The sequence below is a fragment of the Ovis aries genome, chromosome 14 (assembly GCF_016772045.2).
Source record: "Ovis aries strain OAR_USU_Benz2616 breed Rambouillet chromosome 14, ARS-UI_Ramb_v3.0, whole genome shotgun sequence".
Lineage (NCBI taxonomy): Eukaryota > Metazoa > Chordata > Mammalia > Artiodactyla > Bovidae > Ovis > Ovis aries.
This window is the reverse complement of record NC_056067.1, coordinates 52,780,795-52,848,575: the sequence shown is the minus strand read 5'-3', so window position 1 is coordinate 52,848,575 and position 67,781 is coordinate 52,780,795. Positions and strand designations below refer to the sequence as shown.

Below are 67,781 nucleotides of genomic sequence, written 5' to 3'. Positions count from 1 at the left end.
AGCATGGGTGACTAGCTGACAACTGGAACACCAGTCAGGCAGCTTCTTCTGTCAGGCCACCACTTTCTACGCCCACTGGGTGCGGCTAATGAGGATATAGCTCCAGGGGTCCTGGGGCCCATGTGGATAAGTTTGGGTATAGCTCCAGACTCCGAGGGTGTTGTGGACTTGGGAAGAACCAACCTGATAGAGGGGTACCATCTTTGGAGCCAGACTGAGCTGACTCCTTAGGCAAGCTGAATGACCTCTGGGAGCCTTGATTTCTGCATCTGTAAAATGGGGAATGGGACTTGTGTGAGGATTTTGTGAGCTCTCTTTCACAAAATGGTAACTGCTGCCATCTATTGAGGGCTTGCCATGAATGTGCCTGTCAGCAAATTCTGCAGCTCTGCCTTCAAACATCTCCAGAATATGATTCCTGTTGCCCCTTGTCCAAGTTGCCGTCACCTCTTGCCTGGACTATTGCCTGGGTGGCCTTGCTGGTCTGCCTGCCTCCACTCTGGCCTCCCGAAGCCCATCCCCATATACAGCTGGAGGGATGCTGTTTAAATCAAAGTCAGTTCATGTCCTTCTTTTGCTCAAAACCCTCCCCTGGCGTCTAACTCACCCAGACTAAAAGTCAAGGTCCTCACCATGGCCCATAGGCTCCTTGTCTCTGCCACTTTCCCTCCCCTCCCTTTCTCTGCTCCAGCCACACCAGCCTCCTCCTGTTCCTCCAACACACCAGGCATGTTCCCCCCTTAAGGCCTTTGCATCTGCTGCTCTCTCTGACCCGGATGCTCTTGACCCAGATATCTCCACCGGCTCCTTTCTCACCAACTTTCAGTCTTTGCTCAAAGAATCACCATCTCATGTCGGCCTTCTCTGACCACCCTATTTGAACTGGCAACTTCAACCCTCCCTTCCTCTCTACCTCCCCAGCACTGCTACTTTCCAATGTGCTATGTAAGGTCCATCATCTCCTTCCCCACTCCCAAGTGAGAGCTTCTGGGAGGAAAGGGACCTTCGTCTTGTTCACTGTTGAACTGCCAGCGCTTACCACAGTACCTGACACATAATGTGTGCTTGAGAAATAGGCTGAACGAATGAATGACGTGCCGGGAGTGTGCCACAAGTTCAAGGTCGGTGAATTCACTGAATCCTCATGTTGAATCCCTATTGTCACAACAGCCCTCTATGCGAAGCGCTACTCATTTCACAAATACGGAAACTAAGAGTCAGAGGGGGAAGTCCCTAAGACAGAAGCTCAAAGGCCCGGACGATCCTTCAGGGGCGTCCCTGCTGACCGGTGTGTTGTCTGTGTTTATCCTCATCATCCCCATGTTTATTTCAGGGCCCATTCCTTCTTTCCTTGGCTGCGCGGCCTCTATTACTGAGTCCCAGACAGCTCCCTTCAGACTCTACGAATTTCTCGGGGTTTCTGACTCCGGAGCCCAGAATCTCTACTTCCGCGTTGCCGTCTCCTCGGGTCCCTGCGCCCGGCGGACCTCCGGAGGCGAAGGCCCCAGCCTGGTGCGCCCACCCCGCCTCCGCGCCCAGTCTCGGCCCCGGCGCAGCCGGACTCGCAGCGGGCAGCCCTGGGGCGGGCGGGGCCTGTTGCCCGGAGACCAATGTTTTGCCGCGGCAAACTGGGTCTCTGGGCCACCGCGGGGGGGCAGCCTGGGAACCCGAGCCGGGCGTGGGAGCGGGCTGGGGAGGGGCGCCGGTGGCCGGGGGTCTGGGGCCGAGAGAGCCCGGCGGATGTCTGGAGTCGGGAGGGAATCGGAGACCCGATTTGAGGGGAATGAAGTAGGAATATTAGGGCAGTTTCGGGAGACAAGGGGGCTGGATTAGGCACGAGAAAGAGTATTAGGGATCAGTTTGAGGGAGGTGGGGCGGGATTTGGTGAAGACAGGTGATGGAGGAAGCTTGGAGAAGCCACGGGAGGAGTTTGGGAGGGCGGGGGGGGGGGCGGGTAGGAAGTTGGGGATAGTTTGAGGGACCCGGGACAGGCTCCCCCGACCCCCAACCTCGACATGGATGAGTGAAGGAGGGCGTGGGAAACTGGACGTTTAGGGTATTCAGAAATGACAGAGGACTGGTATGATGGCAGGGAGTTTGGGTAGAGAGCTGATATTTGCAGGCCGAGACAAATTTGCAGGCCGGGACAGAGCTGAAATTTAGCGGGGACCAAGAAGTGAGGGTAGAGAGCTTGGGGGAGATACGGATCCCTGAGGAGAAGGAGGAGGCTTAAACGGGACGGAAACAAGGGTGAATCAGAGAAGAGGGTGCCCTTGCCACTTCCAGGTTCCTGGCGGGAGGGCCTCTCCCCGCCCATTGTCCCCGGCCTGGCCAGGACGTCCGGAGACATCCCTGGGGACGCGACGTCGGGGTTATGTAATACCGCCAGGCCCCGGGGAGGGGCGGAAGTTAGGACTCCCGGGTTCCTTTCCACGCCCCATCCCAAGGGAGGGACAGGGATCGGGATCCCCAAGCGGCTTGTGACATCACATGTGGGCGGAGTCCATCAGAGGCAAGAACTCGTTTTCTTGCTCACCCCCCTCACCCACCCCTCACCCTCATTCGGGAAGCGGGGACTGAGATGAGACCCTGGGTGGGGAAGGGTATTCCTAGCAATGCCTCTGGCTGAGGCGGCCTGATGGCCCCGGCTGTGAGGCAAGAGATCCAAGGAGTGGTGATCCCTTTCATTCGATTCATTCAACAAACATGAGCCCCTACTGTTGTGCCAGTCACGTCCTGGGTGAAGGGGAACAAGCCACAAACAAAACAGAAGTCCCTGATCCCAGCGGCCCCTGATTCTGTGCCCAGACCTACTCCATCCCAGTCAAAGGTGGCAGAAACTAGACCTTCTTCATTAAACAGAGCGCCAAACCACGGATCCTCCCACCCAGCCTTCCCTGGTGTAGGGGGCAGGACACACTGGCTCAGGTCCTGAGTCCCCTGGTCTCTGAATGACTGCATCTCTGTTGCCCCCACCCCCGTGGCCTGTCACTTCCTCCCATCCTCATGCCCCCCACAGGGCATGACTAGAGATGCTGGTCGTTGGCGAATCACTCCGACGTCATTACAGCCGGCTGTGCTATCACCGTGTCCCTGAGTTGTCATCCAGAAGCCTCAGTCTGTCCCTATCATTACCTCTGGGGCATGAGGAGGGGGCACTGCCCTGCAGCCAGGGATGCCTCAGCCCCCCAAAGGCAGTGACTTGCTTCCATCCAAATCCCTCATAAGAAGGTTCTGGAAGGCACCTTCCTAGCTTTCCTCACTCCTCCTCCAGGCAGCCTCCTTGAACTCCCAGGCACTCCCCTCCAGGTCCTTGGGCTCTGGACCCTGGCCCTTTGGACTTGTTCCTCTGATTGCATCTGCTCCCATACCTTCAAGTTTGAAGAGCCTCCACAGCCAGGCCCTTGAAAGGACACATTCCCACATCTCTCCAAAGCCTCAATTTTCACTTCTCTTAAATGGGTATAGCAGTGGTGCCTGGCTTACACACTGGGTGATGAGTGATTTGGACAAGGTCACTTCTATGATGGGCTTAGCACAGGCCAAGGCACAGGGGATGTAGGTAATAGTGAGAAGTGGAGATCAGAGGGAGGAGGGAAATTTACTTTTTCAAAGTATACTCTTTTGTATTTGCCAATGTGCTTCTGTGCCAAGTCGCTTCACTTCAGTTGTGTCTGACTCTTTGTCACCCAGTGGACTGTGGCCCACCAAGCTGCTCTCGCCCATGGGATTCTCCAGGCAAGAATACTGGGGTGGGTTGCCATTCCCTCCTCTGGCGGATCTTCCCAAACCAGGGATGGAACCCACCTCGCTTATGTCTCCTGCATTGGCAGGTGGGTTCTTTACCACTAGCGCCACCTGGGAAGCCCATTTGCCAGTATGCTGCTGCTGCTAAGTCGCTTCAGTCGTGTCCGACTCTGTGCGACCCCAGAGACAGCAGCCCAGCAGGCTCTCCCATCCCTGGGATTCCCCAGGCAAGAACACTGGAGTGGGTTGCCATTTCCTTCTCCAATGCATGAAAGTGAAAAGTGAAAGTGAAGTCGTTCAGTTGTGTCTGACTCTTAGCGACCCCATGGACTGCAGCCTACCAGGCTCCTCCATCCATGGGATTTTCCAGGCAAGAGTACTGGAGTGGGGTGCCATTTGCCAGTAAATGTTCCCTCAATTTTTTAAAACACCTTTTTTAAAACAAGTTTAAAAATGACCCTCTTTGGACTAACTTTGAAACTTACCGGGGCCTCCTCTACCCACACCTGCCCTTCCTCCTCTTGGGCCTCATGTCAAGGATGACCCCACCATCCCAGTCTCACCTGAGCAGAGACGTGGGCCTCATCTCGGGCGCCTCTTTGCCATCACAGTCTCTCAGCCACCAAGTCTGGCCCTTCTTGCCGTCTCACTGTCTTTCAAATCTGCTCTTTCCCCTCCTCTCACTCCTCCCTAGGTCCAGGCCCCTCCTCTCCCCCTCCTTTCCTCAGTCTACCTCCAGGAAGCAGTCAGAAAGGTCTTCAAACCTGCCTGGGTCCTTCCCCTCCTCAGAACCTGCCGTGGCTTTCCCAGTGGCCCTGGGGGAAATAGTCCAGGCTCCTCACCTGGCCCATGGGGCCCAGGGTTGTCTAGCCCTTGCTCACTTTTCTAGCCTAATTCTTCCATCCAGCTGCACGATTCTTCTTGCCTTAAAGGATCCTCCAGCCCAGTCGTTTGCCTGCTGGTTGACGTCCTATCCAGACAACATAATCATCAAGGCACCTGCCTAGAGCTCAGTGTCTACTACGGACAGGCACAGCACTTGAGGGTACCTTCCATCCGCAGCCGGAGGGTTCTGCTTGAATTTACATTGAGACATCATTCTACAGGACAGTTTCTGTTCTGTGGTATTTCAAAGACTAGAAAGATGCAGGCACTGAACCTCAGGTGAGCGTGGTATAAAATCTTTGAGGCTGATTCTGAGGGTAGGCACTGAAAGAGTCACAGGATATCAGAATAGGAAGGTGCCCCTCAAGGATCCAAGTGCAAAGTGGAGGCCCAGGCCCAGCGGGAGCAGGGTTCTCGGCTCTTCCCACTGCATGGGGCTATCCTGTCCCACACTTGCAAGGAAGGGAAGAATCATAGTTGAATTGGATTTGATGAGCCAAACAGTGGGGCGCTGGGCAGAGCCCTGACTTGGTGACACAGAGACCCCACCTGTGGTGACAGCAGACCTGCCTCTGTCCCCAGTCTGAGCCCCAAACCTGGCCCAGGCTTGAATCCCTGATCCTTGGCATAGTATGAGCCCTGAACCTGGCTAAGACCCAGAACTAAGCCTATCGGATCCACTACAGAAACTAGCCAAGAAGTCAGAGCCTCACTCCAGCCCTCTGCCTGGCTGGTCCAGCGTGAATTCCTGTGACCTCTGCATAGAGGTTCCTGTGAATTCCTGTGACCTCCCCATAGAAGCGGAACTGAGGGCTGGGGGTGGGGGGAGACGGGGCGCGAGGTGGGCTTCAGAAAGGCGAGAGAATAGGGACAGGGCTTCTTCGGGAAGGGTGGGCTGAGGGATGGAGACGAATGTCAGCGGGGGACTTGGGGAAGGGCGGCAGGGTTAAGAATAAGGCTAGGATACGGAAGGGGAAGCTGGATAACGGTCGGGGTGAAGAACAGAGGGGAAACTGAGGCGTGGGGGACCGGGAGACAGGGAACTGCGGGGAATGGAGGGGCTAGGGGCACTGATTCGAGGCTGGTGACAGTTCGGGAGATGCGGGTTGGGGTCGCAGTTGGGGGCAGCGCGGGGACGGCGGGGGCCGGTCGTCCGGCCGCAGCTACGCGGAGAGGCCCAGCTGAGCCCGGCCCCACTCCCCTCGCCCCCCCCCCCCCGCTGCCTCCCCCTTCCGCTCCCCGGAAGCGCTGAGTCGTCCTGCCTTATCTGGGGGCCGCTATTTCGGGCTCCGCTCGGAGCGCGGGGACTATTTTTAGCGGCGCTCGGGTAAAAATGGACGCCGCGCCGCGCGAGTTCCCGAGGCCGCGCACGCTCCCTCGCGAGAACTGGGGGCCGCGCGCCTGAGTCACCGCCCGCCCCCCTGCGAGGAGCGCGGACACCCGCCCATCCGCACAAACTCTTGGATTCCTGAGCGCTTGGAAGCCGGCGCGGCTCAGAATATTCCAGGACCGTCGGGAAGCATCCACCGGGGCTCGAGCGGTTGAGGGCCGCGCCCCCTGGTGGCCCCTGCGGGGATCGCAGGCAGGGGCCGGGCCGGGAGTTCACACACCCCCAGAAACCACCCACGGCCGGCCACACACCGATTTTATAAATGAGGAAACTTGAGGCCGGGACAGGAACTGGGTTAGGGGCCTCGCATCATGAATTGCAAGGTATTGCTCGTTCAGTTTCACCTCCAGCACTTCCCTTCATGAAGAACTTACTACCTATCAGAAACATATGAGGCACCCTATGTTTTTATAAACAGCATTTAGCTAGTCACTGGACAAGTACTTATCAAGGGCTTAATGTGTACCAGGGAACGTGCTAGCTGATGAGGACACAGCAGTGAACAAGACAGACCTCAAATATCCTTGGTGTTGTGGGGCTGACATTCTAATGGGGGAGACTGAAAATAAAAGATGATTTGGGACATCCATGGTGGTCCAGTGGTTAAGACTGTCCTTCCACTTCAGACGCATGGGTTCGATTGCTGGTTGGGGAACTTAAGATTTTACAGGACATATGGTATGCCCCTCCCCCCAAAAAAAAACCATAAGATGACTTCAGATTGTGGTAAGCACTGTTAAGAAAATAAAATGGGAGGATCTATTATAATTAGAGGAATGCTTTGGTTAAAGTGGGCTTCCCAGATGGCTCAGAGATAAAAGAATCCTCCTGCTGATGCAAGAGGAGCAGGAGACTTGGGTTCCATCCTTGATTCACCTGGAGTAGGCAATGGCAACCCGCTTTCAGCGTTCTTGCCTGGAAAATTCCATGGACAGAGGAGTCTGGCTGGCTACAGTCCGTGGGGTTCTCAGAGTGGGACGGGACCGAGCACCCACACACTGAGAGTAATCCAGGGGAAGCCTTTTTCTAAGGAGGTGACACTCTAAAATGATCTGGTTTCATTCAGTCCCCTTACCCCATTTCATAGACTTGGAAACAGAAACCCCGAGAAGAATCACTTGGGGACTGAGCTTGTACAGTGTAGATTGCATGAGTTTTCACTCCATGATTGCTCAGCTTCAGTTTGGTTTCCTCCCGAGCCTGGGTGCTCATTACCTCCCAGCACATAGATGCCATTCATTATCAATAATAGTAATACTGATTACTGGTTTTTAAATAATAGCTACCTCTTATCCAGCACCTACTTTTTACTGAGCAGTCTACTAAATGTCTCACCTGTATTAATTCATATAATCCTCACCCTAACCTTCAGAGGTGAGGTCATAATCCCACACCCCATTAACAGAAGAGAAAATCTGTTTTCCCATCTCCCTTTGCTTCCAGCCACATGAGTATCTCTGGTTTTGCCAAATTTCTACTTGGTTTTTGGGAAACCACCCCTTTTTCAAGTTCAGTTCACCTGATTTTCTTGGGTCTCACCCCATCTCGGTTCCAGAGGATACCTGACCTAGGTCCAGCCAATCAAAGTATTCCAATTGGGCTGGACTTTGAGGACAGTGATTGGGTCAGAGGTGAGCATGTGGCCCATTTAAGACAATGAATGATGAACCCTTGAGCAGGAGCCCTTTCTTCCCTCTGGGGTGGCTAAGAGGATGAGATATGAGCCTCAAGCTGTTAGGGCTGTCTTTGCTACTTCAAGGAATGTCTTCCTAAGGAGAAAATCAGAGAAATAAAAAACCCAGATATGGGACAGTGACTTCATATCATCGTTTAAGCTCCTGGATCAAGCTGTGACTGAAGCTGGTTTTACCCCTTGACCTTTTGAAAGTGTGACCAATGCTTCCCTGAACCAGTCTGCATTTGAAACTGAGAGACTCCCAGTTAATTCACTGTCACTTTCTAACCACCCCCATAACCAGGAACTTTCTACCACATCTATAACTGTACCTCCTGAAGTACCCATTCATTACACACACACATGCACACACACACCCATGGAGGCATGGACTGCTTGTATACACCTGAGCCCATACACCTGAGCCCCCACCCCTCATCGGGCAGGCAGTCCTGTGGTGGCTCTGGGTCTGCTCATCTTCCTGTGCCCAGGTATAGATCAGAATGAGAACCCGACTCTGAGACTACTGTCCCGGGCAGGACCACTTTCCACTGTCATCACTGGCTGATGGTGGGTTTACCCTACTGCACCCTCGTTTCTCCCACTGTCGGGATTGCAGCCTTGTCTGAGCTCTGCCTGCCTCCAAGCCTCTGCTTCGCCATCTCTCCTGCACTCCAGACCCATGTATCTGGAAGCTTCTTGGATGCCTCCCCCAGTTGTCCCACAGAATTTGACCCTGACCTCAGTATCTTCCTCCTATGCCTCTGGTTCCTTCTCCCAGGCCCCCAGCTTCCGCTTAGTCCCACATAGACCCTGTCTCTTGGACCAAAGTCCTATTGACGCCTTCCTCCCCTTACTTCCCATAGCCCATCACTCATCTCCATTCTTCTTCTTCTTCTTTTCTTTTTTTTTTTTTGGCCACCCTGTACAGCTTGTAGGACCTTAGTTCCCCAGTCAAGGATCGAACCTGCGCCCCTTGCAATGGAAGCTGAGAATTCCTAACCACTGAACCGCCAGGGAATTCCTCTATTCTTTTTTTTTTTTTTTTAACTGCACTGGGTCTTCATTGCTGTGCTCGGGCTTTCTGAAGTTGCAGCAACGTCTTTAGTTTCCGTGCAGGGCTTCGCATTGTGGTGGCTCCTCTTGTTGCAGAGCAGGGCTCTAGGGCGCACTGGCTTCAGTAGTTGCAGGCGCACAAGCCTCGGTGTCCTGCGGCACGTGGAATGTTTCCAGACCAGGGGTAACTGTGTCCCCTGCATTGGCAGGCAAACTCCTAACCGCTGGACCACCAGAGAACTCCTCCCTCCATTCTATCTTTTAAAGATTTTATATGCTCTCCTTCCTCCTCTTCCTTACTCTGACCCAGCTGCCTACTTGGCCCCCTTTCCCCACTTCTTCCTTTCCTGCCACGGATCTGCCCTCTCCCACCTGCAAGGATTTTGCTAAACCACAAGCCCGCTCCTTTCAGATCTCTCCCCTGCTCAGAGCCTGCTGTGGGTCCCCAGTGCTCTGGTCCTGTGATCTACAAGGCCTTCCGTGGTCTGCTGCTTTATTCAACTCCATCGCTTGCCCCCCACCCCTTCTCCTAACACTCTCCACTTCACCTTCAAACAACACTGCAGCAGCCTGCCTTTCTCCAGTGCCTCATGCATGCCTCCGGACTTAAACGTTCTGCTCTCTCTGCCCAAATACCTTTCCCATCCTTCTCCACCTAGTGAGTAGTGCTCCGTGCTTTGAGGTCCACCACAGCGATCCCCTCTGCTAAGAAACCTAACATGACTCCCTCTGACCTAAGCCAGCTCCCAGCCTCTCGAGAAACCTGGTGGCTGTTGTAGCTCATTCTCTGCCTGGTAGTGTGCTGGGCTCTTTGCGCACACGGCCTCTCTGACTTCCCCCAACACCCTTCAAGGGACAGGAACAAACACTTCCAGTTTCTGGATGAAGAAACTGGGGCTCATAGAAGGAGTCCCAGCCAGGGAGGGGACAGAGTCAGGATTTGAACTCGTGATCTCATGCAGCCTGGTTCATCCATGAGTATTTTATCTCTGTTTTGTTTGTTTCGAGGGTTTTTATTTTTGTTTGTTTTTCGCCCATGCCACCCAGCATGTGGGATCTTAGTTCCCTGATCAGGGATCAAACCTGCACCTCCTGTATTGGAAATGTGGAGTCTTAACCACTCTTCCACCAGGGAAGTCCCTTTATCTCCGTTTTGTAAGTTTTTATAATGTTTTTAGTAAGGTCACATGCGTGCGTGCTAAGTTACTGCAGTGGCGTTCAACACTTTGTGACCCTGTAGACTGACGCCCACCAGGCTTCTCTGTCCATGGAATTCTCCAGGCAAGAATACTATAGGGGGCTTCTATGCCCTCCTCCAAGGGATCTTCCCGACCCAGGGATTGAACTTGGGTCTGTTAGATCTCCTGCCTCGGCAGGCGGATTCTTTATTACTAGTGCCACCTGGAAAGCCCAATAAAGGCACGCGTGTATATAATTTATGAATAAAAAATGTACTCCAGACACCGAGTGGCTGCAAAGTACTACCTGGCACTGCGGTCTCTCTCGGCTAAGTAGCTTCTTCCCCTGGGTCTGGTGCAGAGAGGAATTTGAGAGCGTCCTTTAAGGCCATGTTTTTGATGTGAGCATTAGTCGCTCTGTTTGAATGTGCTTCTGACATGGATTGTTCCAGAACAATCACAAGAAATCCTGAGGCTCAGTGACCCCCGGAACAAGTGGCACCCCATCATCTGATGCCCTCCCAGATGGAGAGACAGCAAATCCCATGGACCAAAGCTGTCCACAAGAAATAGGACGTGAGCTTGAATGGCCTAGTAGCTCCCCTGCAAAAGCCAAAAGAAACAGGTGAAAATAATCTTGTTCCTGTATTTTATTTAACCAGATAGATGCAAAGTATTATTTCAACATGAACTTAATATCATCAGTCTCCTTTTCAAAAAGAAAATTATTTATTTTTGGCTGTGCTGGGTCTTTGTAGCTGCTCACGGGCTTTCTCTAGTCGTGGTGAGCAGGGGCGTCTCTCTGGTTGCAGTGCGCAGGCTCCTCACTGCGGTGGCCCCCTCGTTGCAGAGTGTGGGCTCTAGACTGCAGGTTGCACTAATGGTGCTCAGGCTTAGCTGCCCCAGGGCACGTGGAATCTCCCTGGACCAGGGATAGAACTTGTGTCTCCTGTATTGGCAGGCAGATTCTTAACCACTGGACCACCAGAGAAGGCCAGCAGTTTTCATAACGAGATAGTTTAAGTTCTTTTTTTTTTTTTATCACTCTTAAGTATATGAAATGTGATGTGGATTTTACACTCATGACATGTCTCATTTTGGACCAGCCATATGTCAAGTGCTCAAGAGCCACGTGTAGCCAAATGGCTGCCATATTAGACATCACAGCAGTAGCCAATCCCTGACCAGGGATCTGGGAGTATGGTTTCTTCAGAGTTCAGATTTAATGTGAGATGGTGTGCCTCCAGGTGACAGTAAGGCTTAACATCAAGAACCTAGACACTGAAGCCAGACTACAGGGTTCAAGCTCTGAAACTTCCAAACTGAAACTCTAGCCTCTCTGCATCTCAGTTTATTCCTCTATGAAAGGAGAATCGGCAAGACATCAGAGGGGGTTTTGTGAGGATTAAATGAATTAATAGATATTTAAACACTTAGAACAAGACTTGGCACATGTTAAGTGCTGTACAAGTGTTTGACTCTCATTATTATTTGGAATTTTGTGACAAAGAAAATCTCTCAACTCCACTTTAAGGGTTGAAGAATGAAAAAGACTCCCTTAAAGACTTCCCATCCTCATGGAAATGTCAGAGCATGGTGGACACACCCGACTTCTGACCATCGTGTGAAGGCCACCAGGACCACTCTGGGCTCTCAAGGGCACGTGCTTGGACATTCCCCGCCGGAACAGGGGCGTGCAATCACAAAGCTTTGGATACCTCCCAGCCCAAACTCTGCCACATGTTTTCCTGTTCTCATTTTTCTGTTTTAATCTGTGTAATGGGTTGAATGACGTGCCCCTCTCCAACCCACGATGAGTCCACCTGAGATCTGTGAATGGGAACTTATTTGGAAAAAGGGTCTTTGCAGATATAATTAAGGTTAGGATCTCGAGATGATGTCACTGTGGATTATCCAAGTGGTCCCTAAACCCAATGTCAAGTGTCTTTACAAAAGAAAAGCAGTGGTAGCGGGGAGGAGATTCCCTGGAGGTCCAGGGGTTGGGACTCACGCCTCCGCTGCAGGGGGCACAGGTTCAATTCCTGGTCAGGGAACTGAGATCCTGGATGCCGTGCAGCATGGTCAAAAATAAATAAACAAACAACAGATGTGCAAGATCTGTACACTGAAAGCTAATAAAACGTTGCTGAGAGAAACTAGGGAAGACCTACATAAATGGAGAAATAGATATTAAAAGAGAGAACGAGAGAGACCAGCAGAGGGAAGCTAGAGAGGATTAGAGATGTGGTCCTGTGAAAATGGAGGGAGAGATGAGACTGATTGAGTCACAAGCCCAGGAACACCTGGGGCGACCAGAAGCTGGAAGAGGCAGGAAAGGATCTTCCCCTAGAAAATTCAGAGGATGGTCTAATGGTGAAGAATTTGCCTGCCAATGCAGGGGACCTGGGATCAATCCCTAGTCCAGGAAAATTCCACATGCCTCGGAGTGACTAAGCCCGAGTGCCACAACTGCTGAGTCATGAATCGAGAGCCTGTGCTACCTGATGAGAAGCCCAAGCACCTCAACAAAGAGCTGCCCCCACTGGCCGGAACTAGAGAAAGTCGGAGCACAGCGACGGAAAAGCAGTGCCACCGAAAATAAATAGATAAAAGTAATAAGAAGAAAAGTTTAAAAAAAACAGAGGGAGTGTGACCCTCCTAATATTTTGATTTATAATAGGATTTCCGCTCTCCAGAACTGAGAGAGAATAAATTCTGTCGTTTTAAGCCAGCAAGTTTGTGGTAATTTGTTAGGCAGCCACAGGAAATGAATACAGTCTGTTTGGGGGCCTGTCCCCTTACACCCTGAAGACAGTTTCTGTGGCTTTCAAATGCTGTCTCAAAGGAGAAAACTGAGGCTCAAAAAGAAGGCAGGGTTGGAATCAGATCTCAGGTCCCCAGAACCTCATTCAAGATCCAGGGGCCACTGTGGAAACTCACAAGGTATTTTGCCTGTTTTTTTTTTTTTTTTTTTTTAAATCCAGAATGCCTATTGAACTTTCTTTTAAGGCAGTGGTTGAGAACACAAGCTCTCGCTGGAGTCCTGGTTTGTTTGCTTCTTTGCTGTGTGGCCTTGATCAAGAGACTAGCCTCTCTGTACCTCACTTTCTCCTTCTACAAAATAGGCATAACAAGATAAGTCATCTCAGGGACTTTCCTAGCGGTCCGTTGGTTATGAAGCTGCTTTCCAAATGCAGGGGATGCAGGTTTGATCTCTGGTCGGGGAACTAAGATCCCACATACCACAGGGCAACTAAGCCTGCACGTCGAAACTATCGAGCCCATGTTGCTCTAGGGCCGGCATCCCACAGTTAAGACCTGATACAGTAAAAAAAAAAAAAAAAAAAAAGTCTTCTCAGAAGGCTGCGCTGTGGAGTACATGAGGATCAATCAACCTTGCCACTTGACATTGTCCTGAAAGTCTTTGCAAATGCTGTAGGACAAGAAAAATAAATGAGATATAAAGACGGGAAGGCAAGAGGGAATGCTACCATCGCAAAGAAAGACTAAGAGAATCAACAAACTATTTTAAACAGAGAATTAGGCCAGATTGCCTGGCCAACTGATAATATTCAGTAACATTAATCAGCTAGAAATTATAATAGAAACAAGATAAGCATGGACTCTAGGCGATGGGGCTTCAATAGTTGCAGCACGTGGGTTCAGTAGTTGCGGCTCGAGGGCTCTAAAGCACAGTTCAGTAGTTGTGGCATGGGGACTTAGTTGCTTCTTGGCATGTGGGATCTTCCTGGACCAGGGATCAGACTGGTGTCCCTTGCATTGCAAGGTGGATTCTTAACCACTGGACCACCAGGGAAGCCCCCAGGCATTTCTTTTGACTTCCCATCACCCTTATCTAGACTACTATCTGATCTTCCCTGGACAACTGAGATCACTTCGCTACCGGGCTTCGGGCTTCCATCCTTGGCCATTCTCCACTCAGAATAAAATCCAAAATTCTTACCATGGCCTTTGCAGTCTTACATAGTCTGGTCCCTTGACTGCCTTCTCTTCTTTCTTGCCATTCTCCTCCTCACTACATGTGTTTCATCTTTGTAGGCTTAGCAACTTCCTACCACAGGGGCTTTGCATGAACTGTCCCCACTGCCTTGAAAGCTCTCCTCCCTTCACCTGGTGGATTGCCAGTCATCCTGTAGGTATCTTTAATGTTTCTTTGATGGAAAAAAACTCTCCCACCCTCCCACCCTCCCACTCCCATTTAAAATGATGTTTCATACTCTTGTCCTTCATATAACACTTAGGTATTAGGTCAGGGATTCTTAAACTTTTGGTCTCAAGATTGCTTACGCTCTTAAAAAGTAATGAGGACTGGACTTCCCCAGCGGCACAGTGGATACGTCCACCTGCCAGTGCAGAGGACATATGCTTGATCCCTGGTCCTGGAAGATTCCACATGCCAAGGAGCAACTAAGCCCGCGAGTCTCAACTGCTGAGCCCAAGTGCTGTAGCTACTGAAGCCCGAGCTCCTACAGCCTGAGCTCTATGACAGAAGAAGCCACTACGATGGGGAAACCCTCGCAACACAGTGAGGAGTGGACCCCGTTCACTGAAACTAGAGAAAATCTGGGCGTAGCAACGAAGACTCAGCGCAGCAAAAACGAAAAATGAATGCATAAAAAGTAATGAGGACTCCAAAGAACTTCTGCTGATGTGGATTCTATCTATCCGTATTTACTATATTAGAAATCAAAGCTGAGATATTTAAAGATTATTTATTGGTTCATTTAAAAAATTTCAAAAAAATCAGGTTAAGATAAATCCTATATTTTAAATTTAAAACCACCATATTTGGGGGAATTCCCTGATAGTCCAGTGGTTAGGACTCTGAGTTTCCACTGCAAGGGGCACGGGTTCCATCCTGGTCAGGGAACTATGACCCCACAGACCTTGAGGCATGGCAAAAAAATAAAATAAAATAAAAGCCAACCAACAAACAAAACCAACTGTACTTGAAAGAAAGAGAACATTTAGTAAGAAGAGGGGCAGTGTTTTACAGATTACTTTAATGTCTGGCTAGACAGAAGATAGCTAGGTCTTCACCTTGGCTTCTGTGCCAGTGTGTTGAGATATTTTGCAGGTGGCACTGAACATTTGAGAGAGAAAGTGAAAAAGTCAGTTAAGTATCAGCACTATGATAATCATTTTGACCCCAGGGACCTCAAGAAAGTGCTGGGGAACCCCCGAAGTTTCTGTGGACTGCACTTTGAGAATCACCCCTTACCTTTCAGTCCAATAGGAACTAAACACAGTGTCCTGGGAACTGGACATCTCTGGGGCCAGGGTACCTGGTTCAGGAGACAGTTCTGAGGACATGTAAGGTATTCTTTGAGCCTCAGTTTCTTCATCTCTAACATGGGGTTGGACTTCCCAGATGGCTCAGTGGTAAAGCATCTGTCTGCTAATACAGGAGTCGCAGGTTCGATCCCTGGGTTGAGAAGATCCCCTGGAGAAGGAAATAGCAACCCGCTCCTGTATTCTTGCCTGGGAAATCCTGTGTACAGGAGAGCCCGGTAGGCTACAGTCCCTGGGGTCACAAAGAGTCGGACACGACTGAGTGACTAAACAAAAAAGACAACATCATGAGGTTGGCGATGATGAAAATAATAAAAATACCTCCCTCCTAAGGTTGTAGTGAGACCCATAGGAGATAACTGCCCAACTCACACCTGGCATGTAGCATACAACCAACATTTGCTGTGATAGTTTGGGAAACGTCATTTTATTTTATTACCAACAGTTTTTATTCATGCAGTTAATTTCTCCAGAGGTCTATCTTATGTTGGGAAAATGGTGATGACTGAGAAGCGCCTGGCCCTACCCTCATGGGGCTCCTAGGCCAGTGGGTCAGAGTTTTAATTTGTGAGGGATTGCGCTTAGCACCAGGTCTCTGAGGAGCATGAATTCGTAAGACTGGGGAGGCAGGGAAAGGCATTCTAGGGAGTGGTAACAGCATGCAAGGAACCATGGCAAGCGGAGAGGGGGACAGCTGTGACCCAGGGGTTTGACTCGGTTGTGTCCATGTTTCTGTCCCCAAGACGCCTCAGTCCTGTTGCTGGTGATAAATACGTGTGTATATCTGGTTCATCTCCCCTCCTTCCCAACCCCTCTTCTTGTATAAAGTTAGTTCCTTGATTCTGGGCTCTTTGAGGGAAGTCCCACCTCTGATCTAACCTCAGTCTCTCGTGCTGCAGATCTTCATTTTTGCTGCGTATCCAACAGTGCCTCGTGGAAACCTGGGACGTCCCAGCAGAAGAGGTGCCCGGGATGGCGCGGGGTCGAGTCCAGCGTCTCCACTGTCCTCCATCCGGGGGCCGCCGCTCCGGGCCGGGTGAGTCAGCCCCCGGCGGCTCCCGCGTCATCCCGGCCGCTCGGCTCCGCGCTATTTCGGGTTCCGGGCTCTATAAATAGAGGCTAGCGGAGCTGAGCCGCTCCCCCTCCGCTCGGGCCCCCCTGCGTCCCCGGCCCCGCCGCGATAGCCGGGCCGCACGTCACCGCGGCTAAGTTTAGAGGAGGGTGGGGACGCTGGCCGGGTCACTGCGCCCCTCGGCCGCGCCCTCGCTTTCAGAGCCTTCGGTCCGGCGGCAGTCGGCCCCCCGCCCAGAGTCTCTTGGGTGGAATTAGGAGCGGGGTATCCCTATGTTCACCATTCTCACCATAGTCCTTTGGAGGTTCAGAGGAAAGTCGAAGTTGGGGTTAGGTTTGGGAATGGGACAAGGTCTGGACTCCGAGGAGTTACCCGGGAACTTCGGTTGGGGCTGGACTTTGAACTTGAAGTATTTGGAAGAAGGATGGGGAAATGAGTACAGTACGGACAGGTGTTAGACTCGAACTCGCAAACTCTGGGAGCTGGAAACATTCGAATTCAGGATCCGAAAGTTCAACTTGGGAACTGAAAGTAGGAATCCAACTTGGAAATATACTGTAGAAGTGAGAGCAACTTTCTCCCGCTCAACTGATCGAATAGGCTCAGAGTTAACCTGAGCCGCGCTCCGCGGAGCCTTTGTTGCACTTCAGCGAGAGAGAGACGGGTCGGGAGATGGCAAGGGACAGCCCGCCGCCTTCGCTGGGCGTCTTGCCTGAGGGTGGGTACCTGTTCCAGCGCCCCTACAGCTCAAATCCTCTTGTGGGATGCCATCGCCCCCTGGCGGAAAAGACACGAGTTGCAGGTTTCTTTGGTAATTTCCATTCTCCTTCGGGAGAAACCGAGTCCCGCCCAGGCTGGCTTCCTTCTAGGAACCCTCTCTGTGCTTGGATTTAGAGACAAAATTTCATAGGCCATCTCCGTGTCACTGGGGCTTCAGCTCCTTCATCTGTTAAATAAATTATCGATACCTACATGCATGCTCAGTCGCTAAGTCGTGTCCGACTCTTTGCGACCCCCGTGGACTGCAGCCCGCCAGACTCCTCCGTCCAAGGGATTTCCCAGGCAAGAATACTGGAGTGAGGTGCCGTTTACTCCTCCAGAAGATCTTCCTCTCCAAGGGACCTTCCCGACTCAGGGATGGAATCCCTGTCTGCTGCCGTTCCTGCACTGGCAAGCGAATTCTTTAACACTAGTCCCTAAGAGGAAGGTGATTGTGAGGATTTAGCTCATAGTATGCGCTCAATCTACTTTGATAGTTAGCTCGTTGATGGTAATATATACATATTTTAAAATTTATAAAGTCCCTTTTCCTGAGACTGTGTGGTCTCCTCCATCATCTATTTCACATCACTTTTTCTTTTTTAATCATCTCCAGAGCTTAAATGACTGTCTGGAACTCTTTTACTTGTGTTTTTTCCCTACCGTCTGACTCCCATGAAACCATCCGCGCCACAGTACAGGGACCTGGTCTGATTTGCTGTCAGCTGTATCTCCAGTTGAGCTTCCCAGGTGGCGCTAGTGATAAAGAGCCTGCCTGTCAACGCAGGAAACATAGGAGACAACGGGTTCGATCCCTGGGTAGGGAAGATCCCCTGAAGGAGAGCATGGCAACCCACTCCAGTATTCTTGCCTGGAGAATCCATGGACAGAAGAGCCTGGTGGGCTAGGGTCCATAGGATCTCAAAAAGTCGGACCTGACTGAAGCGACTTAGCACGCACACACGCGCATATCCCCAGGGTCTGTCACACAGTAGATGCTTAGCATGTAGTTAGTCAAGGACTGAGTGAACCAGGCAGCTCAAGGCGTGTCTCTGTGGTCTTACTGAATTCCCACAACCTCAGCTGTTACAGATGTGGAAGCAGCGGCTCCAGTAGTCAAGTCGCTTGCTGGAGGACCCTGTTTCAGTTCTTTGTTCATTCAAACACTATGTGGTTCCGTAGTCCCTTCTGGTTTCTGGGCACTTTGATACAGTAGGGGTCACAACAGCTTCAGCCCCTGCTTGCCCAGGATGTGGTCAAGGATTATATTATTTTTATGGCAGACCTGAATATTGCATATACTTAGTGCCAAATACGGATGTAGGCACTTTCCACATACCTCATTTCCTCTTCCTAATAGTTCTGCTATTGTTACTCTCATTTTAGAGGTGAGCAAACTGACCTACATGGAGAAACTGAGTTGCTGGCACTAGGTCACACTGCTAGTAAAGAATCCTGGGGAAAATTATGCTCAGAGCTTGCTTATGACGAAAGATTTATCATCAGCGACCCAGATAGAGGACCCGTATCTCCTTATTTTTTATTCTATTTATTTATTTTTGGCTGCACTGGGTCTTCCTTGCTGCCCGCGGGCTTTTCTCTAGTTGCCAGCAGTGGGGGCTATTTTTCGTTGCAGCATGGGCTTCTCACTGCGGTGGCCTCTCTTGTTGTGGAGCACGAGCTCTAGGCGTGTGGGCTCAGTAGTTGTGGTGAATGGGCTTTGTTGCCTTGTTCTCGGCATGTGGCATTTTCCTAGACCTGGGATCCAACCCTCGTCCCCTGCATTGGCAGGCAGATTCTTAAAAACTGGACCACCAGGGAAGTCTGGACCAGTATTTTCTAACTGCAAGAAAGATAACTAAGAACCCAGAATTTGAGACCCATTTGGTCTTCTTTTTGGTGAGCCATGCAACATGTGGAAGCGTAGTTCCCCAACCAGGAATTGAACCCATGCCCCCTGCGTTGGGAGCTCGGAGTCTTAACCATCAGGGAAGTTCCCCTAGAATTTGAGGTTCCTTTTGTGAGGGTCAAATAAAGACATTTTCGGATGAACAAGACTCAGAAATTGCCTATCTAGAATGTTCTCTGAAAAAGTTAGAAGAGAATATACTCTAGCAAGAAGCAAATTAATTCAGAAGGAAGAAGTTTATAAAAAGTAACAGAAAATTGTTAAGGGTTGAATGGTGGCCCCAAAAAGATACGTTGAGTCCTAACCTCCATTACTTCAGAATGTGACTTTATTTGGAAATAAAATAATAATAAAATCTTCCTGGGCCGGGAAGATCTGCTGGAGAAGGGATAGGCTACCCACTTCAGTGTTTGTGGATTTCCCTTGTGGCTCAACTGGTAAAGAATCCGCCTGCAGTGGGGGAGACCTGTTTTTGATCCCTCGGTTGGGAAGATGCCCTGGAGAAGGGAAAGGCTACCCATTCCAGTATTATGGCATAGAGAATTCCATGGACTAAACAATCCATGGGGTCACAAAGAGCTGGACACTACTGAGCTACTTTCACTTTCAAGGTCTTTACAGAGACAAGTTAAAATGGGGTCACTGGTGCACGTGTGCTCAGCCACTCTTTGCAACCCCATGGAATGTAACTCACCAGAACCCTCTGTCCATGGGATTTCCTAGGCAAGAATACTGAAGTGGGCTGCCATTTCCTTCTCCAGGAGATCTTCCCAGATTGGGGATGGAACCTGTGTCTCCCGCAATGACAGGCAGATTCTATACCACTGAACCACCAGGGAAGCCCAGGAAATTATGCGTCAATTATAGAAATAAAAATTAATTAGAAAAAATATTTTACAGTAGGCTCCTAACAAAAGGTGAAATCATTGGAGAGAGAGAGACAATATGTTCATGGATATCAAAAAAGATGTCAATCTTCTTGTCATTAATTCATCAGTCCAATGCAATTCCCATTCCAATCTCAGTAGGAGTTTTCAGGGAACTAGCTAGAAAAGCAGCTACTAAAGTCCATCTAAAAGAGAAAATGGACAGGAACGGTAAAGACAGATTTGAAACTGAACAGAGGTGGAAGACTACCCTCATATGATATCAAAACATATCTAAATAAACAATTTGGCATGGAGGCAAGAAGCAGATATAGAGATCAATGAAATATAATAGAAATGTCAGAGATCGACCTGTGGATATATGGGAATTTGACAGATGACAACAGTGGAATATAAAAAACCAGGGAAAAGGACTGACTTTCTCTCTCTCTTTTTTTTTGGCGGGAGGGGGGGGGGGTTGCTGCTTGGCAGTGAGGCTTGTGGTATCTTAATTTTCTGACCTGGGAAGGAACTCAATCCCAGCAATGAAAGCGCTGATTCCTAACCTCTGCTGCTGCTGCTGCTAAGTTGCGTCAGTCGTGTCCGACTCTGTGCGACCCCATAGACGGAAGCCCACCAGGCTCCTCTGTCCCTGGGATTCTCCAGGCAAGAACACTGGAGTGGGTTGCCATTTCCTTCTCCAACTCATGAAAGTGAAAAGTGAAAGTGAAGTCGCTCAGTCCTGTCCGATTCTTAGCGACGCCATGGACTGTAGCCTACCAGGCTCCTCCACCCATGGGATTTCCCAGGCAAGAGTACTGGAGTGGGGTGCCATTGCCTTCTCTGTCTAATCTCTTCACCGCCAGGGAATTCCCAGAGCTGCCTTTTCAAATAAATGGTGTTGGGGACTTCCCTGATGGTTCAGTGGCTAAGACTCCACATTCCCAATGTAGGGGACCCTGGATGGGGAACTAGATCTCACATACCTCAATGAAGATAGAAGATCCTGAGTTATGCAACTAAGACCCAGCACAGTGAAATAAATTTAAAATAATAATAATAAAATAAATGGTACTGGGACAACTGCCTATATCCATCATAAATCCCTACTTTAACACGTGTTCAAAAATAAGTCTCATGTGGACTCAACACAGAAAGAAAATCAAAACTAGGAAAGTGTTAAAAAAATGATAGCCTATATTTATGACCTCGGGGCATGCATGCCTCCATGGCAAGTCACTTCGATCGTGTCCGACTCTTTGCAGCCCTATGGACTGTAGCCCTGTGGACTGTGGCTCCTCTGTCCATGGGATTCTCTAGGCAAGAAAACGGGAGTGGGTTGCCATGCCCTCCTCCAGGGGCTCTTCCCGACCCAGGGATTGAACCCACGTCTCTTATGTCTCCTGCATTGGTAGGTGGGTTCTTTTCCACTAGCATCACCTGGGAAGCCCCCTTGGGTATGGCAAGCCTCTTAAACATACCAAAAGTCAGGATAGACTAGATTGATAAATAGGTGCACATAAACTAAGAATTTCTGTGTGAGGAACATAAATAGATAAAATATAAAGTGCAAATTGGGAGGAAATGTTTGGAATATATGTAACTGACTAACAGGATTGGAATTCATAAAGCACTCCTGCAAATTAATAGTAATAAAAAAAGCATACAACCCCATTTTTAAAATGGGCAAAGGATATGAGCAACCAAGTCACAGAAAACAAAATATTTAAGGGCAATAAACTCACGAAAAAATGTTCTCTCTTCTTAGTAATCAGAGAGTTACAAGTTGGAACAGTGTGATACGATCTTTCAGGAAATGACTAATACTAACTCATCAACCAGGTCCCTGCTCAGATGTCCCTTCCTCTAGGAAGCTCTTCCTGGCCCTCGGGCTGGATTAGGTGTCCCTGTCCCCACCCTGCTCCCTGCCCACTCTGGGTCGCCCCTGTTGGGGAACCGGTCTGTCTCTCCAAATGCGTTATGAGCTCCAGCAGAGCAGAGCGGGGCTGTCGTTATCCTTGGTTACCACTGTGTCACTAGCAGTGCCTCGCACAGAGCTAGGAACAGAGGAGGCGCTCTGGGATCATATGTGGAATTAAAGGATGAGTGAACGGGGAAACTGAAGCCAAGTCAATGACAGAACTGGGATTCAAACCCAAGTCTGTACAGAGAGAAGGAACCTAGTTTGATATGCTGCCATCTCTTCTCCTTTAAGCCTTGCCCGGAGCCCGGGCACACTAGAGGCGTTCAATAAGGGCACTGAAATCAAACGGCTTGGCAACCCAAGACGCTCAGGGCGAGAGGGCGACAGCTCTCTCCAACCCCAACCTCAGGACCATAGAGAGCTGCAGTCCTCCAGGACCATAGAGAGCTGCGCCAGGACCGCCCCTCTTCTCTACTCTTTTGGGGAACGTCGGGAGCGGGCTACAGGGCTAGAGAGGCCGGAAGTGCGGCGAGCCAGGGGCCGCGCTGGCCGCGCGGGCGGTGGGAAGCCTCTATCTCCCTCCGGTCTTTTCCTCCCGGCCCGGGGGCAAGGAGGTGGGTCCTCGGGGAGCTAAGAAAGCCGGGCTAGGGCGAGAGGGGTCGGGGGTGGAGACTGCCGGCGGCGATTGGCAGCTGCCAGTCAATCGGTACAGCGTCTAAAAGATTGAGGAGGTGGAGCGAGGGGGAGGCATCCAGGTGCGAGCCCTGGGGGCGGGGCGGACGGATGGTTGGGGATAGTGGTCGGGCCTGGCGGAAGGAAGGTGGGGAACTGTGAGGGCGGAAGAAAAGAAGGTTGGGGCCCTGGAGGGCGTGGCGAATGGAGAGTGTGGACCGGTAAGGGGCGGGGCAAGGCGGAGGGGGTGGCTGGCTGGGGCGGGGCCTTATAGAACCTGGCTCCCTCCCTGGGTGTCGAGCTGGATGCTATCGAGCCCCGGAATTTTATTTTGCGGTTGGGGGCGCGGGGGGCGGGGGGCGGCGGGGGGCCGCGACTGTGACTGGAGGTGGCGGGGGGTGGTTCTTGCTGGGGAATGCCGATGTCTCATTGGCTCCCAACACCACGCCTTCGTTTTCAGGCCCCAGGAGGAGCTTGCGATGGACGAAGAGGGAGGACCCAAGCCCGCTGGCCCACCCACAAGGAAGAAATTCCTCATTCCTATGGACGAGGATGTGGTCCCTCCTCCTGGGGTAGGACTAGGAGATGAGGGAACCTCTGAGAGGCTTGGGGGCGTTGGTTAGGAGGAAGGGGCCTGTAGGACCCACGTGTGGGTTAGGAAATATTGGGTCACCTTGAGAAGGCAGTCCTTTGACCTACGCAGGTCTCAGTTTCCCTGTCTGTAAAATGTCATAGGAGGGCTAAGGCAGAGTTAGAAAACCGATACCAAGGGGACTAGTTCTGGAATGTTTCACGTGGTCAGCACCTGGGTTCTGCAAAAGCGTGAATTTATTGCTGAACTTTAAGAATTGGAAGGTTTTGCGATTTTGAAGTAAGTCTGCACATCTAACATCTTCTGGTAAATAAAGGATCTGGCAGCACTGAGTTCTCAGCCCCACAGGAACACAATTGGCTGGTGCTAAGTACTGGCTGCCGCCTGTGTGCTATGAAGAAAAAGAAAGTGAGCTAAGGATGTACAGTGTGATGGGAAGGGAGAGCTACTTTAGATAGAACAGTCAAGGGAGGGCTTCTTGGAGGAGATGACGCCTTTGCTGAGATGTAAAAGAGGTGAGGGAGCCAGCTCTGTGATATGGGGTGGAAGGAAACAGCCAGTGCAAAGGCCCTGAGGTGAGAGAAAACCTGATGGATTTTAGGGCAGCAAGAAGGCCAGTGAGGCTGGAGTAGAGAAAACCAAGGAGGAGGAGATAGAAAGTGAGATCTCTGAGGTGAGGGGGCAGGGACAGCTCTTTAAAAGTCTGGAGGGCTGTGGTGACAGCTTCGGCTTTTACTCTAAGGCAGGAGCCGTCTCGGGGCTCTGAGCAGAGGAGGGGCGTGGTATGACTCAGTGTGGGGAGCAGATGAGGGGGTTAGGGCCAGTGAGGGAACTGGTGAGGAGGTGACTGCAGTGGCCCGAGGGAGAGAAGATGGTGGCTGGGACCAGGGTGGCAGTGGCCGAGGAGGGGAAGAAGTGGCTGGATTCAGACTTCAGGCGCCCTCTCACATCCCTTCCCACAGGCCAAGCCTTTATTCAGATCCACACGGAGCCTGCCCACCGTGGAGACCTCACCCCCGCCAGGCCCTCAGACCTATGCTGAGTATGCCCTCTCTGGACCTCCAGGTGGGGCTGAAGCCACACGCCCGGTGGGGCCAGAACCCCTGGCAGGAGAGACCCCCAACCAGGCCCCCAAACCAGGAGCAAAATCCAATAGCATCATTGTGAGCCCCCGGCAGGTGAGGACGGGAATGGAGAAGTGGGACTTTGGACTTTCTGGTGGGGAATGCATTTTTAAGGAGGGCTTTCTGGTTGGCAAGGAAGGTCTGAGTTTCACCCGTTGTGCTCTCAACAGTGCCCTTCATCCATTCAGCTAGTGTGTGTGGGTTGAGGATGCCCCTTGTCCTAGTCCTTTTGGGCTGTTCTAACAAAAATACCGTAGACTCGTAGCTTAAAGAGTGAACATTTATTTCTCACAGTTCTGGAGTCTGGGAAGCCCAAGATCAGGGGGCTGGCAGGTTCCATGTCTAGTGAGGACCTGCTTCCTGGTTCATAGCCAGCTGTCTTCTCACTGTGTCCTCACAGCTTCAGAAGGGCCGAGGAGCTCCTGGAGTCTCTTTTATAGAAACGCTAATCCCATTCATGACACTTCCGCCTTCATGACCTTGTCACTTGCCTTTACCTCCTAATAAAGAATCTGCCTGCAATGCAGGAGCCGCAGGTTCGATCCCTGGCTTGGGAAGATCCCCTGGAGGAGGGCATGGCAATCCACTCTAGTATTCTTGCCTGGAGAATCCTATGGACAGAGGAGCCTGCAGGGCTACAGCTCTTGGGGTCGCACAGAGCTGGACACGACTGAAGTGGCGCAGCACACAGCATGAACTGTCACATTGGGGGTTGGAATTTTGCCCATGAATTTTGGGGAGACACAGACATTCAGTCCCTAATGCCCCAACTCTTTTTTAAAACTGATATTTATATACATATTTATTTGTCTGCACCAGGTCTTAGTTGCAGCGGGTGGGATCTGGCTCTCTGACCAGAAATTGAATCCAGGGCCCCTGCATTAGGAGCTCAGAATCTTAAACCCTGGATCACCAGGAAAGTCCTGCCCCAACTGTTCTGGTTGGAGGTGTGACTGTATTCATGCAGCTACATCTGCTGACCCCAGTTTTGTCCATTTATTCAAAAACTATTGAACACAGGCCCAAGTTTGAATCCCGCTCTGCCACACTGTAGCTGTGTCTTCCTGGGCAGGTGACTTAGCCCCTCTGAGCCACTCATAATCTTCACAGGTGGTTAGTTTACCTGATGCTGCCCTAGGCTCTCTGTCCTTGATGGGGCTGGCATTTTGGAGGGAGAGCAGCAGTACATGATGATAATAGTAAGATCCAAGAACATGAAACGATGCTCAAAATCGTGAGCCATCGGGGAAATACGAGCCAAAACCACAGTGAGATACCACTTCGTACCCACGGGGATGGCTCGAATCAAAAGCATAGACGATACCAAGGATGGGGAGGGTGTGGAGGACCTGGAATCCTCGTACACTGCTGGTGGGAATATGAAACGGTGCAGCCACTTTGGAAAACAGTCTGGCAGCTCCTCAAATGTGTAAACAGAGTTACCATATGGCCCAGCAATTCCGCCTCTAGGATATAGGTATATCCTAGGTATATACATTTGGGTTTTATATCCTAGGTATATACTGGGTATATACCTTTGAGTTTATATTTTACATTGTTTGTGAAAATGCTGCTGTGAACATTTAGGTACCAGTGTTTGTGTGGACATGTTTCCAGTTCTGTTGGGTATTTATCTAGGTGTAGATTGGCTGGGTCATGTGGCAACACTGTGCTTAGCTTTCTCAGGCACCCCCAAACTGTCTTCCAAAAGGCTGCACCACTTTACGGTCCCACCAGCCTTGGATGAAGGTTGCATTTCTGCCATATCCGCCCCACCTGTCATTGTTGGTCTTTTGGATTTTGGCCATTCTAGGAGGGTGTGAAGTGGACAGAACAATCCTTTAAAAATTAAAATCGGATCCTGCCTCTGCCTTACCCAAAGCCCTTCCATGACTCCTGGCATCTCAGATCAGGATGCTCCAGGGCTGCAGACCCTTCCCACACCAGCTTCTCTGACCACACACCACCACCCCGCTCCCCCGACAAGAGCAAATCCACACCCTCATTCGAGCCAAATTCCACTTCCCTTGGTGATTACATGTCCATCCTCCAGGTACTTTTTGGGAGGGCAATGTGCTCGGTCTCTGTTGCTGCACACAGGCTTTCTCTAGTTGTGGGAAGTGGGGGCTCTCTAGTTGTGATCTGTGGGCTTCTCATTGAGATGGCCTCTCTCGTTGCAGAGTGCAGGCTCTAGGGCGCATGGGCTTTAGTAGCTGCGGCCCGGGGGCTCGGTAGCTGTGGCTCCCAGGCTCTAGAGCGCAGGCTTGATCATTGTGGTCGTTGTGGCGCAGGCGCTTAGTTGCTCCTCTAGGCTCTGGGGAATCTTCCCAGACCAGGGATTGAACCCGCATCTCCTGCATTGGCAGGAAGATTCTTTACCACCGAGCTTCCAGGGAAGTCCCCCAAGATGCCTTTGTTTAACGTCTGTATCCCCCACAGGGGCCGGGATCTGTGTCCTCTTGGTCAGACTTAGACACAAAGCGGGTTCTCAGATACCTATAAATAGATCAGCGCTTGACTTGCTCAGAGTATTTCCATCTTGGGTAGAGTGTGAGGTAGAGAGTAGAGTGTGAGGGGGTGTTTAGAGGGAGGCGTCTGCTCAGCAGATGCCAGGGGTCTAACCCTATGGAGGGTCACAGACACCGTGAGGAGCTTCCTCCTGAGGGCAGTGGGGAGCCAGAGCAGGGCTTAGAGCAGGGAAAGGGCAGGTTTGTGCTTTAGGAAGAGCTGTCTGGCTCCTGTTTGGAGGGTAGCCAGGAGGGGCAGGGGACCAGGAAGAGCCGTGGCACTGGAAGGGGAGGCATTTCTGGGGGATGCTTAGAAGCTAGGTGTGCCACTTGGGGGAGGGGAGGGAGAGGGTAGCCCTGGGTCTCTGGATGGTGGGGTCATCCCTGAGTTGGGGCTGGGAGGGGTAGCAGGTATGGGGGCCAGTGAGGTAGACACCTGGGGACAGGTGTCCAGTGGGCCACAGGACACATAAACTGGGGCTGGGAGAGAAGACTGAGCCCGAGAGAGATCCAGGGACCCTTAGGTTAAGGCTGAGGGCTAGGGAAGGCTTCCCTGGTGGGTCAGTGGTAGAGAATCCACTTGCCAATGCAGGAGACGTGAGTTCCATCCCTGGCTCAGGAAGATCCCCGGAGAAGGAATTGGCCACCCACTCCAGTATTCTTGCCTGGGAAATCCACCAGAGAAGCCTGTCGGGCTATGACTGAAGCGACTAAAGAATAGGGCCCGGGAGGAGGGGCCTAGGTCAGAGCCCCAGCACCAAGAATATTCTGGGCTGAGGAGGGGTGGATCTGGGGAGAGGAGGAGAGCAGAGCTGGAGAAGCCCCCAGTGCAATGCAGGAGGAGGGTGGGGAGGGGCAGAGCAGAGGCAGGAGCAGAGGCGGGAGGAGGGCCCTGGGGTGGCGGTGGGTGCGGTGGTCCCAGGGCCCCCCTGCTAATGGCTTCATTCCTCCGTCTGCCCAGAGGGGCAACCCCGTGCTGAGGTTCGTGCGCAACGTGCCCTGGGAGTTTGGGGATGTGCTCCCCGACTACGTGCTGGGCCAGAGCACCTGTGCCCTCTTCCTCAGGTGAGCCCTGGGGCCGCCCGCCCTCCAGACGGCCTGAGAGGGGGGTGCTCTGGGTGTTCTGGGCTGTCGGGGGTGAGGGGGAGCCCCCGGGCACGGCCCTGTCACCTCTGGGCCTTGATGTGACCCCATGGAGGAGGCGGAGATCTTGGCCCTTAAATGCCCAGCACAAGAGCAGAGGTCCCAGGCCCAAGGGAGGAGAGGCTGGGGGCCAGAACTCCTGCCTCTGAGGGAGGCAGGGGCCTCATGCTGCAGACCCTCAGAACTGGAGCCAAGGTTTCGGTAAGCTTCACCAGTTAAACAGGTTTCCCCCCTCCACTCCTGGGGGCCCTTCTCCAGACAGAGCCAGACAGGGGAAGTGAAACTTCTTAAGTTCTGTCCTCCCTGTGGGGTATAGAGCTGGTGGCTGCTGGGCAGAGACGCCCCTTTGTTCCTGGGTGGCAAAGCTGTCCCACCTCTTCCTGCCAGCACCCTCAGAGGCCAAAGCAGGCAGTCCCGGGGGCGGGTAGGTGGGCCCTGCTTCCGCAGAGCAGCTGTGCAGCGCCCCACGACCCTAACCCCCGGGGAATGAGCACTCTCCAGGGTCTCTGTGCTCCACCTGAAACCCAGAGGTCTTCTCTTCCTTGGTGAAGAGTCTGGGGGTCCACCCTTCCAGGGAGCCAGAGTCACTGCCAGGCCCCGCTGCGCTCCCTTCTTGAAGGGTGACCTTGGGCAAGACACTTAACCTCTCTGAGCCTCAGAACCCGGCAAGCCTGTCTGCCTCAGTCTCCAAGCCCTCCAGCCAGAGGGAAGAAGGAGGGCTTCTGGGGTGTCTCAGCCCCTCCCAACCTCCCTCCCTCTCTCCTCACCTCCCAGCCTCCGCTACCACAACCTCCACCCAGACTACATCCACCAGCGGCTACAGAGCCTGGGAAAGAGCTATGCCCTGCGGGTCCTGCTCGTCCAGGTGGATGTGGTAAGCAGGGGTCACTCCTCTGGGCCTCAGTGTCCCCATCTGTGAAATGGGGAGCCTTGGGCCTCCTGGTTGCCACGTGGGTGTTGAGTCCTTTCCAAGGAGGAATGCAAGTCGGAACCTCAGTAGGGAGTTTCTTATCTGAGCTGCAACCTGTGTTGGCGAGGAGATGGGATAGTCAGATTACCCATCTCTCCTTCCGCACCACCCCGCCTTCATCCAGGCTCAGTCCTCTGCCACCTAAATACTTCTTGAACCCATTTCTTTCTCTCTGTCCTCACAGCCCCACCCTGATCCAGGCCCTTGCTTTTCCTGCCTGGGTTTCTGCCCCAGCCTCTTCTCATCTCTTGTCCTCCAGCTTTGCCCCTCTGCAAGCAGAAGGCTCTTCAAGCACACAGACCCGCGGTCCAAACCCCCTACAGCTCCTCAGTGCCCTGTGTGAAGCCCTGCATGACCCAATCCCTGCCCTACTCTCCCAGCTCATCTCTCAGCTTCCAGCGATCACCCTTGCATTTCATATCTTCCATCCCATAGCAGTGGATTTTATTTCTTCAAGCCCTCTCTCCCTTTCCTTCGTTTGCACACACTGTTCCCCTGTCTGAAATTCTCTTTTCTGCTGTCCTTTGTTACCCTCACTCCTCATCCTCCTTCAGGTCTCAGCTCAGATGTCCCCTCCTCCAGGAAGCCCCCCCTGATCCCCCCGGAACAACAGATGCTCCTCTGGCTTCTCCACCTCAGCCCTGGGCACTCTGGGTCATCACTGTCTAGGGATGGGTCTGTCCCCCGCATCAGACTGTGAGTCCCCAGAAGACAGCATCAGGGCTGGCCTGGTCACTGCTGGGTCCTGGGACTGCCCTGCCCGGGTCAGGCCCCCCATCGGAGAATAGGGAGTGTCAGTTGAGTGAAAGGCTCTTGGCTTCCTAAGGTGCTCAGCTTTTAAGACTCTTTACTTGCTTTCTCCCAGATCCCTCATTCTGGTTTTCTTCTCTCAGAAAGATCCTCAGAAGGCCCTCAAGGAGCTGGCTAAGATGTGCATCCTGGCCGACTGCACCCTGATCCTTGCCTGGAGGTGAGATGGAGGCTCCCCCTCAGGTCAGGCTCCATCCCGAGAGCTCTTCCCCCTTCTGCCCCCAGACCTTCCTTCTTCCTCCCAGGAATGTCCTGTGTGAGCGTGGTCCAGGCACTGCCTCTCTGGGCTTCAATTTCTTTTTAAAAATATTTTATTTATTATTTATATATTTTTGGCTATGCTGGGTCTTTGTTGCTGCACGCGGGCGCTCTCTACTTGCAGCGATGGAGCGAGCAGGGGCGGCTCGCTGGTTGTGGTGCGTGGGCCTCTCACTGCGGTGGCTTCTCTTGCTGTGGAGCTCGGGCTTTAGAGCTCATAGGCTCAGTAGTTGTGGCACACAGGCTTAGTTGCCCTGAGACACGTGGGATCTTCGTTCCCCGACCAGGTATCAAATCCGTGCCCCCTGCATTGGCAGGCAGATTCTTAACCACTGGACCACCAGGAGAGCCCCTGGGCTTCAATTTCTTTATCTATAAACCATGGTCTTAATATCTTTCTTACAGGGTTGTAGGCACAAAAGAAGGTGACGTAGATGAAATTCCCAGGACCATGCTAGGCACTTATGAGTTAGACATAAAACTTGGCTGAATAATTAATTCCCAGTCTAGGTTTATAAAGACCATTTTGATTGGTTCTCCACAGGAAAAAGAGATCCCTTCCTCACACCATAATCAGAACGAAGTCTTGATGATTATAGACATAAAAAGAAAAACTACAGTGTAATTATAAGAAATCATATATATATATGGCTTCTCTGGTAGCTCAGCTGGTAAAGAATCCACCTGCAATGCAGGAGACCCTGGTTTGATCCCTCGGTTGGGAAGATCCCCTGGAGAAGGGAACAGCTACCCACTCCAGTGCTCTGGCCTGGAGAATTCCATGGACTGTATATAGGTCATGCAGTCACAAAGAGTTAGACAACTGAGCGACTTTGACTTTCATATCTGTCTATCTATCTATCTATATATAATGTTCTTGTGCTGAGAAAGGTTTTCAAAGCAAGACTCAAAACCCAGAAGCCATAAAGAAAAAGTCTGGCTGATTTGAGAAAATTAAAATTTTAAATTGCTGGAGAGTAAGTGATACTCTGCCGCTGCTAAGTCGCTTCAGTCGTGTCTGACTCTGTGCGACCCCAGAGACGGCAGCCCACCAGGCTCCCCTGTCCCTGGGATTCTCCAGGCAAGAACACTGGAGTGGGCTGCCATTTCCTTCTCCAATGCATGAAAGTGAAAAGTGAAAGTGAAGTCGCTCAGTCGTGTCGGACTCTTTGCGACCCCATGGACTGCAGCCCACCAGGCTCCTCCATCCATGAGATTTTCCAGGCAAGAGCACTGGAGTGGGTGCCATTGCCTTCTCTGAGTGATACTCTAGACAAAGTTAAAAGACAAGTGACACACTAAGAGGAAATACTTGCTATGCATGACAAAAAGACTTAAGATCCCTAATTTACTTTTCTTTTTAAAGGAAACTTTATTTATGGATTTGTTTTTGGCAGTGCTGGGTCTTCGTTGCTGTTTGCAGACTTTGTCTAGTTGTGGCAAGTGGTGGCTTCTCGTTGCAGAGCGCAGGCTCCAGGGTGCTCCAGCTTCAGTAGTTGTGGCTCAAGGCCCTTCAGTAATTGCATTTCCTGGGCTCTAGAGTTCGGGCTCAGTAGTTGTGGCGCACGGGCTTAGTTGCTCTGAGGCATGTGAAATCTTCCTGGACCAGGGATCGAACCTGTGTACCCTGCGTTGGCAGACGGATTCTTATCCACTGCGCCACCAGGGAAGTCCTAAGATCCCTAATTTATATGTTTACATATAATGTTATATTTATACAGTTCAAAATATTTACATGTTTACATTCACAGGAATGTATTTAAACATGTATCATGTATTTATATATAGAAAGGACCTCCTACAAACCGGTAAGAAAAATAGCCCAGGAGCTCCCTGGTGGCCTAGTGGTGAGGGGATCCTGGGCTTTCACTGCAGTGGCCTGGGTTCAGTCCCTGGTTGAGGAACTGAAATCCTGCAAGCCATGCAGTGTTGCCCAAAAAAAAGCCCGAAGTCTAAAGCAGGGTGTCAAGAAGGCATGAAAAAACTGTCAGCCATACAGCTTGTCAGGAAATGTCAATTTTCAAAGAACAAGGTGTTATTTTTCACCCATTAATTTGGTGAAAACGTCAAGAAACGGGCACCTGCATGTTTGGTTAGCAGGAGACTTGACTGGGGATTAAAGCAGAAAATAGTCATACTCTTTAACGCACTTCTTCATCCTGTGAGTCTCCTCCACTCCTCAGGTTTAGCTCAGTTCTGACACTCTCTTAGAGATAAGCTTGGATCCCCCAGGTTAATAGCTCACAGAGCTACCCATCCCACACACGCTGCAGGCGCCAGTCGCAAGCCCAGGGAATCACCTGTGCTCTGAGCAGCGGCTGCAGGTCAAGACCTCCAATGACCCTTCCTCAGGTTTGATTATTTTGCTAGCACGGTTCTCAGGACTCAGGGAAACACTTATATTTACCAGTTCATTACAGGATACACTAAAGGATACAAACAGGTACACAGGGCAAGGTCTGCGAGGGTCCTGAGCACAGCAGCTCCTGTCCCCGGGAGCTGGGTCTGTGTCACCCTCCTGGTGTGGATGTGTTTGCCAGCCTGGAGCTCCCGAAATCCCAGGATTAGAGTTGAGATTCTATGGCGGCTTCTCACACAGGCATGGTCACTCATTAACTCCATTTCCAGCCCCTCTCCCCTTGAGGATTGAGGGTGGGGTGGGAAATTCCAAGCTTCTAATCCTGGCTTGGGCTTTCCAGTTATCAGCCCCCCATCTAGGAGCCACCCAGGGTCACCTCTGTGGAACAGAGGAAGCCCTTGGTGATCTTATCACTTGGGAATTTACAGGGGTTTGGAGCTCTGTGTCAGAAACAGGGACAGACACCAGTATATATTTTCTGTTAGCTCATGGAAGCCTTTTCAGACTGGCTTCTTTTAGGTTTCTCCATGTCTTTTTAAAAATTCCCTTGGCTACATGGGGTCTTAGTTGTGGCATGCAAGCCCTTTTAGTTGACGCATGGGGGATAATTAGCTCAGGATGCAAACTCTTAGTTGCATGTGAGCTCTAGTTCCCTGATCAGGGATTGAACCTGGGGCCCCTGCATTGGGAGCGCGGAGTCTTAGCCACTGGACCACCAGGGAAGTTCCCCTCCACGTCTTTTCACATCTTGGTAGTTCCTTTGCTATCACTTTACTACTCACTGTCTGAACCCACATTCTTTTTCTGCTGTGTAGCATGCTCCCTGTAGCCCCTTGTTGGTGGACACTTGGCTGACTCCAGGGTTTGGCTGTTACAGCAATACTCCCACTACTGCCCCCAACCCCAGGGATGGGCTTTGAGGCCAAAGGGTACATGTATTTGTCATTCTGTGTCCTCCCTAGGGCTGTGTCACCGCTATACTTTTTGACTGCTTAGAAAAATGTGCTTATGTATTAGTTATATATTAAAACAGAAGCAAGTATGAAAAACTGCTCTCTCTTTACTGTGGGAAGTAGCACAGTGGCGTATGGGGAGCCCGGCTGTGTGATCTTGGGCAAGTGACTCAACCCCACTGGTCTGTTTCCCCCCTCCATTGTCACGGATTGAAAATAACTGCCTTACAAGATCTCTCAAGAAGCTTCTGAAGATAAAGGGCTTTGGTCAGTGTCTGGAATGCGGCTAGGCCCCCACACGGGGAATATTTCCCATGTCTTTATATCCAAACTGGGGAATATTTTGGACCCATTAAGTCAGTGTGGTCGAGGGACTTGCCTAGTGCTTCAGTGGCTGAGACTCCGTGTTCCCAAGGCAGGGGGCCCAGGTCCGATCCCTGAGCTAGTCAGGGAACTATATACCACATCCTGCAACTGAAGATCCTACCCGCTGCAACCAAGACCTGGTGCAGACAAATAAAAGTCAGAAATAGGTTTTTAAAAGTAAGTGGGGTCGAGCTCTGTCTTCCGATGTGGAAGAATGTCCTCATTGTACTGGGGAAACAAAAGTGAAAGTGAGGAAGTGGAGACAGCCTGTCCTGAACAAGTGATTAAGAACAATAACAGTCCCCTCTGCGACTAGAGCAAAAGCAACAAAGCACACAGAAAGACACAGAATTTTAAAAAGGAGTATTCTTTTGAGAATATAAATCAGTGTTTAATCAACAAACATTGTCCTCTAGCTAGACTTTTTTTTTTTTTTTTTTTTCCCGTGGACTGTAGTTTACAAGGTTCCTCTGTCCATGAAATTGTCCAGGCAAGAGTACTGGAGTGGGTTGCCATTTCCTTCTCCAGGGTCTAGCTAGACTTTGAAGGCTAAGAAAATGCCTCAAGACAAACACTTGAGGAAAAAGGCCAGCTTTTTCCTGGTGTGAATAAACTTGGGTTCCTCTATTCTGCACACAGACAGACCCATTTAGTGATTTAGTTGGTTCAGCTACTTTTGAGACAGTTAATTACATGTCAGAAAAACCCAGTGCCTAATGGAAACATGAATGGTGACTGTGAGGTTAGTTGCAGCAGTCAGCTTCTAGAACTTTCCTTTTGAAGGTGTGCTACATATAAAACCTCCCTCCCAGAATAGCTAACATTTCTTAAATAGGCTTCTAAGCACCAGGCATGGCACTTAAGAGTGTGGACTTGTTTAACTGTCATTAGTATCCACCCCTCTTCCCTAGTGGCTCAGTTGGTAAAGAATATGCCTGCAATGCAGGAGACTGGGGTTCAATCTCTGGGTCGGGAAGATTCCCTGAAGGGTATGGCAACCCACTCCAGTATTCTTGCCTGGAGAATCCCATGGACACAGGAGCCTAGCGGGCTACAGTCCATAGGGTTGGAAAGAGTCGGACATGACTGAGCGACTAACACTTAGAACTTAGCATCCACCCCACTTGACAGGTGAGGCAACCAAGGCCCAGAGAGATAAAAATTGTTGGCCCAGGGTAACTCAGGTGGGAAGTGGGGCCTGAACCCCACTGGTCAGGCTCTCAAGCTATGGCCCTTAGCCACATGTCTTAGAAAAGACCTGTCAAGATGTGCCTGCCCAGCAGGGGTTACCGCCAGGGGACATTTAGGCAAGGTTAAGAACATTCATTTCTCTATATTAAAAGTTTGGAATTCTAGCATCAGCAAATGAAATTAATGTAAAACATGACCCTCCTGCCCTCTTCCCCTGACCCGAATGTCTCTCACCCCAGCCCCGAGGAGGCCGGACGGTACCTGGAGACTTACAAGGCCTACGAGCAGAAGCCGGCCGATCTCCTGATGGAGAAGCTGGAGCAGGACTTCGTTTCCCGGGTGAGGCACCTTCCCCTCCCTGCCTGGGCCTCCCCCTACCTCCTTCTGGGGGTCTGAGCTGCAATCCTGATCTCAAGTCACACCTCTCTCCCCTCAACCACACCCTCAGCTTCCAGTCACTTCTGCCCCAACAGCAGCTAGCAGGGTCTTCCTAAGCCTGCTTTCTTCAGCTCAAAACCCTTGGGTGGGGACTTCCCTGCTGGTCCAGTGGCTAAGCCTCCAAGCTCCAATGCAGGGGGCCTGGGTTTGATCCCTGGTCGGGGAACTAGATCCCACATGCCACAACTAAGAGTTTGAGAGCCACAACTAAACCTCCTGCGTGCCACAACTAACACTTGGCATAGCCAAATAAGTAAATATTAAACAAATAAGCAAACACCCAAACCCTCCCATGGTTCCCAGTGCCCCCACCACTCTCTCCAAGGTCCTGCCTGTTTGACCCAGCAGCCCCATCTACCCCCTACCTCCTCATTATGTCACTTCTGTGTCCATTCCTGTTCTTCTGTTGATTAGTTGCCTGATCTGGTCTTTCCCTTATCTCAGCTCCAATGTTTCCTTCTCCAGGAAGTCTTCCGGGATCCCCAGGTCAGGTCAAGTGCCTCCACTGGGCTCCCTCAGCCCTGCCCGTTTGGGTCACTGTGTCTGGAACTGATCTCCCTCTCACAGTGGACTAGGAGCTCCAGGAGGGCAGGGCTGGGGCTGTCTCGGACCTGCCGTGTCCCCAGCACCACCAAACACTCAGGGAGTACTCAGAGAATATTTGCTGAATGAACTGAATTGGGGCTCCAACGATAGGGTAATGGAGGATGCCCCCAGCCACCCTTGTGCAGGGTGTTATGAAAACCCCCATTTTTCGAAAATGTAGGCCCAGAGAAGTTAGTTCCCATGCCCAGGGTCTCACAGGAAGAAGGCAGTGGGGCCTGGTGTTGAACTCGGGTCCAACTTCAGAGCCTACAGTCTTCCCTGGGGCAGAACCAGCTCAAGATAAATGACTTTTATCTTCTCATCCCATGACCAGCACCCTCTCAGCTAGTTGGGGATCACTGAGATGACCTTTTAATCATCAAAACACGTAATCAAAAAACACACCCCCAAAGCATTCCTGAGCGCTTTCTGCATGCAGAGCAGTCTAGGGACACAGCAGTGGCCCAGTGCCGCCCTCAGAGGCTCAGTCTTGGTTTCCTTTCTTCTCCCACCTCTGCCCCCCTCTCCTTTCCCTCCAGGTGACTGAATGTCTGACCACCGTCAAGTCAGTCAACAAAACGGACAGTCAGACCCTCCTGACTACTTTTGGGGTGAGGAACAATTCCCGTGTGCCGACTGACATTTCTACCTGCTTTGCTTTTCGAGGAAGCTGCCCACCTATTTCCTTCTACCTCCTAGTGCCCCCTCCCCATCCTTCCTGCCTCCCCCACCCCCTGCAGGATCTCCCTGCCCTCCAGGAATATTGTACACCCATCGAGCAGCTGGGGGCAGGGGAGGTTTGGGGTTTACCTCCCCTGACCATTCGCTTCTACCTTCCTCAGTCTCTGGAACAGCTCATAGCTGCATCCCGGGAAGATCTGTCCTTGTGCCCAGGTCTGGGACCCCAGAAGGTAAGAGCCTGGGGAAATGGGCTTGAGGGGCTAAGGGCAGGAGGGAGCCCCAAAGAAATGGGACCGCAGATTCCAAAGTTCTGAGGTTTCAGAAGGCCCAGAGAGGGTGGGAACCAGCCCAACCTCACATAGCCAGTCTGGGATAGAATCTAGATCTGACCACTTCTCTGCTCGCCCCCACAATGTCCCCTCCAAGTGAGGAGAAAAAGAACCAGAAGCCCACTCCAATGTATCAAACAAATGGCTCATTTAATGACCAGTTCCTTTTCTTCCTCCCCGCCTCTCCAGGCCCGAAGGCTGTTTGATGTCTTCCACGAGCCCTTCTTGAAAGTGCCCCACTGACCCCAGATGCCAAGGAGGTCCTTGGTGTAATAATAAAGCACTTTTTTCTGGCGCAGGCTCTGGCTGGCGTGCTGGTGTAGTCAGTGGGAGGGGGCTCTCTGCTCTCGCTTTCTGATGGCCCAGGCGGCCACCTTCAGCTTGTTTGCGCTGCAGTCATCGGTTTCCCCGGTGGACGCTTACATGGGATCCTGCTGCGACTTCTTCTTCCGCTTCCTCTCCTGTCCCGTGGGAGCAGCCTGCCCAGACTCGGGATTCAGCGGGGGCTCTGGCATCGCCTCCTGGGGTGCTGTCTCGGGCACCTGGCTTTTCTGGCCCTGCTTTTTCCTCTTCTTAGTGGATGCTGGATCTGCCCTGGCCTCAGGCTGCCCCTCCTCTGGCAGCTCAGGCTCCATCATCTCGCCTTGGGGGTTAGTCATCTCAGTCCCGGGCTCAGTCGCTAGGTGCCCTCTTTCTTTCTTCTTCTTCTTCTTGGTGGATGCTAGAGCTGCCTGAGGCTCAGCAGCACCTGGCAGCTCGGGCTCCATCCCCTCTGCCTGTGGCTCCACCACCTCTGTCCCTGGCTCCATCATCACATTTTGCTGTTTTTCTTTCTTCCTTCTCTTTTTGGGGGATCCCAGAGCTGCCTCAGCCTGTGGCTGCACATCAGGTGGCAGTTCAGGCTCCATCACCTCCCCTGCGAGCTCCAGAGGCTTCACCTCTGGCTCTGTAGCCTCCATCCCTGGCTCCCTCACCCCTTTGTGCCTCTTTTCCTTTTTCTTCTTCTTAGAGGACGGCAGTGGGATGGCTTCCTCCTGTGGCTCCGTCTTCACCTGCAGCTGAGACCCCGCTGTCGTCCCCTCCACCGGCTCCATCTCTCCTGGCTCCTTCTGCTTCTTCCTCTTCTTTCTGGGGGACAGGATTGTCTCTTCCAGAGACTCCCTTTTAACCCTGAGTTCTAGCTCGTCCACCATCTCTTCTTTGGACTCTGGCATCCCTGTTTCTGGCTTGACCATTTCTATGAACTCTTTGGGCTTTTTTTTGCTCTTCTTGGTGGTGGATGGGGACAGTGCTCCCGGAGGCTCCAACGTCTCAGCAACGGGCTCTGTTGCCAGTGGCTCTGTCACCTCTAGTTCTTTCAGCTGGTGCTTTTTTTTCTTCTTCCCCACATCCAGCTCTGGGGACCCCAAAGCTGTGTCCACCTCCAGGGCCCCATGCTCCTTCACTGCCTCCTGAGGAACTGAGGCTTCTGGCAGGTGTCTCTTCTTTTTCCTCTTCCCTGAGGCCAGGGACTTCAGGGCCAAGACAGACCCAGGCCCTGTGACCGGCGGGCTGCCTCCAAAGGCACAGAACCGGGGCCTCAGGCCAGGGGGGATCTGTGGTGGGGGACTTGCAGGAATGGACTGCAGTAGAGTCCCTGTCAGGGATTCCTGGGGACCCTCAAAGATCCTCAGGCTGCCCTGGGGTGCCAGGGCACAGGTGAGTCCCCCTCCTGCCTCCGCTGAGGGGGCCAGCAGGGTTGCTTCTCCTCCAGCTCTGGGGCCACTGCTGCTGAGAACCCTGTAGCGGTGCCGCTTGCCTGCCAACTTGCCCTTCACAATCTGGGAGCCAGAGAGAGGCACGAGACGTCCATTGAGGCTGAAAGTTGAAAAGAGGAGTGCAGAAGCTTGATCAGATTCTTTTGGTGGGACACGGGACAGCAGTTGAGATGCAGCATTTCTGGGTTCCCCAAGAAAGCCCCTTTAAGTACCCCACTTACTTCAGCCACTGGGGTGAGAAATGATCCCAGGAGTTGGCATGGGACCTCTTACCAGTCTGGGGCGAAGTCCACAGGGGCCTGGATGAGCCACAGCTCTGTATCTGGGCTGGTCAATGCCTCCAAAGAGAAACGACTGTGTTCTGAGGCTGGGGGCGTCGCAGTAAAGTTGGGGGGACAAGAAAACCGAGCAGCACCTGCAGAAGGGGAAATGGTCATTTGTGCCGGTCCAGTCCTCCAGGGCGCGCCTATCAGTCCATTGTTCTCAACTTCTTGAGCGCCCCAATCCTCTTACCACGCCTTTCCTCTATCCTGTCTGTTCCCCAGAGGCGCGCCTATATCCGCCATCCCAACCCTAGTTCTCCCCACCAGTATCCCCCCCACACCCACGACCCTCAAATATCCTCTATCTGAATGCCTCCCCGTCCCCACCATCACCCGGGGGATACACTCTCCGCTTGGTCAGATTCTTTTGGTGAGACGGGAGCAGCAGCTGAGAAGAGGCATTTCTGGGTTCCCCAGGAAAACCCTTCTAGATTTCCCCCAGGTTTAGCCACTGGGGTAAGAAGCATGGTCCGGTCTCAGAGGGTGTCTCTTTTTTCCGTCCGAACGCTCCAGGGCGCCCTTTTCTCCTCCCGCCAGCCAACTCTCTGCACCTTGTAGGCCCGCCGTGAAGCAACTCACCGCCGGACGGGGTCCCCGCCATCCCTGGACCCATGTCTCAAAGTAGACCAAGCAACTCAGGCCCCGCCGCCGACCACGTGGAACCACAGGGGTGTGGCCTCGTCTGTGAGCGTCCATGCGGCATGCGAGCGCGGGAGGTGTCGCTCGGAGCTCGCTCTCTCTGTGAGCATAACTAGGGGGAATTTCCACTTGGGCACGGCCGAGAAGCGAGAAAAGTCATTTTTTACTGAAAGTCTACTCCAAAAAGCAGCTGATTCGCTGTCTGGGGCTTGAGGAGGGGTTAGAGCCGCACAAGGTCCCGGCGGGTATCCCCACAGCTTTCACACATGATTTGGTCCAACGTTGCCTTAAAGGGGCCGCCACATTCATAGGCCCTAACTCTTAAAGAGACAGGAAGATCGAGTGGTCTGAAATCCTTAAAGAGACCGGTAAGGGTCCAGGTGGTCAGGACTGTGGTTTTAGTGTTACAAACCCTTCTAGGGAGGCCCAGATGCCTCGGAAGTTCAGAACTTGACTGGGAGAGGTGGGAAAGCCGAGGAATGAGGGCTTTTAACTACCAGCCAGGGGCGGGCTTTCGGGGCTCCAGGGGAGCGGGAAATACAGGGGGAGGAGCCTGTGGATCCCGGGAAGAAGCCTCGGGGCTCCCGAGTTGGACACGCGTGGCGGGGTGCGGACTAGGGGGAGAGACAGTGGGCCAGAAACGGGTCGATTCCCTCGAGGATTTAGTCTCGTGCGTGGGGGGCATTTCCAAAGGCTTTGAGGAAGGGAGAATGAGTATAAGTCCTGATCAGTACCCCGTCTCTGTCCCTGGACGCGTGTAAACAGCGGCACGTGGACGCAGATCTGGGGGACACGCCCACGTCCCTTCCCACGGGAATCGTGCCGCGTGGGGAGACAGGCGGAGCCGCGGGACGGTGACTAGACAGGGTGGCCAGACTGCATTCCTGACCGGTGTGTCAGCGCTGATTCCCGCCCCCTCTGCCGAGATTGCGGATCCTACTTTAGAACTGGGGCGCCCACCTTCTCAGCGAGCCAGCGGCTACCCAGAGCGGAGGGAGGCTCAGGGAAAGAGGACGGGTTGCCTCTTCCCAGGATCTCGTTTCCCGTGCGTGGGCGAGACAGGAGGGAGCCGCCCCTGCGAGCTCCGGGACTACAGTTCCCAGAGGACGCGAGACTGGGTGGCGCCGGACGTCGGTCAAGAAAGCTGCTGGGAGTTGTAGTCCCAGCCTCCAACTTTGGAAGCTGTAGCTGCGAAATTCTGTCAAGATCACTCTTTTTACCGATGGAGAGACTGAGGCTCAGAGACCCGAGGGGATACTAATTTTAGCGAGGCCCTCTTATCGCCTTGGGGGCGGGATATGTGTCTCCCCCAGCCTCTATAACTTTCTGCCTCTTCGGTAGTGTCCAAATCTTCATTCAAGAAGAGGGAAACAGCCTGGAGGGGTGGGGCAGGGGCTCAGGATTTCGTCTCTTGCAACCACATCGAGGTGAGAGTCTGAATTCTGTTTACTTAGTTAGGTCACCCTTGGCTTTTCGACCTCGCCCTTCCTGTCTGTGAAATGGACTTTATGTCAGTTTGAATGGGAACGTACCCGGTCCCGCTCCTCCGGGACTACAAGTCCCAAAGTGCTCGAGGCGACCCCCCACTCCCCCTCCCGTCCGAGACCCGCCTCCCTCCGGTCGGAGTCACGTCGTCTAACCTGTTCCCGGCGCCTGCCCCGCCCCGTCCTCGGCTCCCCGCAGCCGGAGCCGGAGCCGGAGGAAGCCCCCCGGTGCTAAAGTCTGCCCCGGATCTGTGAGTTACACCCCCTTGGGTTCAGCGGCTCTGGTGGAGCCCGAGACTCGCGTCCCGGGGAGGGTCCTGAAGAGGCTAGGACGCCGAGTCCCAGGGCGGAATTGGGAGTGCGCAGGACTCCAGGGACATTAGAAGGCTAAAACTTGGATGCTTGCTTTACTGGGCAGAAGGAAAGGGGGCTCGAATGCCTGAGTTCTTGGACGGGTGGGCGCGGACACCGTAGTTCTGGGGAGAAGTTCGGAACTGGGACTCCTCAGTCTCTCGAATTGGGAGCTCTAGGAATCCTGAATCCTTGAGTAGAATTGGGATATCGGATCTCTTGGGGAGAAATGGGAGACTTGGACTGCTGGGGCTCTGGAATGGGCGGCCATCCCTGCTACCCTTCAGCTGCCTTTTCGACCGAGTCTTTAGGTAGGTCTGGGAGCAGAATGAGGGATGGAGTGGGGATAGTGGAACCTGGGTTCCTGAAATGAATCAGAACTAACACCCTCGGTGCCTCTGAAGACTGTGCCCCGGCGTTCCCCCCTCTTTCTGGCTCTGGGGTGGGGGCCGGGGTTGGGGTGGGGAGGACTAGGGCAGGTCTCCAACCTTGTCTGTGCCGCTGCACGATCCCCAACATGTCATTAGCCGGGGCGTCAGACCTGCCTAACCAGAGGAGGGACCTCCGCCCCAGGGCGCCCCCTGGCGGGGGCGGGGAACCTCCTATTACCCCTTGAAGGTGGGAAATATCTGGGATTTGCAAAGAGGGTTCTAGAATCCAGGGCAGAATTCCAGAAGGTGGGGTGGGGTTGAGGGGGGCCTTGCAAGGCTGGACACAATACAGCCATTATACAGAGAAGAGGGGGTAAGCTGAGTCATAGAGGTCATAGTGGCAGCAGCGTTGGGGGTCAGGATTTGCCCTCCCCCTTCCACACAGCTCTCTTGGGCGTCAGGATTCCATCCCCTCCCACCGGATTTTCTGACTGACTTCTCTCCTAGGGCTCCTGGCCCTGACCCTGAGGTGAGAAATGTCGCCTCCCCTCCCATCTGTCTGACCTGAGGTAGTGTGGCAGATAAGGGAGGATAGAGGCTAATTCTGGAGGTGTGTGTCTGTCCTTGAAGCTGGGGGAGGGCAGCCGCCCGGCACCTCCCTCCCAAGACTCCCCCTTCTCTCCACCCCTATGTGTCACGTGAAGGGATTATACAAGGGGGTGGGGGAGCCAGGGGGTTCTGGTGAGAGAGGGAAGAACTTCCTAATGTCTGGGCTTGAAGGGCATTTGCTGATAGCCTGGGATGAAATTAAAAATAATAACCGTGGCTGCCAAGGCAGAGCTCACAGCGTGCCAGGCTGAGGGCTGGCAGGTAGAGAGATGGTTCCCACTGTCTACACAAGTCTCTGGCAATTGCCCAAAGGTCTTCCACGGGGTTTGCTGATCCCACCCCAGGGAATGACTTCTCTTTGGTCCATTGGGGAAACTGAGGCTGGAGTGAAGGCGATACCTTCAGCTCTCACCACCTTCTGTCTGGAATCTTCCAGGGATTCCTATGCCCTGGAATGGGCCAGAACTAGAGATGGCCAGCACTCAGGAACGCAGGGGAGAAGATGGGATGGGATTGGTGGTGGTGGGCTTGCACAATACAGCCATTATATGGACAGGAGGGGGCAAGCTGAGTCATAGAGGCCACAGTTTGGGTTCTGAAATCTGAGGACTGAAGTCAAGACGGAAGGGTCAAAGCTCAGGGCTTTTAGAATCTCAGAAAGATCTGAAAGGGCCGTTTCAGAGAAAAGCAGTCACTTTGGGTTTTGAGCTCTCTGTTCCAGGCCTGGGAATTAGGAATCTTATCCCTGTGAACTTTACTCTGTGCCCTGCAGTGTTCTAAACTCTACATAAATTGTGTCATTCAAATGTCACACTTCTTTGAGGTGAAGGTATTGATTCCCCCTTTATACACTTAAAGAAACTAAGGCACACAGAAGCTAAATAACTGAAAGAATGGGAAGGCCCAAGCTCGTTGCACAGACGTCCACAGAGGAGGAAACCAAGTCCCAGGGAGGGATGGGTGGGGTGGGGTGGGGGGGGGGGGTGGCTCCCAGCGGCTGTCTCGGAGGATTCCAACGTGGGTATTGCCAGTCCAGCCTAGCATTCTGGACCCGGTTCCTACGGAGGATGCCTCCTCCAGGACCTCCACCTCCGCCCCTGATTTTTAATTCCAAAGAACCTGGCTGCGGTGCAGAAGATGCTGGGGAAGGAGACCTAAGAGCGGAGGAGAGGGGCGCCCGGTGGAGAGGACCTGGGGGTGGAGGACAGGGGCCGCGAGCAGAGGCGCGGCCCGCGCCACCCTTGCGCCCCGCCCGGTACCCGCTCCCCTGCCGCGGGAGATGCTGCACCTGCCTGGGCCCGCCGCGCATTCCCGGTGTCTGAGCTCAGGCGAGGTCTGCTCTCAGCTGGGGTCGTGCCGTGACCTGGAGCGCCCTCTGGCGGCCCCGACGACCCCTCCGCCCGCGTCTGTCCCGGGACGGCTCCACTCCCAGCCCTGGCATTTCCTTAGACCCAGAGGATATCAGCGTGGGATGTCTTAGAATTTGAGAATCAGAAACTCCCCCAAAGAACCACTCGCTACCAGAATGCTGGCCCTGGAGGTAGCATAGATCGTTCGTTTTTATATTTTAACAGAGTGTTTCCTATGTATCTCTAAGATTCTAAAAGATGCTGAGTTTTGGTTCCTATAGTCTCTACTTTTTGAGGCCTCAATTCGCGGAACCTTAATTCCTCTTGCACTTTCTGGCCAGTTGGATCCTCACAACAGTCCTCTGAAATGAACTGCTATTGATTCTAATTTTACAGATCAGGAAACTGAGGCTATTTGGTCAAGTGGGACAGTGGTGCTGCCAGGTTTGAATTCTTAACTGTACTTTCAGCAGCTCCACTAAACCAGATGTTCACCTGGACTTCTAGGACTTTGGAATCCTGGAATAGGTAGAACTTGGTGCAGGAAGACAGAGAAATCTAGGCTAGGCAAAGTGGAGGATTCTAGAATGTTCCAAAGATAGACTCGAACTCAGAACTTTCAAACCATAGACTTCTCAAGCGGAGGGTTTTAGGCTCTGTAGGAATTTAGTTACAACCTCAAGATCCTTATAATTGCAGAATCTAGGGCTCTGATGGGTTAAGGAGACCTCTTAGAATAGCTGATTTGCTTCCTCCTTTCACAGTTGGGGGAAACTGAGGCCCAAGGAGTGGAGGGGACTCCGGAGTCCAAGGTCACACACTCCTAACACATGCAAATGAGCCACCAGCTCCAACAGGTTTTGTTCCGAGGCTTCCCAGACTGAAGCCAGAATCAGCATGCCCCAGCCCGCCCTGCTGCCCACGCCTGCACCCTAAATCAAAGCTAAGCAGCCGGTTGGTGCAGCCGGGAGGTGGCAGACTTGGCGGGCGTGGCGGTTACCATGGAGATGGGGGTGGTGCTGGCCCAACTGGTTCCTGGGGGCCTGGCTCCTTCCCACTGGGTTGGTGACTTCAGTGGCCCCTGGTCACCTCCCAGTTCTTCTGTTGACGCTGGGCCCGTGTGAACACGCTGAGTCTGCTCTGGGCGGGGACTCGGGAGAGGAAGCTGAGTGGTCCCTGTCCTCTGGAGCCTCTCCAGACTGATGGAAATGACCCAGAATGTCAGGTTAGGTTCAGATGTGAAACAGTATGCTGACTTCTTGCAGCGTGATCTGAAATGTATGTTTCTGAGCCTCACTTTCATGCCTGCTATGGAAGTTTTGATCTTGGGATAAGGTATTGGGTGTAAAGCACTTGGTCCAATTCTAGGTGACAGTGACCTCTCAATAAATAGTTGTTGCTTTATTTCATTAAACCCTCAGGCAACTAGCAAAGGTCCTGGCACATAATGTTGTTGTTAGTTGCTCAGTCATGTCTCTTTTCGACCCCATGGATTGCAGCACCCCAGGCTTCCCTGTCCTTCACCATCTCCCGGAGTTTGCTTAAACTCATGTCCATTGAGTTGGTACATAGTAGGCACATATAGAAGGCAACGCCATCATTATTTTTAAAAAGATCCCCAGCATCTAGCAGTGTCTCTTGGTCCCTAGTAGCCATTCAGTAATTGATAGTTATTATTATTGCAACCTCTGTTCACTATAATGCCTGGCACATAGTAGGTGGTCAGTGGATAATGGTTGAAGGAATGATCCAGTTTTTCTAAGGCTGTGACAGAGATGAACAAGGAGTCACATAAAGAGAGTGAATTGTCCTGAGCCAGAGGGTTTTGCAGGAGTTGGCAAAGTTCCCAGAAGGGGCGATGGAGAGGCATAGAACGTCCAGTGGAAGGAACTAGGAGAGTAAAGGCACCCTCGTGCTCCTTAGGGCCCCAGGTTCCCTGTAGGCGGGCCCTGAGCAGACTCTCCCCGGCCCCTGCCTCCCCAAACGCAGGCGCCCCACTCCGGCCGGCCGGCACCATGGACAGCGAGGCGTTCCAGAGTTCGGGGGACATTCTGGACCTGAAATTCCAGTGTGAGCTGGGGTAGGGGGCAGGGCTTGTCGGGGCGCGGCCCTCGGGGGCGGGGCGGGGCCCACGGTCCCGGTCTTCACTGCCACTCCCGCCCGCCCAGCTCTAGCCATGAAGCACATGGACCTGAAGCAGATCGAGCTGGACACGGCGGCGGCCAAGGTGGACGAACTGACCAAGCAGTTGGAGTCGCTGTGGTCGGACTCGCCCGCGGCGCCTCTTGGCTCGCAGGCCGCAGCGCCGGCTAGGGTGAGCCCGCGGGTCCTGGTCCCCACCCTGGCCCCCAGAAAAGTCAGCTTCTTTTGGCCAGGAGTTCAGGCAAGCCTGTCTCCTGGGGCAGGCGGTGGGCTGTTTAAGGGTATCTGATAAAGGGAGCCAGTGGAAGTGGACGTCTGTCAGGACCCTCGAAAGAAAAGGGGTTTTTTTCTAAGCGGCACAAAGGCACTGTGTGTGCTGGCCCCAGCCCCGACGGCAGGGCTCCCTAGGCCTGAATCACCAGCCCCGCCTACCTCTCCAGGGTTGGCTCTCGATCACCGCTATCGATTGACTTACCAACCCTCTACTAACGTCTCCTTTGACCCCACAATGTCCCCACAGCTGCCCCGGTACAGCACCAGCCCGGTCCCCGAGCCCTTGGGCAGCCGCGGGCCCTCCCGGAAGGCGACCACCGACGGCGCAGACGCCCCATTCGGACGCTCGGAGAGCGCGCCAGCTCTGCTCCCCTATAGCTCGCTATCCACGAAGGGCCGGCCTTCATCACCGCGCACCCAGCTCTACCTGCAACCAGACGCCTACGGCAGCTTAGACCGCTCGCCCTCGCCCCGGCCCCGCGCCTTCGATGGCGCAGGCAGCCCCCACGGCCGGGCGCCCTCCCCTCGACCCGGCTCGCTCCGACAGCAGGGTCCCCCCACGCCCTTTGACTTCTTGGGCCGCGCCGGCTCCCCGCGTGGCAGCCCCCTGGCGGAAGGGCCCCAGGCCTTCTTCCCGGAGCGCGGGCCCTCGCCTCGCCCCGGGACCACAGCTTACGACGCGCCGGCTGCCTTTGGGAGCCCTCTGCTGGGCGCAGGCGGCAGCGCCTTCGCCCCGCCTCTGCGCGCTCAAGGTGAACCGCGGGGCTCTACTTGGCGGGTGCGAGGGGTACAGAGCCCGGGACCAGCCTCTCTTCCCCTACTCCCACCCGAGATCCTCATGAGCAACTTCTCCCCCAGACGACCTAACGCTGCGCCGGCGGCCCCCCAAAGCCTGGAACGAGTCCGACCTGGACGTGGCTTATGAGAAGAAGCCCTCGCAAACTGCGAGCTATGAACGTGAGTGATGGAAGGCCAGAGGGTGGGGGAGCCGGAGAGGCATCCCCCAGACGCTAATGATTCTCGCCTCACAGGTCTGGATGTCTTCCCGCGGCCTGCTTCGCCAGGCCTGCAGCTGTTACCCTGGAGAGAGAGCAGCCTGGATGGGCTGGGGGCCACCGGCAAGGTGAGCAGCCAGAGAAACTTGGGGAGGGGTTTTGTGGGGTCAGGACTAGTCTCCCCTTTCTGGCTGCTCCCGCAGTTTCCATACCCTTCCCTGGCTTTATCCTGGATTTCCGCCCCCTCCCCGACCCTCTTTTCTTTCCCTCTCTCCTCTGCCCTCCGCTCCTTCTCTCCCTTCTTGCCTTTCGCCATGACCTCCCTCGTCCTTTCCTCCACTCCTGTCTTTCGTCCCCTTAAGCCTATCGCCCTCCCACCTGAGCCCTTTCTATCTTCCTTCCTTCCCTCTTTCTCCCCCAGGACAACTTCACCAGCGCCACTCTGCCCCGCAATTACAAGGTCTCCCCTCTGGCCAACGACAGGCGTTCTGATGTGGGCAGCTACCGCCGATCACTGGGCTCCACGGGGCTGTCAGGCACTTTGCCCCGAAGCTGGCAGCCTGTCAGTCGCATCCCCATGCCTCCTTCCAGCCCGCAGCCCCGCAGTGCCCCCCGCCAGCGCCCCATCCCCCTCAGCGTGGTATTCAAGCTGCAGAATGCTTTTTGGGAGCATGGAGCCAGCAGGGCCATGCTCCCGAGCTCCTCCATCTTCTCTCGAGCTCCCCCACCTAAGATGCCTCCCCAGCCCCAGGCACCCCCCCAGCCCCAGCCCCAACCACAGCCCCAGCTGCCCCCACAGCCCCAGCCGCAACTACAACCCCAGCCTCAGCCACAAGCCCCTGCCCCAGCCCCCCAAGCCCCCCAACAGACTTGGGCCCCTGTAAGTGAAGGTGAGTCAGTGCTGGGGGTTCTGGAGGGCTGGGCGAAGGGAGGACAGATGGCTGGGGACCAAACCAGCTGGGGGACCCATCACAACCCAATACCTGTTTCCAGACACTGTCCCTGTAGAGCACAAGGCCAGATGAGCTTGGGGGCTTGCTCAGAAACTAGCCATAGCGCAGTGCTTAAGCAGGGACTCGAGTCAGACTGGCTGGCTGCATGCTGTGTGACTTTCGGCAAGTTACATGACCTCTTTGGACTTCAATTTCCTTGAGTGGAAAAGATGAATAGTGGTAGAACCTACCTCACTGGGGTATGGTATTGGATTATATAATCCCTATAAAGACTTTAAAATAGGGCCTGATGTATACTACGCCCTCAGTAACTATCATAGTAGCCATAATAAAATTATTAATAGTTTTTGGTGTGAGACCAGCTCAGGGCTTGGATTTAAACAGAGTGGGTTTTGAGCCCCTCTCTGCGATCAACATGCTGTGTGACTCAGGATAAATTAATTAACCCATATGAGCTTTCATTTTCTCATCTGTGAAGAGAGATGAATAATACTTACTTCATAGATTATGATGGGCATTCAATGAAATCATGTAGAAAATGACCATTATAAAAAGAAAAACAAGGAGAACAAGCACTATACATTTCAACCTGCTTTTAGAAACTGATCGAGAGGCAGGAAACAGCAATGAGACCATCAAATACCAGGATTCTAGTCCCAGCAATTGTCTGCCTGAGATGTTAAGAGAAGAAATGATAAGAGTCTTAGTCAAGTCTATCATAATAGTAGGAGTAGAGATTCTGGAGTGAGATAGAACTGAGTTCAAATTCCAGCTGTGTGGCTTTGGGCAACTGACTTGCCCTCTCTGAGACTCAGTTTCCCTTTCTATAGTAATGAGATGATGGTCATATCAGCTTCACAAGCTAGTGGTGAGAATTCAGTAAGACAGGCATGGAGAAAGCACAAGGCACAAGCTTAAGTGTGTGATGAATGGGGGAGGTCATAGTTGTCTGTTATTTACAACCCAAGGAAGTTACAGCCCAGAGAGAGCAAGAACTGTCCTGGGGACGCAGAACAAATCAGTCCTTGGTGGCAGGTCCTGGAAGCTGTGTGAAGGGAATCTTGAGGGGCTCCAGGGATCCCTCCTCTGATGGGGCGCTTGTTCCTTCTAGGCCTCGCCAAACCTCCCGCTGATCTGGAACCTGAGCCAGAGCTGGAGGGGCTGCCCGTGCTGGAGGTTGGCGATGCAGACGAAGGTGCTGTGACTCGGCCCCTTAGTCCCACACGGCTGCAGCCAGCGCTGCCGCCCGAGGCACAGTCAGTGCCGGAGCTGGAGGAGGTGGCCCGGGTGCTGGCGGAGATTCCACGGCCCCTCAAACGCCGGGGCTCCATGGAGCAGAGCCCGGCTGTAGCCCTGCCCCCCACCCACAAGAAGCAATACCAACAGATCATCAGCCGCCTCTTCCATCGTCATGGTGGGCCTGGGGGCCCTGAGCCCGAGCTGTCCCCCATCACTGAGGGATCTGAGGCCAGGGCTGGGCCCCCTGCTCCAGCCCCACCGGCTCCCATCCCACCCTCAGCCCCTCTCCAGAGCAGCCCACCAGAGCAGCCACAGAGCATGGTAAGTAATACAGGAGGAACCCAGGGTATATCACTTAGCATATGGAAGTGTTCCTTCCCTTTTAGGACAGAACCTGGAAATTGCATACCTCACAGCTGCCGCATTCCACTGGCCAGGAACCCAATTGCAAGGGAGGCTGGAAAATGTAGTTTTTAATCCAAGGGTCCAAAGAAAGAGAACATATATGGAGGGGCATCTGGAAGTCTTGACCATATAGAGACTTTCTCTGCTCCTCTCCAGTAACCTGTCCCTGCCATGGGCTTCCCTTCAGGAATCTAAGAGTCTTCCAACCTGGAAATGACTTGTCTTGGCAGGACAGAGGGTTTATTCTAGGATCTGAACAGCGTGCTAGAATCAAGGCAGTCACCATTTCTCTCCTGAGCTGCCGCACAGCTTCTCATGTCCCCTTTCTCTGGAGATCCGCTCTCCTCTTACACCTCAGCAAGCCCATGCCATGGCTAGAAATGGCCCACCCAGCCCTGAATCAAAATGACCTCTCAGTGTAAGCCATGGTATCCTTTGACTCTAGTTGGAGCTTCTTCCATTCAAATTTTCAAGAACCAGTCTCTGGTCTCTGAGCCTGTGGGTTTTGTGATTAAGTGTCCCAGCTGCAGAGCAAGGCTGCCTGGGTTCACATCCCAGCTACACTGTACTTATTAGCTGTGCAACCTTAGGCCAGACCTTTAGCCTCCCTGGACCTCAGTTTCCTCATCTGTAAAATGGGAATGAGAATAACTACAGAGTTGTGGTGAGAATTTAATACATTAATGTAACGCTTAGGATAGTGCCTGGCACTTAACTGTTAACCACTATTGTTACTGTTAGCATTTGACCGGGAGACAGTCTCCTGCTGATCTTGTTCAGGTTTCTGCATCTAGGCTGGGGGTGGGGAGCATAGTCACATGGAATAATCTTAATTGCTCAGCATGGGTAGACAGGGGGAGGGAAACAATCCCCAGAGAAGTGGGGGCCAGGTGGACCCAAAAATGCCTATTCCTAGGCCTTCCTGAGGGTGGAGCCAAGAAATGTTGGCTCAGCCAAGATCCTGAGGCTCGGGATCTTGAATTAAGAATGGAAGAATAAAAACGCCTTGAAATGGTCAAATTGCCTCATAGTAGAATCACAAAGTCCTGGCCACAGAGAAACTTGAAAACTCACAGCATTCAATAATTAAATCCTGGCATAACAAACTCAAAACTGAAATTTCAGAATCCTAGGACACTGAAGATGCGAAGAGCAGAAGTAAAAAATTAGTTGCACAAACCCTGGTTGTATTGATTCTTGAAGTCCCCAAACTGAAAATGAAAGACTTATTATTTGATTCAAAAAAAATCACAGATTAGGGCACTAATATAAGACAAGATTTTAAGTGAGCATTTTCCACTAGAAAGGAACACATAGTAACTAGGAAGAAATAGATAAAATAGAATAAAGAGGCCCAAATCACAAGCACTCAGAACCACGATGAACATTTTGAGCATTTCCTTCCAATCTTTTGGAATGAAATTCTAACCATAAAATATTCAAGTTCTCAATCACAGAATCTTGAGAATGCAACGTCCTGGGTACCCAGCAATTTGAAATGGCACAACTTTAGCATTTCTGGACTCAGTATACTGGAAACAGAATTTTGAAAACAGAATTTTGAAATCAGTGGCTCTTGGGATCTTCAGATTCCAGAATCCTGAAATCATTGTTAGCAAATGCTGGAGTCACAAATGCTTTGTGCTCAGAATAAATGAATTTTGTAGGAGAACACTTGAAAATAAAAAATAGGAAAGCAGAAGGAACAGTATGACAAATATTCAAATTTCAAACATCTAAAATGAACACCTGCAAACATCATGTTTATTATCTAAATGAAATGAAACTATGAATTGAATGTCTGGCTTCCATAGTCATCAACCTGATGGTCTCCGGGCCTCCTCGCAAGCCCCTAGACTGCAAAATCTCTGGATTCCCTGAGTGTTGTAGGGAACCAGAGACGACTAGAACTGAGGCACCCTCCTCCCCATGGCCCTCTAGACTCAGGCTCTGTACCTTTCTGGGTTCCAATTCCAGCCAGCCCTGTCTAGATGGATGACCTGGAGCGGTCACCGGGTTCCCAAGCCTCTGTTTCCCCCTCCAAGGAATGGGTATATTAGCGACCCGCCCCCCAAGCCACTGAAGCATCCCCGCCCTGTCCCCCAGGAGATGCGCTCGGTGTTGCGGAAGGCCGGGTCCCCGCGCAAGGTCCGCCGTGCGCGCCTCAACCCGCTGGTGCTGCTTCTGGACGCCGCACTGACCGGGGAGCTGGAGGTGGTGCAGCAGGCGGTGAAGGAGGTGAGTGCCGCGAGTGCGGGAGAGCAGGGCTGGCGGGGTGGGGCGGCCCGACGCGGGAATGAGCCTCGCGGTCCCCCGGCCCGTCCAGATGAACGACCCGAGCCAGCCCAACGAGGAGGGCATCACCGCCCTGCACAACGCCATCTGCGGCGCCAACTACCCCATCGTGGACTTCCTCATCGCGGCCGGGGCCAATGTCAACTCCCCGGACAGCCACGGCTGGTGAGCCCTGACGGCGCGCGCGGCCGGCGTGGGGCGGGGACGGCGCTGGGGGCGTCCCGAGCGGCCGCTCATGCCCGCCTCCCACGCCTAGGACCCCGCTGCACTGCGCGGCGTCGTGCAACGACACGGCCATCTGCACGGCGCTGGTGCAGCACGGCGCGGCCATCTTCGCCACCACGCTCAGTGACGGCGCCACCGCCATCGAGAAGTGCGACCCCTACCGCGAGGGTTACGCCGACTGCGCCACTTACCTGGCAGGTGCGAGGCGGGGCGAGGGGCCCAGCTGCTAGAGATACTGGGCAGGGAAAGGAAGCCGACTGCGGCTCCCGAGAGGATGCCTGGGGAGGTGAGGGGCTGTACGGACCCGTGACAGCATCACCGAGGAGGGGCCGGCGGGAGGGGATGGCGGACGGGGCCTCCCACCCGGCAGGTGCGAGAAGGGTGTGTGACGCAGCCGATTGTGCCACCTTCAAGGGAAAGGGGGGCAAAGGCAACTGTGCCCCTCGAGCTGGACTCCCGTGGTGACGAGAGCGGTTGCGGAGATTGCGCCGCTTTATCTGCCTTCCCATCTGTGGGGGTGGGGGAGTTGGACGCTCCAACTATACTGTCTCCTGGCCCAGGGCTACCTGGGGGAGATACAGTGAAACATAGGTGACCGGTGAGCGGGCCCTGGCTTCTGGGGAGGGGCTTGGGGCCTCTTCCACCTGTAGGGAGACACGAGACTGTACCATGTATCTCCAGGAGCGGGGGGCGGCGGGGATCATATCATCTAAACAGGTGATGGGAGAAGCTAGGTAGGCAGTATCATGGCGACGTGCCTAGGGTCTGGAGCGAAGGGGTCAACTGTAGCCTAAGGTGGGCTCCGGAGCGTCACACAGTTGGAGTAGGGCAGGCTGTAGGACCTAGGGGTGGGACAGCGTATGTAAGAGGTGAGCCTGCAGGGACTATGGGACAGCATGCTGTGCTGTGGCGGAATGTAGGTGGGAGCCAGGGGGCTGTAACACCTGCTTAGCGGTGAGCGGCGGCAGGCCGGGACTGGGGGATGAAGGGGGAGAAGTAGACCTTCCACCGAAGAGGAGGAGGGCTGTAACCTCCGGGTTAGGGGGGAGTGTGACCCCCTTTGTCATAGGTCGGGGGAGCCTAGAGATACGAGGATTGTAGCGTCCTACCAGCCTGGACTCGGAGAGTCTTGTGAGAATGCAGTAGAGATTGGACAGCGCACCTGTAGGGGGAGGGAGGGGCGAAGAGATTGGAGCGTGGTGGGCTGTACCATTTAGAAAGGGGGTAAATCCTTGGGCATTTTACCACTTAAGGGAGTCGGTGCGGCTGGGCTTTACTATCTGGAAAACGAAAACATCCTCTATCTTTTGAGTCGAAAGTGTGTAGACTGCACCATCTGGAAAGGGGGTGTTGGGGCCACTTCCGGGGGAGGAGTAGGGCTGTACCCTTGGAAGGACTGCTTGAGTCCTCTATGGAGACTGAAGCTCTTAAGTGGGGGGCGGTTGGGGTGGGGTGGGTTGGGGAGGGCTGCAGACAATTACACTTCTAGGAGTGGTCCAGGAACTTAACCAGGTATAAGAGGAAATGGAGACACCGACCTTTCCCTGGGGGTTCGTGGCCAGGCCTGATGCACCCCATTAGAGACTCCCAGTCCCAGCAGCTGAATGCAGCTCAGGCGCCCCCCTCCAGACAGCGCTACACACACAACTTTAATAGGAGCTCATTCCCCAAGATGGGGCTGGTGTCGAATCTCAGGCTCCGACCCTGAGTGTTCCTGGCCCGCCCCGGACCGGGCGCTGACAATCCCTGCGGTTTCCTGTTTCAGACGTGGAGCAGAGCATGGGGCTGATGTACAACGGGGTGGTGTACGCCCTCTGGGACTACAGCGCGGAGTTTGGGGACGAGCTGTCCTTCCGAGAGGGCGATTCGGTCACCGTGCTGCGGAGGGACGGACTAGAAGAGACGGACTGGTGGTGGGCCACGCTGCGCGGCCAGGAGGGCTACGTGCCGCGGAACTACTTCGGGGTGAGCCCAGAAGAAATGTGCGGGTTTCCTGACGGCTGTTTCAGGAAAGGGCTGATCCCACGAGTGGGGAGAAGGGCAAGAGAGACAGCCCTTTATACTGGGGTGGAGGGGCGGTCAGAAGAGTCCATTATCTGTCGTGGGGAGGTGAGGGAGAGACCATTATACTAACAGGGGAGGTAAGGGAAATCCCTTCTTAGAAGAGGAAGAACCCCTTGCTGGTGGTACTGCGGAGGGGTACTCACTGGTATTCTTTTCCCGATTATGTGATTGGTTTCTGCTCAAGCAAATATTTTTATTATCCCTGATTATATTCATGGAGAGGTAAAGAAGAATGTATTTTAGCCAAGAGGAGTATGAAGAATCCCAGTTTGGTGGTGGGGGCACTTATTGTGTATTACCGGCATGGAAACTTTTTGTTACACTGCCCTGGGCAGGGTAAGGAAGAATCCATTAATATAATCGCGGTAGGATTGAGGGAGAGTCTGCTAGATAAGGGGAGGAGACCAGGAAGATCTCACGACTTTCCTGGGAGACAAGAAGATACCTTTAATTAGGGCATAGGTGGCAGGTGGGTCCCAATCAGACGGCCATGGTGGGCCGGAGAGGCGGACGTCTCTTTTACGTCTCTTTTACGACGGGGAAGTCTCCATTTCATCCAGCCCGCTGCCAACTGGAAGGCTCCATCTGGTGCTTGTTGGGGGATTCCTGTGTGGTCTGCGAGATGCTGAGAGGGTCCGTGAGGAAGGGATGGGAGGATGGAGACGGTCCACGTGTTTGGGGAGTGGATTAGGTGACTGTGTTACATTTGGGGTGAAGCCAAAGGGTGGGAGCTCCCGGCGTCTGAAGAGCCTGTCTTCCCTCAGCTCTTCCCCAGGGTGAAACCTCAGAAGAGTAAGGTGTAGCTGGAGAGAAGGACGTTTCCAAGGGAGACAGGATGAAGCATCAGCTGCCTTCGCTCCAGACCTCCTCCTCCCTTCCCGCTGCATCTCTCTGCACCCCCAAGCCCTTGCAGCGGTGGGGTCCTTGCCAACAGCTCTCTGGAAACCCTGGGGAAAACGAGAACCCCAGCCTTAAACGTAGAAACCTGCCTTAGCTGTGGGAGGTCGTGGTGGGGCTGGGAATATCATCGGGGGCAAGAGAGATCCCCCATTTGCCAAATCAGGTCCCATCCGAAGTGCCTCCTATTTCCACTGCCAACCACCCCCCCGTGCCCCCAAAGCAAGCTAACCCACCATCCCAGCAGAGCCTGGAGTGGGTCACCGCCACTGGATTACTCCGGGAGTCACCTGCGCCCCTGATCTACCAGCAGCCTTCAGGGGCCAGGTGAGGCGTGGGCGTCTTTGTCTCTATCAGCATCTCTGCTCTATCTCTCCCCAATCGAGTGCCTTCACATAGCGCTGGTGTGACAACAAAACGGGGAATTTTCCTTTTTAAATAAAGGTAGTTTGCACAGAAATTGACTTCCTTCTCTTTGAATTCCATCCTGACTTAATAAGCGCTTGTCATTGTTAATATGTTTGGTAAACCAGTCTTAAAGTAGTCCCTTTGGAAGGGTTGCCATTTCCTTCTCCAACGCAGGGACAGGGGAGCCTGGTGGGCTGCTGTCTCTGGGGTCGCACGGAGTTGGACACGACTGAAGCGACTTAGCAGCAGCAGCAGCAGCAGCAGTTGGAAGAGGTTTCTCTTGTGTGAATCCAATCCTCCCTCTTTCAACTATCCTTTTTCTTTTTTTGGACTGCACCACACCTCTGCAAGTGGAAGCGCAGAGTCTCAACCTCTGGACTACCAGGTAAATTCCTGGCTGCTTCTTTCTTAGCATCTTTAAACTGGACTTCCCTTGTAGCTCAGTCGGTAAAGAATCTGCCTGTAGTGCGGGAAACCTGGGTTTGAGCCCTGGGTTGGGAAGATCCCCTGGAGAAGGAAATGGCAACCCACTCCAGTGTCCTTGCTTGGAAAATCTCATGGACAGATTGGGATCTCTCTCTATGGGATCTCATGGTCCCATAGAGTTGGGCAGGACTGAGCGCTGACACTTAAGCTTAAAGACATGGAAGAGAAAGTAGTGAAAGTGTTAGTCGCTCAGTCATGTGGGACTCTGCGACCCCATGGACTGTAGCCCGCCAGGCTTCTCTGTCCATGGAATGCTCCAGGCAAGAATACTGGAGTGGGTTGCCATTCCCTTCTCCAGGGGATCTACATGTCTGATAATTCTGCCATCTTTAGTTTGGGACCATCTGCTTCTGTAATTTGCTGTGTCTGCTGGTTCTCACGGTGGCTTTTTTCCTAGTGTGTCCTGAAATGATGGGTTGTGAGATCGTCTTCAGCAGGGTTTTACCATGTGTTCTTTTCGAGGCTCTGACCCCCGAAGAGTGATTTTCCTTGGTTTCTGCCCCACTTCTTTATTTCATAAACTGCTCCATGAAGATTTTTGATAAATCACAAGCCTTTCTCTCTTCTGATTTGTATTTCTTTACAAATCATAAAGCTTCCACTTAAAAAAATTTTTTTGTATACTTCTTTCTAGTCTTTTCTTAAAACTTCATATACAGTATGATATATATTTTAAAATTTGGGCCATACTATGCATATGGTTTGTAATTGTTATTTTTCATTTAACATTATAAACATTATGTTTTGAACATTTTCCCTGTCATTCTCATTATCTGCAATGTCCAAAACAACTCATGGGTGTATTTAAATTATTTTAAATTAATATTTAAATTGATTTAAATTAAATAAAAATTAAGGATTCAATTCCTCAGTCACATTAGACAATTTTTTTTAAAAATTATACTTAATGCAAAACACATTTATTTGCATGTACAACAAGGAGGATTAGGATCTGAGATGAAAAGAAAAGCATACTTCTGTCGAATGGAGATCAGGATTCTTAAGGAGCTGACTTTGGGACCTTCTGGGCAGGAGGACTTGGAGAGTTGCCTGCAGATTCTGTCTCTTGACCTGCTGTTCCAGATGGTCTGGCGGCATTTTCAGGCTGTCCTTCACTCTGGGTTGACTTTTCCGAATCCTTCTGATAATTAAGCTGGTATTCCAGATAGCTTATATTCCTGGTCTGTTCATCCAGGAACTTTTTCGTGAAGCATAAGAGATTGGTTTCTCTATTCCTAGAAGCTGAGGCCTTCAGGTCTTGAAGGAGCTTGTTTAACTCATTCTCCAACTGCAGAGCAGACGGTAGAGCTTGTTTACCAGTTCCCCAGTTATCTATATCAGGCCTCTTAATCACCGGAAGGCAGATTTTACACTTATATTTTCTTAGATATTTTATGAACTGCTTTGCATGCTCCCTCTTCACATCAGCTTGGTCTTGGAAGAATGTATGAAAAGTAGGTGCTTCTGAATCTTCAATGTAATAACAGGCCATAGATAAATAAGCATCACTGACATGCAGCTCATAAGATGCTATCCGATTAATAGCATCCCTACATTCTTCAGAAAGAAGGCCCTTTGCCTGGGATGCCATCTCAACGTTAGGAAAAACCAGGCATAAAAAGTGCTACCCTCCAAAGTAAGAGACTTCTTCACATTAGACAATTTTCAAATGCTCAGTAGTCACATAGCTACTGGGTACTGTTTTGAACTGTGCAGATAGAGAACTTTTTTCACCATCCCAGAAAGTTCTACTGGATAAAGCCGACGTATGACATTTCCGTTATCCAGAGGCTCCACTGTGCCTCTTCTCAGTCTATGCATGCTTCCTCCCCATAAGGAGTAACCCTTTCTATCACTGACGATTAATTTTCATGAATATACTTTAAAAATCAAATGGTACTGGTACTAAGATATGTGCAATGAAGAAAAACGGTCCCCTCTGCCACCTCTCCCTACTCCTGTCTGTTTTCCAGAGGCCTCTACTTTCAACTGCTTTAGCTGTCTGCTCTGGTATTTTCTTGTATGTTTCTAAGTATGGTGACTTTGCTATTTCTCTTTACTTCTTGGCTGTGCTGGGTCTCCGTCGCTGCACGGGCGTTTCTCTAGTCGCGGTGCGCAGGCTTCTCGTTGCAGTGGCCTCTCTTTTTGTGGAGCACGTTGGCTTCAGTAGCTGCGGCACATGGGCTCTGATGCTGGGGCTCCCGGGCTCTAGAGCACAGGCTCAAAAGTGGTGGCGCAGGGGCTTAGTTGCTCTGCAGCATGTGGGATCCTCCTGGACCAGGGATGAAACATTTGAAATTATCCTTAATAAAATCCATAGGTGTCATTTCAGGGGGGGTCCAGAGAGCTCTGCTACCATAGTCCTTTAGGTCTCAGTGCAGAGAAGAATTCAGCGAGAGCAAAGTGATAAATAAGAAGGGATTTATTAGACTAGGACTGTGAGGCTGACAAGGGGGGAAGTGAGAAATGTTCCGCCCTGAGAACTTAGTGGGCTACAGTTTCATAATCAAAGGAAGAGTGAGGAGGGGGAGAAGACCTTTCTTGAGTAGAAGCCATGCTTTTATCACTAGCTCCTCCTCCAGGTTGAGCAGGGGAGTTTTCTTGTCCCCGCGTGGTCAAGCTACGTCTGCAAATTACTGTTTTTATGTGTACAGAGAGCGTGTTCTAGGCATCATTCACTTATTGAGCTCACTGGGCAGGAAGTGGGGCTCATGCCATCATTGTCTTATTGTTTGGAGGCATGTCCTGTGCTTCTGTTGCCTGGTTTTGTTGCTAAGCAAGCCTGCTTGTTTTTGTGGATAAGCAAACCAGCCTTCATTAACTTTCAGGGGTCTGTTTTTCTACTTACAAACCCTTACTGGGAATTAACTATTTAAGCACCTATTTTGTCCCTTCATTCTGTCCCTGTCGTCAACCACTGATAAAATGCCCCTGATTTTGTACATCTGACATGCTAGCAGAAGAGACAGACCATGCACAAAATGATAAGCAAAAAACATATAGTCCATCAGATGTTGATCACTGTTTTGGAAAAAAACTAAAGCAGAAGTGGATATGTTGTGCTTGATTGCAGGTGCATTCATTCGTTTCCTATGGCTACTGTCACAAATGACCACAAACTTGGTGGCTTAAAACAACACACATTAAAAACAATAATTTTTGTATTTATTTGTGGCTGTGCTGAGTCTTCGTTGCTGCACAGGCTTTCTCTAGTTTCAGCGAGCAGGGGCTGCTCTCCAGGTCACAGTGCTCGGGCTCCTCATTGCCGTGGCCTCTCCTGTTGCTGAGCACAGGCTCTAGGCACGTGGGCTCAGTAGTTAGCGCAGGCTCATTAGTCGTGGCGCACCAGCTTAGTTGCTCCGAGGCCACTAAGGGGTCTTCCCAGACCAGGGGTCAAACCCGTGTCTCCTGCATTGGTAGGCAGATTCATTACCACTGAGCCACCAGGGAAGCCCCAACACTCATTGGTTTTCTTGCAGTTCGTCAGATCAGAGGTCTGTTTCCCTGGGCTGAAATCAAGGTGTTGGCAGGGCTGCACTCCCTCTGGAGGCTGCAGGGGAGAATCAATTTCCTTGCCTTTTCCAGCTTCTAGAGCTGCATTCTTTGAATTCCTTGGCGCTGCCCTCTTCCTCCAGCTTCAAAGCCCACGGCATGTATTTCGCTTTATTGTCCAGTTCCCTCTGTTTCTGTCCTGCTGTCAAATCTCCCTTTTATGAGGACACCTGATTGATTATACTTAGGATGCACCTGGATAGCTCAAGTCCCTCGCCTTCATCACACCTGCAAGTTCCCTTTTGCCATTATTTAGGCATACTCTTTCGGAGAAGGCAATGGCACCCCACTCCAGTACTCTCGCCTGGAGGCTGCAGTCCATGGGGTCGCTAAGAGTCAGACACGACTGAGCGACTTCACTTTCACTTTTCACTTTCATGCATTGGAGAAGGAAATGGCAGCCCACTCCAGTGTTCTTGCCTGGAGAACCCCAGGGACGGGGGAGCCTGGTGGGCTGCCGTCTGTGGGGTCACATAGAGTCGGATATGACTGAAGCGACTTAGCAGCAGCAGCAGGCATACTCTTTATGTAGGGGGAAAATAAAAATGCAGTCAGTATTGCTAAGAGAGCTCTCTAAAACGGAGCCGGAGCCGGGAGGCCACTGAGGAAGTGTGACTTCTGCACATCCCAGCCTGGCTAGAACCTCAGCTTTTAATCACCTATTGTCTTAACATAGGCATCCAGAACACCTACCAAAATATAAGATCTTTGCATGCGGGCTCAGTAGTTGCAGCTTGCGGGCTCTAGAATGCAGGTTCAGTATTTGTGGCACACAGGCTTAGTCGCTCCGTGGCATCTCTCTGCAGGGAATCTTCCTGTACCGGGGATCTAACCTGCAATCGTCCCCAGCATTACCACTAGCGCCACCTGGGAAGCCTGGAATAATCCTTCAGTTTTACCCAAATCTATGTCTCTCGAACTGCAATTCTTAAGACCCTAAATAAACTTTTTTTTTTTTTTTTGCCATGCTATGCAACTTGAGGAATCTTAGTTCCCTGATCAAGGCTCAAACCTCGGCCCCTTGCAGTAGAAACACAGAATTCTAACCATTAGACCACCAGTGAAGTGAAAGTTGCTCTGCCTCTTTGCAAACCCATAGACTGTCCATGAATTCTCCAGGCCAGAATACTGGAGTGGGTAGCCTTTCCCTTCTCCAGTGGATCTTCCCGACCCAGTAATCAAACCGGGGTCTCCTGCCTTGCAGGGGGATTCTTTACCAACTGAGCTATCACTGCTGCTGCTGCTGCTAAGTCACTTCAGCCATGTCCGACTCTGTGTGACCTCATAGATGGCAGCCCACCAGGCTCCCCCATCCCTGAGATTCTCCAGGCAAGAACACTGGAGTGGGTTGCCATTTCCTTCTCCAATGCATGAAAGTAAAAAGTGAAAGTGAAGTCGCTCAGTTGTGTCCGACTCTTAGCGACCCCATGGCCTGCAGCCCACCAGGCTGCTCCTTCCATGGGATTTTCCAGGCAAGAGTGCTGGAGTGGGGTGCCATCGCCTTCTCCAAACTGAGCTATCAGGGAATTCCCTAAACTCTTATTTGGGACCTTCTGTGTTTTGTTTTGGTTTTGCTTGACTCACGCGAGGGAACATTCATAGGTTCCAGGGATCAGGATCGGAAGATTTTGGGGACCATCATCCAGCCTATCCAGTGTGTGCTGTGCTGTGTATTGCAATTTAAATAGGGAAGTCAGGGAAGGTCTTGCTGAGAGGATGCTTGAGGAAGATTCAGGGAAGGCTTGAGGAAGGTGAGGAAGGAAGCCACACAGAGATCTGAGAGAAGAGCCTTCCAGACACAGGGAGCAGAGACTACAAAGGCGTGGAGCAGGCAGGAGGCGGCCATTCTAAGACGCTGTCAATCACCCCTGCTTCCTGCTATTGATGCCCTTGAGTAAGCCCCCCCATCCCCCGGTTGACCCTGGCCTTGTTGTACTGATGGAGTCTAAGCAATGGAATACACTAGGTCCTCACTATCAGTGAGGACCAACAGCGGACTGAAAATACCGTTGTCTCTTGGTATAAGTGGAGGGGACTGGGTCTGGATGCTCCCCCTGCCCCCTAGACAGATACCAAAAATCGCTAAATACTGAAGCCTGGCAAAAAAATGCCCTAGGACAGTTCATCCTCTGTATCTGTGGCTTCTGAATCCGTGGATATGGAGGGCAGACTGTAAGGAAGTTGAGCCTACATTCGCTGAGCTCCCGCTCTGTGCATGCCCTGCACTGGGCTGTGCTTAGTCGCTCAGTCGTGTCTGACTCTTTACTGTGTGGCAAAAGGCACACACATTGGTGACCAGGACAGTCTCAGCCCTACCTTCCTGGGGCTCATAGTCCAGCAGGGGAGACAGCCATCCCAGACAGCGATGACTCAGAGGGGGCAGGGTGGGGCTAAGGGAGGGATGGGGAGCAGCACCTGGCCTAGCTGTCAAGCCAAGGGCAAGTTTTTCTCTGAGACTCAGTTTCCTCACCTCCAAAGTGGGGATAATGACACTTACACCAACACAGGACATTTAGGGACCTCCCTGGCAGTCCAGTGGTTAAGACTTCACCTTCCAGTGCAGGGGGTGTGGTGAGGGATCCCTGGTCGGGGAGCTAGGATCCCACATGCCTTGTGGCCAAAAAGTCAAAACAAAACAAAACAAAAAAACCAGAAGCAATATTGTAACAAATCCAATAAAGACTTAAAAAAAAAAAGAACATTCTGTCACAGTCATACAAATGAGAATATACTCCCAAAGTCAGGTAAAGTCTCTGAAAATTGGGGCCGGGGTGCCAGTAGAACTCGCGATGGTGGCGGTGGTGGCGTGGGTGTTGAGCCAAATTAGTGAGGTTGCTCACATGACCCTGAGCCTTAAGGCATGCCACAGTGATGCTCCTTGCACCATGGAGCAGGAGAACAAACTGGGAACGAGGTAGGAGACAGACGAGCTCCAGTTTAGACATTTACAACTGGCCTCCTTTTTGCATTTCATGGGGCAGGAAGAAGTGAGCTTCAGGCTGGATACTTACAACTAGCCTTCTGTTAGCATTTCCTGAGACAGGAGATAGGTGGGCTCCAGTTTAGGCCTTTACAATCAGCCTCCTGTTTGCCCTCTGAAATGGAAGTAACAACAGATACAGGGTAAATAGCCTGTCTTTGTCTCTTGTAAACACCTTAAGATAATAATCATGGCAAGGACAAAGAGGGGCAAAACACTGTTTGAGTAAAGGATTAAGGGCTCTCCGCTCCCCTCCCTCACCCTTTCTGGGACATGGGAGACACACCACGACGGCAGAAAGGCTCCCGGTGTGTCAAAAGTCGGGGTGGGGGGTGGGGCGGTAATTCCAGGCCATAATGCGGCTTGCTGGTCCCAGAAGACTTCACCTCCAGATTCATCTTGGCTGAGGGTTGAGTGGGCACCTCAGGGGAGGGAGGGAGGACAAAGCAAGATGACTGGCCTGAAGGAAGACCAAGATCTGGAAAACTGTCCCCTTACAACAGATTTAAACTTCCTAAAGGTGTAACCCCAGAGTTTGCCCCTGCGTCTTTCCACATGTATTCTTCTTTTCCAATAAACTTTTTACTTTTCTCTTTACCTTCTGCCTCCTCCCCCGAATTTTTTCTTAACGCGGCAGGCAACGACTGGGGATCCAGGTCCTAGCCTCTGGCCTCTGAGATCCAGAGGTTAAGTTCCTGATCAGGAACTAAGCTCTTGTTCCCAGCTTCTGCTCGCTTCTGCTTGCTGCAAACTGCGGTTACTACTGCGTGCATCGGAAATCAGGAAGCGCAAATACACGGGACATGATAATTGGGAGCTCCTGCCTGCAGAATCCCATGGACAGAGGAGCCTGGTGGGTTACAGTGCACGGAGTCGCGAAGAGTCCGATACGACTGAGCGACTATGTACAGCACAGGGCATCCCTGGTGGCTCAGATGGTAAAGAATCCGCCTGCAATGCGGGAGACCTAGATTCGGCCCCTGGGTTGCGAAGATTCCCAGGAAGCCCTCTATGATCCCCCAGGCTCTGACCCTCTCTGGGTTCTCCCATTGTAGACTTGGTTACTTTATTGAAGTTGGGGAGAAAGGGAGGTGTACCTCTTAAAACCAAGAATATAATAGAATAAAATTGAGTATGCATCCCCTGCTCAGGTAATCTGGACAGACGCAGGAAGATCGAATCCCAGCGAATGAGATCGATTCTCTCAGTTCTCTTCCATCAGCGTTTCCTTCTCGGTACTCGGCGATCCTCCTCGATGCCTCCGGCCACACCTACCCCGGAACCCGCCTCCCGCAATTGCCGTGCGCACGCGCACTGTCTCCTGACGTCACTTCAATGGGGAGTGACGGGCAGGTTCAGCCAATGGCGTCGCGAAGAAGGTGGGGCAGCGCCTCGAGGATACCCTGAGGAGCCTGTCTTTCCTGAATATTCATAAGGGAGGCGGGCCGACGCCGCTCCAAACCGCGACCGGCGCCATGAAGTGAGAGGGGGGGTCTCGGGTTCGCGGCTCGCGAGCGGGAGTGGGGGTCCGGAAGATGCGGGGACGCGTGGTCAGGCCTCGGGTCCCGGCGGAGCGAAGGGAGGCTGCCGCGCTGGGGTGGGGATAGCTGCGGGGAGGGCCAGCGAGGGAATGCCGAAGGGACCTGGAGGCTGCTAGAGAACCGGGGGGATGTGCGGGACGGGCCAGCCGGCCGGAACCGCTCTCGGCCCGGCGGCAGGGGAGTCTGGGGGCTGGAGAGGGGGCTGAGGGGACGGGGGACTGATCCGGCAGCCCCCGCCGCCAGGCTCAACGTGGACGGGCTGCTGGTCTACTTCCCCTACGACTACATCTACCCGGAGCAGTTCTCGTACATGCTGGAGCTGAAACGCACGCTGGATGCCAAGGTGGGTGGGCCGGGCCCGCCGCTGCCCCCCTGAGAGGTGGGGCTGATCAACACGCGCCTTTAAGACTGAGATTGCAGCGGTCCCCAACCTTTTTGGCACCAAAGACCAGTTTTGGAGAAGTCAATTTGCGGACGGAGGGATTCAAACTCATTTTTGTGCATTTTATTTCTATTATTATTACATCGGGTCTATCAGACATTCGATCATTAGGCCTCATATCATCAGGTATTAGATCCTGGAGGCTGGGGACCTCTGGTCTAGAGTTTAGAAATCTGAGGTCCTTGTGATAGCCCCCGCTGCCAAACTTGGTATCTCAAATAATAGTAATTAAAAATAGCATCAGCTGACCTTTATCAAAGGCTGAACTGCTCCGTGGTAGGCTTAGGCATATAGAGACTCAGGAATTGGCTACCCACGGTAGTGTGTCCTTGGGTAAATCATCACTTAATCTCCCCTCTGCAGTCTTCACCTTGGTGAATAGCCATAGTAATAGTACCTACCTCAGCTTAATATGGGGCTTCCCAGGTGGCTCAGATGGTAAAGAATCTACCTGCAATGCAAGAGGCCGGGATTCAATCCCTGGGTGGGGAAGATCCCCTGGAGAAGAGAAAGGCAACCCACTCCAGTATTCTTGCCTGGAGAATTCCATGGGCAGAGGAGCTTGGAAGGTTACAGTCCATGGGGTTGCAAAGACTTGGACAGGACTGAGTGACTAACACTTTCACTACTTTCACTTTCATATTAGTGAGGGCTGCAGGGGTTAATTCACTAAGTAAGGCAGAAGTTCTCAACTGGGGACCATTTTGACCCCCGGAGGACATTCAGCAAAGTGTGGAGACATTCCCAGTTGTCAGTACTAGTGGAGGAGGGGTGCAACTGGTGTCTAGTATGTAGAGGCCACATTTGCTGCTGCAGTGGGGGACAGACCCCACAATCATATGGTATCCGGCCTCCAAATGTCAAGAGAGTTGAGGCTGAGATACTCTGATGTAAGACACTTAGTAATAGTGCCAGGCACAGAGTTAAGTGCTGTGCTAGGTTAAAAGAGAGGGCTCCTACATATCAGATAGAACTTCCCTGGTAGTGCAGACGGTAAAGAATCTGCCTGCAATGCAGGAGATTCCTGGGTTGGGAAGATCCTCTGGAGAAGGGCATGGCAACCCACTCCAGTATTCTTGCCTGGAGAACCCTGTGGACAGAGGAGCCTTACAGGCTATAGTCCTATAGTCATGGGGTCGCAAAGGGACATGACTGAAGGGACTTAGCATACATACAAATCAGATATTGTACTAAATATTTAGCCTGCAGTTTGTCCCTAATCGTCATAGTCCTGCGATGAGGAAGAGCTTCTTAGACCCCCCCAACCCCCTTTTTTTTTTTTTTTTTTGCTGCACTGCATGGCTTGCATGATCATAGTTCCCTGACCAGGGTTTGAACCTGGGCCCTCGGTAGTGAAGGCTCACAGTCTTCACCACTGTAGGCCAATTTTTAGAGACAGAGTCCTCAGAGAGGTTGAAAGGTCTTGCCTAAGACCACTCAACCAGAGTGGCAAAGTGAAAGTGAAGTTGCTCAGTCGTGTCCGACTCTTTGCGACCCCATGGACTGTAGCCCACCAGGCTCCTCAGTCCATGGAATTTTCCACACAACATTACTGGAGTGGGTTGCCATTTCCTTCTCCAGCGGATCTTCCCAACCCAGGGATTGAACCTGGGTCTCCCGCACGGCAGGCAGACGCTTTACCGTCTGAGCCACCAGGGAGATTCCAGAGTGGCAAAAGTGGGGTTCAAATCCACTGCCCCTGAGGCCTAGATTTCTAACTGCTATGTTGTGTCCTGTTATTCCAAGCTGGTTTCATTCTGGGGGAAGGGTCCCAGAGTTTGTGTCCCTGGAGTTTTGAGCGCCTGTGTCGTGTCCCTCCTGCCCACCACAAACAGGGTCATGGAGTCCTGGAGATGCCCTCAGGCACTGGGAAGACAGTGTCCCTGTTGGCCCTGATCATGGCGTACCAGCGGGTAAGTGACTCCCTGGGCCCGAGGAGGGGGCAGCAGGAGGAGGCTGGATGGGGGCCGAGGCTGAGCCCATGGTTGTCGGCAGGCGTATCCCCTGGAGGTGACTAAACTCATCTACTGCTCGAGGACTGTGCCTGAGATTGAGAAGGTGAGCCCTGGGCTATCCCAGGCCCCCCACCCTCACTCTCCCCTAACCCATCTGTCCCCCTGGTGGTTGCCACCATAGCTTTGAGCCCAGTGGGAAGCTGGGGAAGGGGCTAGAACCTGCTTGGACAGGGGCTTGGACTTTCACTGAGGCCAGTTCCCCCCTCCCTCATCATCTGTAACAGGTGATTGAAGAACTTCGAAAGTTACTCAGCTTCTATGAGAAACAGGAGGGCGAGAAGCTGCCATTTTTGGGGCTGGCTCTGAGCTCCCGGAAGAACCTGTGTATTCATCCCGAGGTGAGTGCTCATTCCTCCCCTCTCTCTAACTGTCAGGGTTGAGGAAACCCTTCCGTCCAACCGGGGGTTCTAGATCCCCACCCAGACCAGACCTCTCAGGGAGATGTGCAGGGGCCGCGTGCAAAGTTCTCTTCTCTCTCATCACTCATGGCTCAGGCACACCTCCTCCGGGGAGCCTTCCCGCTTCCCCCAGCCTGGGAGAGGTGAAGAGGTAGCTCCTGGAGTCTGGCAGGCCTGGTTTCCTGATTCTGAAACGTACTAACCATATACTCTTGCATACGTGATTTCTGCTATCTGGGCTTCAGTCCGCCTGTCTGTAAAATGGGGATAATTAATTACCTGCTTCATACCGTTGTTGATAGATTGGGCAAGGAGGTGGGGACTGGGTGAAATGGGTGAAGCAGTCAAAAAGGACAGACTTCTAGCTATGAAATGAATTAGTCATGTAATGTAGAGTTGACGCTTCGTATCTGTGGGATCGGGAACTGCAGGTCAGGAGGGCCGACTGTGCTAGGTCGCTTTGTTTAGTTATGTGTTTACTTAGCTGTGCTGGGTGTTAGTTGTAGCATGTGAGGTCTAATTCTCTGACCAGAAATCGAACCTGGGCCCCCTGCATTGGGAGCTGGGAGTCTTAGCCACTGGACCACCAGAGAAGTCCCTTGAGATGCTTGCTTTTAAGTAAGAGTTTGCCTTAGGACTGTAAGAGCCACAGATGAAGAGGCACCATGTAGTAAATCGCTGCATTTGTGTGTCCGGAACACGTGCAAGGGTGGTTCTGTCCCCCTTAGGATAGTAAGAAGTCGAGAGTTAATGAGCTGGGGTAGGTTTTCTGGAAACGTGGTAAGGGCATAAGCAGTATTATACTGTACTTCAGGGCGGTGTCTTAGTTGTCTCCA

The 67,781-nt window shown here is 52.4% G+C and overlaps 4 protein-coding genes, 1 long non-coding RNA gene and 1 other non-coding gene across 21 annotated transcripts in view; 3 read left to right on the top strand and 3 right to left on the bottom strand.

The window, feature by feature from the left end:
- Positions 1–10,563: 10,563 nt before the first annotated feature.
- On the bottom strand, positions 10,564–16,286 carry LOC105608454 (uncharacterized). 2 transcript variants are annotated; one of them, XR_006056210.2, is made up of 3 exons: positions 16,124–16,286; positions 15,174–15,395; positions 10,564–13,364 (listed from the first exon to the last, which is right to left on the bottom strand). It is a non-coding gene; the product is annotated as an uncharacterized LOC105608454 (long non-coding RNA). The 2 variants fall into 2 exon arrangements; XR_001045246.4 differs by lacking the exon at positions 10,564–13,364 and adding an exon at positions 14,902–15,035.
- A 6,061-nt stretch (positions 16,287–22,347) lies between these two features.
- ERCC1 (ERCC excision repair 1, endonuclease non-catalytic subunit) lies at positions 22,348–37,050 on the top strand. 5 transcript variants are annotated; one of them, XM_027978485.3, is made up of 10 exons: positions 22,348–22,388; positions 22,907–23,018; positions 24,001–24,216; positions 27,631–27,734; positions 28,587–28,686; positions 29,676–29,752; positions 34,959–35,058; positions 36,282–36,353; positions 36,585–36,653; positions 36,942–37,050. In XM_027978485.3, exons 2-10 carry the CDS (start codon positions 22,926–22,928, stop codon positions 36,993–36,995), a joined length of 885 nt encoding a protein of 294 aa, XP_027834286.1. In that variant the 5' UTR covers positions 22,348–22,388; positions 22,907–22,925; the 3' UTR covers positions 36,996–37,050. The 5 variants fall into 5 exon arrangements, with proteins under 5 accessions (XP_027834286.1, XP_042088119.1, XP_042088120.1 ...); XM_027978484.3 differs by lacking the exon at positions 22,348–22,388 and adding an exon at positions 22,502–22,667; XM_042232185.2 differs by lacking the exons at positions 36,282–36,353; positions 36,585–36,653; positions 36,942–37,050 and adding an exon at positions 35,623–36,275.
- On the bottom strand, positions 36,884–39,460 carry POLR1G (RNA polymerase I subunit G). Its single transcript, XM_004015318.6, has 3 exons — positions 39,412–39,460; positions 38,783–38,924; positions 36,884–38,609 (listed from the first exon to the last, which is right to left on the bottom strand). Exons 1-3 carry the CDS (start codon positions 39,443–39,445, stop codon positions 37,172–37,174), a joined length of 1,614 nt encoding a protein of 537 aa, XP_004015367.2. The 5' UTR covers positions 39,446–39,460; the 3' UTR covers positions 36,884–37,171.
- On the top strand, positions 39,444–55,583 carry PPP1R13L (protein phosphatase 1 regulatory subunit 13 like). Of its 10 annotated transcripts, none has more exons than XM_042232179.2 (14): positions 41,073–41,206; positions 42,123–42,206; positions 45,625–45,705; positions 45,804–45,949; positions 46,298–46,802; positions 46,909–47,007; positions 47,082–47,173; positions 47,467–47,935; positions 49,110–49,558; positions 51,749–51,880; positions 51,969–52,102; positions 52,194–52,360; positions 53,928–54,127; positions 54,991–55,583. In XM_042232179.2, exons 3-14 carry the CDS (start codon positions 45,651–45,653, stop codon positions 55,027–55,029), a joined length of 2,487 nt encoding a protein of 828 aa, XP_042088113.1. In that variant the 5' UTR covers positions 41,073–41,206; positions 42,123–42,206; positions 45,625–45,650; the 3' UTR covers positions 55,030–55,583. The 10 variants fall into 10 exon arrangements, 9 of the variants coding, with proteins under 9 accessions (XP_042088112.1, XP_027834283.1, XP_042088117.1 ...); XM_060398121.1 differs by having other exon boundaries at positions 41,137–41,617; XM_042232178.1 differs by lacking the exons at positions 41,073–41,206; positions 42,123–42,206 and adding an exon at positions 39,444–39,573.
- An 8,408-nt stretch (positions 55,584–63,991) lies between these two features.
- Positions 63,992–67,781, top strand: part of ERCC2 (ERCC excision repair 2, TFIIH core complex helicase subunit) — a 16,434-nt gene continuing 12,644 nt past the window's right edge. For both annotated transcript variants that reach the window (XM_027978476.2, XM_042232174.1), the window contains exons 1-5: positions 63,992–64,029; positions 64,334–64,433; positions 66,368–66,445; positions 66,528–66,590; positions 66,772–66,885. In XM_027978476.2, the coding sequence (XP_027834277.1) occupies positions 64,025–64,029; positions 64,334–64,433; positions 66,368–66,445; positions 66,528–66,590; positions 66,772–66,885 (360 nt within the window). In that variant the 5' untranslated portion in view covers positions 63,992–64,024. The remainder of the gene's footprint in view (positions 64,030–64,333; positions 64,434–66,367; positions 66,446–66,527; positions 66,591–66,771; positions 66,886–67,781) is intronic.
- On the bottom strand, positions 66,120–66,191 carry TRNAG-GCC (transfer RNA glycine (anticodon GCC)). Its single transcript has one exon. It is a non-coding gene; the product is annotated as a tRNA-Gly (tRNA).

Excerpts from the sequence above, each read along its gene's own strand:
- ERCC1 (XM_042232184.2), top strand. Across the intron at positions 27,735-28,586 it reads ACCTGTGCCCTCTTCCTCAG|CCTCCGCTACCACAACCTCC; the intron begins GTGAGCCCTGGG and ends CTCACCTCCCAG. Across the intron at positions 29,753-34,958 it reads ACCCTGATCCTTGCCTGGAG|CCCCGAGGAGGCCGGACGGT; the intron begins GTGAGATGGAGG and ends CTCTCACCCCAG.
- PPP1R13L (XM_042232178.1), top strand. The coding sequence starts at position 39,444 with ATGTCTCAAAGTAGACCAAGCAACTCAGGCCCCGCCGCCGACCACGTG. Across the intron at positions 52,103-52,193 it reads TCCCCGGACAGCCACGGCTG|GACCCCGCTGCACTGCGCGG; the intron begins GTGAGCCCTGAC and ends TCCCACGCCTAG. Across the intron at positions 54,128-54,990 it reads TGCCGCGGAACTACTTCGGG|CTCTTCCCCAGGGTGAAACC; the intron begins GTGAGCCCAGAA and ends GTCTTCCCTCAG.
- POLR1G (XM_004015318.6), bottom strand. The coding sequence starts at position 39,445 with ATGGGTCCAGGGATGGCGGGGACCCCGTCCGGCG. Across the intron at positions 38,925-39,411 it reads GGCGGGGACCCCGTCCGGCG|GTGCTGCTCGGTTTTCTTGT; the intron begins GTGAGTTGCTTC and ends CCCCTTCTGCAG. Across the intron at positions 38,610-38,782 it reads GTGGACTTCGCCCCAGACTG|CCTCAATGGACGTCTCGTGC; the intron begins GTAAGAGGTCCC and ends TTCAACTTTCAG.